Source organism: Lactuca virosa, chromosome 7, assembly GCF_052849685.1.
Source record: "Lactuca virosa cultivar CGN04683 chromosome 7, Lactuca_virosa_CGN04683_v6, whole genome shotgun sequence".
NCBI classification, from domain to species: domain Eukaryota; kingdom Viridiplantae; phylum Streptophyta; class Magnoliopsida; order Asterales; family Asteraceae; genus Lactuca; species Lactuca virosa.
In genome coordinates, this window is record NC_136432.1 from 152,208,013 (window position 1) to 152,280,101 (window position 72,089).

General features: G+C 37.3%; 4 protein-coding genes and 1 long non-coding RNA gene across 5 annotated transcripts; 2 read left to right on the top strand and 3 right to left on the bottom strand.

Moving 5' to 3' along the window:
- Positions 1-16,019: 16,019 nt before the first annotated feature.
- LOC145125069 (uncharacterized) lies at positions 16,020-17,218 on the bottom strand. Its single transcript, XM_079060561.1, has one exon. It carries the CDS (start codon positions 16,798-16,800, stop codon positions 16,204-16,206), a length of 597 nt encoding a protein of 198 aa, XP_078916687.1. The 5' UTR covers positions 16,801-17,218; the 3' UTR covers positions 16,020-16,203.
- A 2,695-nt stretch (positions 17,219-19,913) lies between these two features.
- Positions 19,914-23,109, bottom strand: LOC145123311 (RNI-like superfamily protein). Its single transcript, XM_079058526.1, has 6 exons — positions 22,844-23,109; positions 22,232-22,356; positions 21,535-21,704; positions 21,378-21,455; positions 21,079-21,223; positions 19,914-20,487 (listed from the first exon to the last, which is right to left on the bottom strand). The coding sequence occupies exons 1-6, from the start codon at positions 22,962-22,964 to the stop codon at positions 20,080-20,082; spliced, it is 1,047 nt and encodes a 348-aa protein (XP_078914652.1). The 5' UTR covers positions 22,965-23,109; the 3' UTR covers positions 19,914-20,079.
- A 1,209-nt stretch (positions 23,110-24,318) lies between these two features.
- Positions 24,319-25,820, top strand: LOC145123731 (uncharacterized). Its single transcript, XR_013715266.1, has 2 exons — positions 24,319-24,439; positions 25,285-25,820. It is a non-coding gene; the product is annotated as an uncharacterized LOC145123731 (long non-coding RNA).
- A 496-nt stretch (positions 25,821-26,316) lies between these two features.
- On the bottom strand, positions 26,317-31,056 carry LOC145123730 (calcium-dependent protein kinase 19-like). The gene is made up of 8 exons (XM_079058941.1): positions 30,029-31,056; positions 28,677-28,820; positions 28,449-28,601; positions 27,559-27,674; positions 27,186-27,353; positions 26,967-27,094; positions 26,770-26,869; positions 26,317-26,676 (listed from the first exon to the last, which is right to left on the bottom strand). The coding sequence occupies exons 1-8, from the start codon at positions 30,702-30,704 to the stop codon at positions 26,605-26,607; spliced, it is 1,557 nt and encodes a 518-aa protein (XP_078915067.1). The 5' UTR covers positions 30,705-31,056; the 3' UTR covers positions 26,317-26,604.
- Positions 31,057-59,132: 28,076 nt separating this feature from the next.
- On the top strand, positions 59,133-60,421 carry LOC145127236 (uncharacterized). The gene is made up of 2 exons (XM_079062461.1): positions 59,133-59,428; positions 59,713-60,421. The coding sequence occupies exons 1-2, from the start codon at positions 59,133-59,135 to the stop codon at positions 60,419-60,421; spliced, it is 1,005 nt and encodes a 334-aa protein (XP_078918587.1).
- Positions 60,422-72,089: the final 11,668 nt, after the last annotated feature.

Below are 72,089 nucleotides of genomic sequence, written 5' to 3' on the forward strand. Positions count from 1 at the left end.
GACCTGAGCCTCTCATCCATCAGCTCCATAATCCCCTCCTTGATGGTACTTAACATCACAAGAGTACCATCCAAGATACCGCAAGTAACCTCTGCTGAAATGAACTCACGCAGCCTCTCATCAATTGGTTTCGTGCCTGAGCCAGAACCTGAACCAGAACTAGAGCCAGAGCCAAAACCTCCTCGAGCATCACCATACTCAAACTGAAACACAAACATATAAATAATCAATATATAACTCGAGGAAATCCTCACTATACAGGCCTCTTTATAGTTTCCAGATCTACTCTTGTCTCAGGTACAGATCTTGTGCTTCAAGTATTACGGGCCCAATACTACCTTTCACACCTACCTGTACCTACCTCAAGAGCAGTCCTAATTCCTCTAAGTCACCACACTAAAACCATATACCAATCCTATGCTAACAACATATATATCCTATGCTCTCTTAGGAAGTCTCAACTCCCACCGCTCTCGATACCAAGAACCTCAATCAACACCGTTGGTTGCCTTATGCATGTAAGTTATACATAAAATAAGATCACATAGACTATCAAATGATGATTCTACCCTAAGTCCACAACCAAACAAGGAACAGGAAATGAGGCCAAATCGATACAACTTTGAAAGTATACACTTAGCAATTAACTAAGCCGAATCCAAGTAATACATAGCATTCAATCCTCCTAGCCTATAAGTCATCACACAAATTAGGTAATTCTATCATATGATTCTTGAAGATATCCTCAGACCTAATCTAGCATGCAATTCTCATATTAAACATACTACTCATAATACATAGGTATGGGTAATCTTGGGAACCACTTACTTGAGCTCGGATGAATGCACACATCGCATCCCATTTTCTTAGTAAAAAATCTTTTTATAAGTTCAATTTCATTTTTTCTAAAAAGATTATCATTTCCTCAGTTTGAGTTCTGACACACCTGAAAGTGTGCCCGAATCCCTCAAACCAAGGCTCTGATACCAACTTGTAACAACCCAAAAACAGTAATACAAATTTTCATTTGAAGTCTATCAAATCATTCATAAATTATTTCAAAATCCAACACCAAATTATATTATTCAAAACATCATAATACAATTATTCAAATTGTCGATATCATGAGGGGAGGATATTGTGCCATCACATCGGGCCCTTCCCTTTTGAATCGGAAGTACCTGAAACCATAAACATAAACTGTAAGCACAAAGCTTAGTGAGTTCCCTACAATACCACATACCAAACATACGAATATAGGCCCCGCCCTGGGATATTTTTCAACCCAATAAACAAATATGGGCACCGCCCTGGGGTATATTTCAACCCAAACATGCCATAGTGAACCCCGCCTTGGGGTATATTTCAACCCGACATACCATGATGGGCCCCGCCCTAAGGTATATTTCAACTCGATCATACAAACAAGCATACATCACATAACATATAGCCTTCTATATAAACAAATAATGGGACGACATTGGTGCCTTCTGATGGGTTTTGAGCATTCTAACACTCCTATGGTGTACATGCAACCCTAGAAACCTTGGATCTATGTTTTCTCTAATATTCATGTAAATTTGATTTTCCAAGGTTTTCATCCTATCTAGCATGGCATGGGGTACTTGTATTATAAAAACTAGTAGAATGACATACCTTTTCTTGTAGCATGGATTCGTTAAGACCTTGTGAGCCTAGCACCCCAAATATGATGCCTCAAATGTTTCACACGACACCTACAACTCTTGGAATAACTTGAGATAAGAACACTTTGATCACAAAATCGGCTAGCCCTCCTTGTCTTGTCTTAGTGGCCGATTTTACTCCATATAAGGTTCTTTATATAGTGTGTCACATGTAGGGTTACACCATGTAAACCCTAATGTGCATGGCTTTTCATTTCCCCCATGATCCATGGGTTACAACCTCAATGGAGCATCTATGGAGCACCCAATGGGCCCTAGCCCAATCTAGTGAATCATGAACCATAAGCCCACTACATAATAATGAATGATTTACATAACCAATCCTCATATATTTAATTAGTCTCTTTTTGATCACAATTATTAATTCCAAATTAATTCTTGATCAATACTAATTAAATAATTCGATTTCATATTAATATATTAGAACTTATAATATATTAACAAACCATAAGTGTCTTTTTCTCATTATGTCTATCCAATTGTTGAGATGCCGAGCAAACCAAATGGAAAATGCCAAACCGGATCAAGTATATATACCAAATATAGTTATGGACTTAGACACCTTATCCAACAGTCTCCCACTTGGATAAGTCTAATAACTATAGTTGCAAGTATGACTTCAGGAACCGACTAGCAATCGTAGCTCTTTCAAAGGCTCGCGGAACTAAGATAATGATGATGCGCCATTTAAGATAAGTGATCATATAATCCTCTGTTGTAGATATCAGCCAGGAAAATACATGGAACAATGTCATACTTATTGTCTAGCAGTTTGTTTCCCGATTTCCGATTTGTTTGACATAGAACTAAACTGAACACATCAATTTGGTTCTGACCGGGCCCAGTTCATAGGTCAAAACAAAATCATCGAGGGGCCCAGATATCGCTTCTAATCCTCCAAGGACTAGAAGGAACAGATAAACTTCGACTCATATGCTTGTACTAACTACTTGTTGAATCATACACAAAAGCACGTTTTATAACATCGAGTTACCAATGCGTTTTCGCACAATCAATGCACAACCAACTCATAATCAACAACTCATATATCTAGGTTTGAAGACTTATATGATATTACCGTCTCACGATCACTCGAGATAAATTCCATGAAGTGATACAAGTGAGCGTGGGTTGAATCTAATACTCAGAACTTATGAGCACTCATGAATGTTGTAGCAACCATTTGCTATGTCTAGCACCTTAGACATCTACAAACCCAATTCATGACAATCTTGATTCATATCTACTTCCAACATATGACTGACTGTGGAGAGTTTGAATAAGGTGATTATTCTGGAAGCCAAAACATGCAAAATTGAAACAGTAGTAAACAATTGACACAAGATAGCAACACTTTACTTATAAATAAACAACAACTTTTATTTAATCATCAAATGTCAATTTACATTTTACAAGTTTCAGAAAAACTATCTAATCTGTAAAACTATTATCATCCTTCAGCCCGATGCGCCTCGCATGCTGCAAATGCTTAGCCCTACACAATCCCTTCATGAGGGGATCTGTTGGGTTCTCATCCGATGATACCCTTTTCACCACGAGGAGTCCTTTTTCTATCCGATGTCTAATGAAGTGGTATTTTCTGTCGATGTGCCTGGATCTGCCGTGATCCCTTGGTTCCTTAGCTAAGGCAATTGCACCCTCATTGTCACAGAAAATCTCCATAGGCTCCTTAATAGCTGGTACAACTCCAAAGTCTCCAATGAAGTTCTTTAGCCATATTGCCTCCTTTGCTGCCTCGCTTGCTGCTATATACTCTGATTCACAAGTTGAATCAGCCATTGTTTCCTGTTTGGAACTTTTCCAAGTGATTGCTCCTCCATTTAGGGTAAAGACCCAGCCCGACTGAGAGCAGAAATTATCCCTATCAGTCTGGAAGCCAGCATCACTATACCCCACTACCCTCAAGTCATCACTCCCACCAAGGGTAAGGACCCAGTCCCTAGTCCTCCGTAGGTACTTGAGAATATTCTTCACCTCAAAGAAAAGGCCACATCAGGGTGAGTACAAGTCATAGCATGCATGATTGAGCCCACAGCGGAAGTATATGGTACATGACTCATCTCAGCTATCTCAGCCTCTGTACTCGGACTCTGAGTCTTACTCAGTTTGGCGTTGCTCTAGATTGGTAAGTCACCTTTCTTGGAATCCTGCATGCTGAACCTTTTCATCACCTTATCCAAGTAGGTACTTTGACTAAGTCCAATTAGTCTCTTACTACCGTCTCTCAATATCCTTATCCCTAGGATATAGACAGCTTCTCCAAGGTCCTTCATAGCGAAACCTTTTCCTATGAGTAGTATGTCATCCACATACAATACCAAAAAGCTAACTATACTCCCACTAGCCTTAACATATACACTGGACTCATCTTCGCTCCTCGAAAAACCAAACTCTTTGACTTTCTCATAGAAACAAAGATTCCATCTGCGAGATGCTTGTTTCAATCCATAGATGGATTTCTCAAGCTTACGCACTCTATTAGGGTGCTTTGCATCGACAAAACCCTCTGGCTGACTCATGAAAACATCCTCAGCCAACTTTCCATTAAGGAAAGCGGTTTTGACATCCATTTGCCATATTTCATAATCATGAAATGCAACTATGGCTAGCAAAGCCCTAATAGACTTAATCTTCGCTACTGGTGAGAAGGTCTCATCATAGTCAACTCCCAGAGTTTGAGTAAAGCCCTTCGCAACCAGTCGTGCCTTATAAGTGTGTACATTCCCATCTATGTCGGTCTTCTTCTTGAAGATCCATTTACACCCAACCGTCTTACGACCCGGTACATTGTCAACCAAGTTCCAAACTTGATTGTCATACATGGATTGAATCTCGCTATCCATGGCCTCTTTCCATTTGGCAAATTCAGGGCCTGCCATGGCTTCCTTAAACTTGTTAGGTTCATCCAGATTTACCAGTGTCCTATCACTGATAAATTCATCATCTTTTGCAGTAATATGAAAACCATAGTAATGCTCAGGTGGATTCCTAACTCTTGTGGAACGCCTAAGAGGTACGGACTCATCAACATGAGTTTCCTCCTCAGGTTGATCGCTAGGGTTTGAGGTTCCTTCACCGCTTGACTCTTGAAGTTCTTCAAGATCAATTTGCCTTCCACTGTTTCCTTGGCTTATGAATTCTCTCTCACAAAAGACCCCTCTTCTTGCCACAAAGACCACATTCTCACTGGGTCTGTAGAAGAGGTAACCAAAAGAATTTTGTGGATAGCCGATGAAAATACATCGCTCACTTCGAGGTTCGAGCTTATCATGAGTCTCACGTCTCACGAAAGCCTCGCAACCCCAAATCTTGATGTGGTCTAAATTGGGAACTTTCCCAGTCCACATCTCGTGAGGTGTTTTGGCAACCTTCTTGGTAAGGACTAGATTAAGGATATGGGCGGCAGTCTCTAAGGCATACCCCCAGAATGAGATTGGTAACGAAGCTTGACCATCATGGAACGAACCATGTCCAACAAGGTACGTTGCGCCCCTCAGCCACACCATTAAGTTGTGGTGTTCTGGGAGGTGTCAATTGTGAAACAATTCCACACTCCTTAAGATAGTCAAGGAACTCTGTACTAAGATACTCTCCTCCTCAATCGGATCAGAGCATCTTAATGTTCCTGCCCAACTGATTCTCCACTTCCTGTTTAAACTCTGAACTTTTCAAAGGTTTCTGACTTATGCTTGATTAAGTAGACATAACCATATCTACTGTAATCATCAGTAAAAGTCACATAGAAGCGGTTAGCATCCCTTGTGGCGGTTCTGAAGGGTCCACACACATCTGTGTGTATGAGGTCCAACAAACCTTCACCCCTAGCACAAGTACCAGTGAAGGGCAACTTTGTCATTTTTCCAAGCAAACAAGACTCGCAACTATCATCTGACTTTAAGTTAAATGACTCCAAGACTCCAGCCTTCTGGAGTTGGCCTATGCGCTTCTTGTTAACATGTCCAAGACGACAATGCCAGAAGGATGGTTTATCCAAACTAGTGGGAGAATCGATATGTAACACATTATTTCCTAAGTTGTCTACAACCGACACAGTATCATATACACCATCACAAGGTAATGCTTTAAAATAAAGAACATTATTATAAAAAGCATTAATACCATCAACTTCATTATCCAATGAAAAAGTAAATCCTTGTTTGTACAAGCCATGAAAGGAAATAATATTTTTTGCCATTTCAGACGAGTAACAACACTTATTCAAATCTAACACTAACCCACTACTTAGCAACAAAGAATAAACTCCAATCTTGGTGACAGGTGAAGCTTTCCTATTACCCATGATCAAGTTTATCTTTCCGTGCTCCACATCCTCACTTCTTCTTAGGCGCTGCAAATCAGAACATATATGAATATTGCAACCTGTATCAAGAACCCAAGAAGTAGTATGTGGTGAGTTATTAGACAATATAGTGTAAATACCTGCATGGGTAGGCTTGACCTTCCCATCCTTAACATCTTGCAGGTACTTGGGGCAGTTTCGTTTCCAGTGCCCCTTTTCCTGACAATAGAAGCATTGAGCTTCTTTTGGGTTGGAAGAAGGAGTGACAGAACCACCTTTGGTTCCACTTGAAGAGGAGCCATCAAGAGACTTTCCCTTGGTACCCTTCGAAGGGGTCTTCCTCTTCTTCCCTCTACTTTGCCCGATTTCCAGAACAAGGGCGGCAGTAGGAGTAGGAGTAGTAACAACCGATTTGCCCTTAAGACCAGTTTCAGCGGTCTTGAAGAGCCCTTGAAGTTTGGTAAGTGCGACCTCCTCCTTGTTTATGTGATATGTCATTCGGAATTGATCATAACAAGTAGGTAAGGAGTGCAGTATGATATCAATAGCCAACTCCTCGGGGAAGTTCACATTCAACTTAAGCAAACGGTCCACAAACCTTTGCATTTTCTGCATGTGGCTCGTGATGGGTTCACCATCCTTCATTCGGGTTGTTATCATGGAAGAGATGGTTTCATACCTCTCTTAATGAGCACTTTGATGGTAGCGGTCCATCAATTCCATGTGCATCTCAAAAGGGTAAAATTCCTCATAGGACTTTTGGAGTTCAACTTTCATTGTGGCCAACATGATACATGCCACCTTGGTAGCATCTCTCTCATGTGCCCTAAAGTTAGCGATCTCCTCTGGAGTAGCAGTAGACTCATCAATTTCCTTCAGCTCCTTGTCGAGGACATATTCCTTGTCCTCGTAACGAGTGACCATCCTGATGTTCCTGATCCAATCATTTAAGTTAGAACCATCAAAGATGACTCTCTCACAAAGGTTCATGAGAGAGAAGGAGCCAGTAGGGATTGAACCAGAAGCAACATTATTGGAAGACATCTGAAAAGAAGAAAGACAAGTTTAGATTAGAGAATCCTTAATAAGACACCCAAATATAATATTAAGGCTGGGACCCAACACAATACTTTATAACTTGGAGAGGGATGCCGTAATCCAAGCTATAAAATATTTTAAAGTAGGTGAATGTCGATTCACTAATTTCCACCATGAAAAAAGAAATAAATTATTAGGTTTTAATTGGATTGAAACTCCTAGATTCTTTTGAGATTCATTGAACTTTTCAATGGCATGTTTAATTCTCGATTGTGCCCTCTCAAGTTTGTGACTGGGATGCCGAGGATCACAAACAAGGTGTGAATAACCATGCAAATTTACTTGGTACCCTCAATCTTTATCACCTAATCGATGTGCCGGTTACCCACACACGCTCCACCGATCTATGATAAATATTAAGCCACCCTTTTCCACTCTTACTAGTCCACGTTAGTGTGCCGGTTACCCACACACGCTCCACCAACGACTTGGTAAGGTACAAAGTGTAATTTCATGGGTTAGCACCAATTTCACATTTTCCTAAAGTAACTAAGATTGGGAATTTATAAAGGTTTAGTTACTTTATATATTTCATTATACTTTTAATGAGAATTATAGTCCTTGTCCTACCCGTTCGGTTAACGACCCTCCACCAGTCAAGGAAGCGATGGGTGAGAGGGGACACCCATTAAGCTGTCATTTTATAGGCAACAACCTTATACCCCCTTATAGACCGGCTTCGTGAATGAGGCCTACTAACGGTAGAACTGACTTGCTCTTATATATATATATATATATATATATATATATATATATATATATATATATTATTAACTTATAATACTATAAAGTATAAGGGTTGAATTTTAACTTTTAAAACTCTAGGGTTTGGAATTAAAGTTTTGTAAAGGACTTTACAAATTCCAAAACTTGAGGGCAAGTTTTGAAACTATTCAAAACCTTTCATGTTCATAACTTATGGGTTTAATGGTTTATTAAAATGAAGACTCTTCACTTCATGTAACCTATGGCTCTTTAATGACAATTTAAAGAAGTGACTTTTGGTAATCCATAACTTTGAGGACAAATTATGGACTCCATCAATAGGCATTAAGATCAAGAATTACACTAACAAACAATTTGCAAATAATTCCTATGATCTTCTAAAACTCATAAGTATGAACATTCATATCAACAATTTCAAGAATCATATAAACACATATAAAACTTAAAATTTTGATAATCACCATTGTAAATGGATTAGCATAATCATTACACCATCAAAACAGGTTTTATAAGTCCAAAACAGTTTAGGGTAATGATTCTAGTCCATTTCCAGCAACAAAACTCCAAATTCTGCACACAGGGGCTCCTACTCGTCGAGTGCAAGAACCTACTCGACGACTATGATGCATTTTCACTTGGACTCGCCGAGTCCCCCCATAGACTCGGCGAGTTCACTGAACAGTTAGCAGAAAAATCGATTTTTTCAAGCAGTTTGCATCAAATACAAAGAAAACAAGCCTAGGATCTGATACCACTGATGGGTTTTGAGCATTCTAACACTCCTATGGTGTACATGCAACCCTAGAAACCTTGGATCTATGTTTTCTCTAATATTCATGCAAATTTGATTTTCCAAGGTTTTCATCCTATCTAGCATGGCATGGGGTACTTGTAATATAAAAACTAGTAGAATGACATACCTTTTCTTGTAGCTTGGATTCCTTAAGACCTTGTGAGCCTAGCACCCCAAATGTGATACCTCAAATGTTTCACACGAAACCTACAACTCTTTGGAATAACTTGAGATAAGAACACTTTGATCACAAAATCGGCTAGCCCTCCTTGTCTTGTCTTAGTGGCCGATTTTACTCCATATGAGGTTCTTTATATAGTGTCACATGTAGGTTTACACCATGTAAACCCTAATGTGCATGGCTTTTCATTTCCGCCATGATCCATGGGTTACAACCTCCATGGAGCATCCATGGAGCACCCAATGGGTCCTACCCCAATCTAGTGAATCATGAACCATAAGCCCACTACATAAGAATGAATGATTTACATAACCAATCCTCATATATTTAATTAGTCTCTTTTTGATCACCAAATTAATTCTTGATCAATACTAATTAAATAATTCGATTTCATATTAATATATTAGAACTTATAATATATTAACAAACCATAAGTGTCTTTTTCTCATTATGTCTATCCAATTGTTGAGATGCCGAGCAACCCAAATGGACCATGCCAAACCGGGTCAAGTATATACCAAATATAGTTATGGACTTAGACACCTTATCCAACACCTTCGACCCATAGACACAGTGAGAAAACTCACCTCACAGACAGATGAGAAAGCGGAAATAACATGTTGCTCCAAAATCAACTCTACCAGTCACCTTTCCAAATATAGGGACCAAAACTATGAATATAGATCAAAATACCCAAAGTACATGTAGGTCAAACCTTAGTCAAAATCCAGGTTAGAGTCAACCGGGTCAACTCGGTGAGTACGCTGGGCATACTTAACACGTACGCGGGGCGTACTAAGTGTTTGACCAAACCACGAAGGGCTGAACACGTACGCGCAACGTACCCTTTGGTACGCCCAACGTACGCGGCTGCTACCAACTCAGCCCATTAAGTGCTTAATCCTTAAGCACTTTCGTCAAAAATCCAGATCTAGACCTTAAAAGGTGTTCTTATGTAACACTCCAAATCAGGTAAACCCTTCAAACACTTTTAAAATGATTTAGTTGGAAAAAATGGTCCCTCTCGTACGTTGGGCGTACCTAAGGGTACGCTTAGTGTACTATGGAGGAAAGATCGCGAAGGAGTGTTGCGTACGCGGGGCGTACGCGACAGAGGACCAAAACCCTAACTTCAGGCTTAACACTTATTTAAGCATCCTTAAGTCATTGGGACTAAACCCTAATCCGCCTCTAGAGCCTCATTTCATCCCTTTACCTCAGTTTTCCCTTTGAGAGTGTGATTTTGGAGTATAGGAGTGTATTATGGCCATTTTTAGAGTTTATTCAAGAAGAAGAAATTGCTAAGCAAGCTTGGAGTGGCATTGGGCTTCAATAAACTGCATCTATTTCACCTTGAAGAGCTTCTGGAGGTATAAAGTCTTGCTCTTTCCATCTTATTCATTGGATCTAGTTAGGGTTTTCCATATTGTCCCTTTTTGTGTTCATGGACCATCTCTTGAGAGTTGGAGCAACTCCAAAGCTTAGGAAGAGTAGATCTAAGGTCCCTTGACTCATTCATACCATAAAAATGGAGTGTTGATGGGTGTTTTGACCTCATGCATGGATTAAGACTCTTGGAAAGGTCTTAATGGGATGTTGGGAGCATATGGAACATGCAAGGGCATAAAGTTGCCAACTTTATGCCTTATGACGTCTTAATAAACTCAGATCTGATATTGGATGTTAGAACATCACGTATTAAGCACTTAATGGAATAAGGTGCTTAATCGGCTTGTACGATGGGTGTAATACAGCATACGTAGCGCGTACAGCTCAGGGACTCAATACGCTGAGCGTACAAGAGTGCGCAAGGCGTACACACTCAGATGGGTTTGGGATTGTTTTGGGCTTGTAAGCCCTTTGGCCCTTAATTAGTTGTGGTCATGTTTTGAGTTAGTGGGCCAATTTATCTGTTTTGGACTATGGTTGCTATGGTTGGGGCTTATTGGGCCATGAGGCCCATTAATAGTTTTGGACATGGACTTTGGGCCCATTAGCAATGGAAGACTTTTGGGCCATTATGGAAGGACTTGGGCTTGGGTCTTTAATTAGATTATATTCAACCCTAATCTTGGGTTAATGGCATTTTGTTCAGAACGGGTGGTTTCAGACTGTTAGGCGAGCAACTTTCGAGTTCATCAGACACAGGTGAGTCTCCTCACCATACCAATGGGTCTAAGGCACCAAGGTCGGCCCATTTTATGATATGTGGTACACTAGTTGTTGTAGTGATACGTGGTATGTTAGTTGGTTATATGCTAGATGGTATGCTAGTTGTATATGTGATACTTACAGGGAAGACCATGGGGGGAGCCTATGACTCTTGGATGTAAGACCATGTGGGGGAGTCCATGGCTTTTCAAGTAAAGACCAAGGGGGAGCCCATGACACTTGGATGTCAGACCATGTGGGGGAGCCCATGGCTTTCCAGCTAAAGACCATGGGGGGAGCCCATGACACTTAGGTGTAAGACCATGTGGGGGAGCCCATGACATCCTGGAGTAAGACCCTAGGAGGAGCCCACGACATCCTTATATGTTTGTATGCATGGATTATGTGGTTTATGTAGCTTTTATAGCTAATATGGATTATGTGATTATGTGGATTGGGTGTGGGGTATGCTCTGGGGAACTCACTAAGCATTAGCTTACAGTTTGTTGATTTGTTTTAGGTACTTCTGAGCCTAAGGTCAAGGGCAAGGCTTGATGGTGTGGCATGCACTCTCTCAGGCATTTTTATGGGGACACTCTGATGTTTAAAATAAAATGATGATGTTATGAATTTGGAAACAATTGTCATTGAGATTTTTATGGTTTATGGGAATGTTTTGATTATTTAAAATGAAAAGTTTGTTTGAAAATTTGGGTCGTTACATCTTAACCATATACTTTCCAACTTTATGGTTTTGCATGGCTAATAAGACATTAACATCAAAAACCCTAGATTCATGATCCATTGAGACAACCTATAACATGCATGGGAAGAAAATAATGTCCAAGATCATGATTTTATGACTTAACAAACCCTATAACATCTGAAAGGATAAATCAAACGTCTTGGAGTACTCCATACTCACAAGGATCAAGATTTGGGACAAAAGGTGCCAACTTTAAGCTAAAACTATATCTAAATGAAATACTCAACAAGGTTGGAGCTTTAGACCTGTAGAAGGTGCACAAGAGAGTGTAGATGTTGGATCCAAGGTCTTGAGTGAAACACTAAAACTTCCAAGCTCTTCCTTCACCACCAAGAGTAGCAAAATGGCACCAAAAAGACACTCCAAGCTTCAAAATGCACTCACACACTTTAAGGTTTCGAAATGAGGTCAAGGAGGAATGGAGGTTGGAGTTAAGGAGGGGAATGAGGCTATAAAGATGCTTAAATAGCGTTTAAACCCTAATATTTAGGGTTTGCACCCTGGCCACGTACACTCATCATACGAAATGTACGCCCATCGTATGCAAGCCTTCCCAAATAATTACAAAATTGCCATTAGGGACTAGATTTGAAAATCATTCAAAAATCAAGGGTCAAATTGAAAATACCTGAAAATCAAGATGTTACAATGTAAACAGCTACTTATAAGGAATTAGCAGGATTTGGAGTTAGCAAGATTTTCATTAAGATCACTTCTTGTAAATGGTAACTTTTTTGTCCTGATAATATCATATCATGCTTTCATTATCGTCATATCAAAAAATACAAAATCTAATAAATATTTTCACAAAATATTAGTTTGTTTGGCATAATTACTTAATGCATAACAAAGACAATATCATTTTTAATGGAAAAAGTGAAAGTCAACCACAACAATGATCTGAGAATAACAAAGTAAGCAAATACATGCATACTCTTTTCTAGCAACATTTTAGCAAATATCACATTTTTGATTTTTTAAATATCATTCACTATGATGCTTCACATAGATGCTCTCATAAAAGTGTTCTCCCATTTGGAAAAATCATGTTTGAGGAGTTCCTTTTGCATAATCGTGGCACAAAATATGGTGAGTGATGTTGACATGTTTGACATTTTTATTTTGTTGTTTTGTAATAATAGTTGTTAGGTTGTTAGACTATTGGGGTATGTCTTGTAGCCTTTTTCCTTTCTATAGATGGGGAGTCTCCAACCTATAATTGCATTACTTTTTTTTAATTTGTAAAATTTTCGGAGGTGTTGCTCTCCTTTACTTAAAAACATTATATATATATATATATATATATATATATATATATATATATATATATATATTCTAGGGATTACGTGCAAAAGAGATTGAGCGGGAGATTGAAAGGAAACACGATAATGCAAACGAAGGTTATACATATATGAGTTAAATGGAAAGGTCGAGATATAATAATAAGGGCCAGAAAAATGGAAATTTAAAAATTTGAATCTTACAAAATTTAATTTATCATCCGATATATATATATATATATATATATATATATATATATATATATATATATATATATATATATATATATATATATATATATATATATATATATATATATATATATATATATATATATGGGAGATTCAACAAGACTAGATCAACAATCAAAGGGATTAGGTTAAAAGTTTGCTAAAATTAAGGAAGTGTATGCATTGGTTGATTGTACGTTCAGTTTAAAGAATTTGACGACTTAACATTTAATATTATTTTTATTGAGTGTTTGTTGTACTTTAAGCTCACATACTTGATCGTCTTAAAAAAATAATATTATTATATCAAATCTATTTTTAAAAATAGTGAGATTTCATTTATAATAAAGGGCAATCTTTAAAAAAATCCTAAAATTTTATCCTAATTTAAGAAAAAAAAGTCCCAATGTAAAATTTATTTATAAAAAATATGAATTACCGGTAAAAATGACGATTTGACTACTTTTTCCCGGTTTACCGGTTTCATTACTTACATGTTTCATTAAATTCCAATTATTCCCCTAATTTACGAATATGTCCAAACTAAAATTTAGTGATGATTTGGCCATTTTCTCGATGTAACATATATTTTTCCGGTTTCATTGATGACCTGAACGCCTAGTCATTAAATGAGCTGATGAGATGGATATGTTGGGTTATATAATGTTATGTTTACCATAAAACTTGATATCCTGATGTATTATATATATTTTTGGAATATAAAATGCATCCAACGAACCCTGTAATAATTACATAAACTAGCAACAACTGCGTCACTTTTTACGTTTATAAGAAATTTCAAATTATCTATATAATTTTATGTAATCCAATAGATCCATCTCATCAGACATCAACTCATTAACTTCCATTTTTTCGTGGAAACGCACATTTTATTGGTTTCATTGTTGACCTAGATACAAAGTCATAAATGACCTGATGAGATGGATATCAAATTTTACAATAAATATAGCATTATATAACCCATCATATCCATCTTATTAGCTAATTTAATGACTAAGTGTCTAAGTCAGCAATGAAGCAATGAAACCGATAAAATGTATGTTACATGGAGAAAATGACCAAATCATAATTTAGGCCTTATTCGTAAATTAGAATAAATAATGAGACTTTAATGAAACCGGTAAGTAATGAAACCGGTAAATCGGGAAAAATGTGTCAAATCGTTATTTTTACCGGTAATTCATATTTTTCGTAAACAAATTTTATTTTGTGACTTTTTTTGTAAATTATGGTAAAATTATAGAACTTTCTAGAGCTTTCCCTATAGTGTGTGTGTGTGTGTGTGTGTGTGTGTGTGTGTGTGTGTGTGTGTGTGTGTGTGTGTGTGTGTGTATATATATATATATATATATATATATATATATATATATATATATATAGGGTCCGGTTTCGGTGAGGACTGCGAGGACAATTCTCCACCATCCATTTCGTCAAGGGCATAAACGTCAAACTCAAATATTTGGACGTGGTGCGTTTGCATGCGACCCACGTCCATGGTAACTAATATGGACTCGAGGATTTAATCACGTGCGATGAACGTTCATGAACCGTCATTTAAGTGGGTTTTATTATTTATTTTCGTTTTTTTATTTTTTAATTTAAAAAAGAAAGAAAATTCAAAAGAAAAAATTTAAAAAGATATATGCTCGGTTTTAACGTTTTTTATTTATTTTTTGTTTTTTTAATTATTTAATTATTTTTTGTTTTTTGTTTGTTTTTTTTCATTTTTTTTTATTTTTTTTAATATTTCTAGTACATACTTGAAGATGCTAGTATTTTTGTTTATTTTTATTTTTTGATTTTTTTTGAATTTTTAATGTTTAACAATTATAAAACTTTAAATAAGAAGAATATTAATTTTTATTCATACTTTTATTGAATCATATTATTTTTGGATCATAAAATTTTGAATTATAGTATTTTGAATCAAATCATTTTTGAATTATATGATTTTGGATCAATAATATATTCAATTAAATAAAGTTTTCGTTCAAAAAAAATTATGAATCATTATATATTTTGAATCATTTAATTTTGAATCATTAAAGATATAATTAAGGATTATAAAATATTTGAGTCTAAATATTTTTAGATCATAACAAATTAAGGATCATAAACAAGTTGAATCAAAAGTTTTTTTTGAATCATAAATATTTTGATTCATCACATTTTGGATTATATTATATTCAACATTTGTTTTAAAAACTAACATTTCTTAAAAATTAAAATAATTACTTCAAAAGTTTATTTTTGAATTTTTTTTTACAAAGTCACTAGTATGTTGAGTAGAAGTATCTCTTAAATTTTTATGATTTTTCGAGAATTTTTTTTCAGGTTTTCTTATAAAAAAAAAATAAATATATATATTTTTATAAAAGTTTTCATTATTGTGTTCATTTTATAGAGAATTAAATTTTAAGAATTTTGTTTTTGTCAGATTTTTTTCAAACAAAAAAAGTTATGACAATTTTGTAGAAAATTAAATTTTAATAACTTTGTTTTTATCATTGTGTAGAAAATTAAATTTTAATAACTTTGTTTTTGTTATTTTGTAGAGAATTAAATTTTAAGAACATTATTCGTGTTTGTTCGTTTAACTAAACAAACAAAATTTTTTGTTTATATTCGTCCATTTATTATATAAACGAACTTACTGCCGAATAACTCACAAATGATATATTAAATGTTTGGTTCGTTAACTCTCCTACCGGCAATAATAATTCACACCAACATGACTACCACATAGAAGTGAATAGGGCCAATTTTTATTATCAAGATAATTAATCATACTGAATTACTCATAGTGTCACATCATCACGATAATGATAACAATAATGTCATTTCTTAAAAAATTTTGTGGTTTTCCTTTTCTTTCAAAACAAATCTGGAAAATATGTTTTCGAAGAAAATGTATGTAGAACAGAGAAAATTATTCCAGAAATCCAGTTTTGATCAAGACAGTATCTCTTACCCTACTAAGATCTCTACCTTTGAGTGTTCTTCCAGCACCTTCACATACAGAAAATGAAGAAATTTGACGCCTTGCAAGCTTCTGTGCAATCCATTCATGAGGTGGCATCATGTTCCCATTATCATCATCATCATCATCATCATCACTGTCCCAACTCGCTCTACCATTATGACCACCATCATCATCATCACCATCACCATCATCATCACCATAATTAAGCCATGTAGAATTCTGTGCTGATCTCTTTGACTTTCCATAAATCTTTGACCAATCAGGAACGTTGACAGGTGCTGATTGTTGTTGAGGAATCCTAGATTCCATGCAGGGTTTGTTGGTTCCAGGTCTAGGAATCATTCTGGCTGCAGTTGAAAGAGGAATGCTTCTTGAAGTCAAATTAGAAGGTGATGATGATCCTTTTGACTTGATAGATTTTGAATCAAAATCATTTCTTTGATTCCAAACAGACCAAACATCAGTTTCTTGAAACTCCTCATTTCCAGTCATGTATGACCATCCACTGCTTCCTTTCCTGTACATACCATACTCTCCTTCCATTCAAAGATTCACCTTTTCAGCTGGTTTTGTGAAAAATGACCGGAATTTATAAACTTTCTACCTTCCAACTACACTAAAAATACAAGCTTTGAAGTAATGAAAAGGGGTTTTAGAGATAGTGGAGTTCTTGTGGTCTGAGGAATGTACTTTATAAGATTACAAAAATCTTGCTCGAATGTTCACAATCACCAAATTTGTGCCTATGTTGTTTCTACTTTCTCAAATGAAATGACCCAACTTCAATAAAGAGTTATCACTAAAAAGAAAAAAAGAAACCTAAAAGCATGTGAAAGTTTTGAATATAAGAAGTAGAACAAGGATGGGGTAAAGTTGTAATTTAATTATCTTCAAAGGGGCATGAAAATTTCGTTTTCTCCTGCTCCTACAAGCCGCCAAGCAGATAATATTAGTAAAAATAAAGAGTATAAACTCGATCAAAGTTTCTATACCCTTGATGGTTCTTTATAAGATTGGAATATACTCAATTATTGGACTTCAATGGTTAGATCTTTTTGACAGTTTTTTTATTAGTCCACTTGTTCCATATAAGTCCAATTCATCTTTATTGTTTATGTTGCTTTTATGATCCTACGTCAGAAAAAAAAAAAAAAAAAGTAGACTACTTTATTAGAGATAAAGGGGAAAGGGCTTTAATGATAGATTGATAGTAGTTCTATGTTCCATTTATTGAAGCATAGAACGTAATTTTTCTATTAAAGGTTAATTAGATTCGTGAGGTGATCAAGAAAGCACAAAATATGTTGGCTTATGAAAAAGGAACCTTCTTTCATTGATTCTTTGAATGGTATTTGTAACTATCAAATAAATATCAGTAACATCAATCGACCTTTTCTTAAAATAATGGATTTCGTGAAAGCCATAATGGTCTTTCCAACTTGTTTGATGAACTCCCGCTATCATTCAATGTATCAGGTCATACAAATACAGTCACAGAAAATCTTCAAAACCATCTGCTGTTAGGTACTATATTTTTTCCATTAAATGTGGTATGGATAAATGATATCTGTAAAAAGGAGATGTCGTATGAACAAAGGTTGTTTCTGTTTTGAACTTGATGAATTGTTAAATGACTATTTTACCTTTTAGTCTAGAATTAAATATTACTGAATAAAATGATTGTAAAAAGTAAATTTAGGAAAAAGTAAAAAGGTAGAGAGGTAAAGAACATTATCAATGGATAAATGCTTCCTACTCTAACCCATTATATATTAATATTTCTTTTTTACTTAATGCAGAGACAATCACTTAATAGAGAAAGTCAGCGAACAACTCTTTCCATATTAAGTCCTAACTTTTCACAAATTTGCTTTCATATTTTTTTTATATTTCTTGCTATCATTTTCTCAAATATTTTCTAGCACTTTATGTGAACAACACTTAATGAGGGGAAAAAAAAGGAACAATGGCTTAGGGGTTGTTTGGTAACCTTTGAATGGAACTATTCAGAAGTAACCTCTGAATCAGTCAGCATTCAAGGCATTTGGAACAATATCTGCACGATTTTGAAAGAATCAAAAGCCTTGGAATTTCCTCTGAATGGTTAGGCAACAATATTACCTTCTCTTAACCATTAAGAGGTTGGAACCATTCAGTTCAACATTCAGTGCGATTTAGTCTGGTGTACAGCAGCCGCCGTTCGATGTATATAGGAAGACAGGTACAGTAACAATTCAAAACCAATCAGATCTCCGCTGTTTTTCAAATATATTTCAACCATTGGTGATTACTTTTGGAAAATTAAGAGAGTGATAATATAAAATATAAATAAAGGAAAAAAGAGCATGGTTTGGACTGTATCGTGTTTATGGTCCTAAATATAGTTGGTTGCAGCCGCCAAAGCACGAGATGGGCCCCGAATCTTAACAGAGTTAACATCTTTGACATGTATTAAGTTTATTCAAATGCTGATTTTATATAAAAAGGGTCCCCTTAACACATATATTATTATGTAAACAAAGAAGTCTGTAAAAGTGCATATAAACAGATGATGTGTTTGTTTATATTACTAAGTGGCATCCTCTTGAGTTGGGTGTTCTTTAACAAGACTTTCCACTATAAGGTGCTTCTACTTTTCAAAAAATTGTACTTGGCTTTTTTTGCAAACTAAACTTCATTCTTGTGAAAATGCAAAAAAAGACATTATAGTTTGCAAGAATGAGCGATTATGAACAAGTATGGATGTAGATATGTCAAAAGCATTTTTGTTTCCAAAAACGCTTCTTCTTTCTGCATTTTCACGAGAATGATCACAAAAAATCAAACATGATGCATCCAAAAGTCATTGATTGTATTCCCTAATATATTAATTTGCTTTCAAGGCTCTTTAAAAGATTCGCACGTGTTTATGAAAAGTTGGACATTTAGATAAAATTAATCATCTTTTAAATAGTCGACTTGTTCCATATAAGTTAAATACTTCAATGCATGTTGAGTTTTTAATTCCGACTTTCATATCCCCTGAAACATTTGTCGTCTTCAACCCCATCATTATCAATTCTAAAAGCATGGATATGAATCAAGGATATTGACAGTAGACCCTAAGGAACCTAAGAAACATTTTTTAAGGGATAAATAATGGTGGATTCAAGAGCAATAATAATAGCATAGTTTGATTAACAGAATATGTCCTTTATATAACCCAATATACAAAAATACCTTTTTCTCACAACTTAATCCTTTCAGGAAGCTAATTTTTGTCCAATGATGCACCTCAACAATCATTATATGCATCTCCCTAAACACAGTATTTTCAAAATCAATCGGTTATTTCAACTCTCTTAAGTTTATAACTCAGATATGGGGAAAAAGAGGTAACTTTGGAGATGCTCTAAGTGAATTCAAACACATATCTTATATAAAAATTGCACATATTTTATAGAGTTAATGACATCAGTCAATGGTAGACACTGTATGGCATAGTGCCATATTGTGCTTAATAGACCATGTTATATATTAACAGAAAATCATAGTTCGCTTATTATGACCATATATTGTATTAAATTATTAATACAAAGTCAGAAAAACCCCGATGAAAAAACATTATATGTTCGGTTTATTGCATCTCATAATGGGATATGAAGTTATAAACATCATTAAAATTTCAAAGGGTGCCTGAGTTATTAACACATTGCATGCAAACAATTAAGCATCTTGCAACCAATACAACATAACATGCATAAATTGCTACAATATAGTAAAACATGATATACATGGACAAAATTCTATGAAACTTTTGCAACCTTTTACTATCGATACATACTAACTACGTAAATTTTTACTCAATTGTCCAGCAAGCACTATGGACTTGACACTTGTACTTGTTGTCACCCACTCTCTTTCTGCCCTTCGTTGTCGTTGTCTAGCATTCTTTGCTCGTTTAGGAGCCAATCTAGCATCTCTCTCAACAAATGCAAGCCTAAATTTCTCAGCAATTGGCAATTCAATTGAGCTCAAAATAGGTGGAGCTGTCCTTATAAGCTTAGATCCTGAAACTGCCCATGTTTTTGGGTCTATATCTTCTACAATAAACTCATCCAATGCTACACCAGGTAACGCATGTTTGGGAATATCAATCCCTTTGTGCCCAAAGAATGATGGTTTCGGGTTCACTATAATACGTGGACATTCGGTTGCCAAAATCTCTAATGAATCTTTGTCAATTGTTGGCTGCAAAACAAGCAAGAAGAATAAGTCTAAGACTATGTTTGGCAAACTAGCTGACAACTTAAAAAGCTAGTTGATAGCTGCAAAGCTAGCTGACAAAAAATGATGTTTGGTAAAAACTAGCTGATAAATTAGTCAAAAGATATAAAATGACAAAAAGGACATTTAAAATAATATGTTTTTTATAATTAATTATAAGGGTATATTCGGGAATGTTTAAAAAGGCCAGTATAAGTAGCTTTTTAAAAAGCTAGCTTATCAACTACTTTTTCGTTTGCCAAAGATGACAATTTAAAAAAGCTCAAAAAATAAGCTAACTTATCAGCTAGTTGTAGCGCACCAAACACAGCCTAAGGCTATCCTTGGCGAACTAGTTGATAACTTAAAAGGGAACTGATAGCTGAAAAGCTAGCTGATAACTAAAAAGTTAGTTGCTAGCTAATAAACTAGCTGATAAAATGATGTTTGGTAAAACTAACTGATAAGCTAGCCGAAATATGTAAAATGACATAAAAGGGCATGTAGAATGTTGAGCTTTTTTTATAATTAATAAAGGGTATATTTGGGAGAAATATTGTATGTTTCTATACGTACCCATACAAGCCAACGTAAAGATTGTGCTCCATGTATGATCTCTGTTGTATCAAGTTCCTCCCATGAATCCCCTTCAACATCATTCAATGTTGGTTTCAAGATGCTTAAAGAGTTGCGTGCAGTGTGTTCGCTTCTTGGGCATCCTCTGCAATATTAACTGCGTTCATAACCCGTAATGAGGTAAAATAAACCCAAAATATTGGGTTGTTCATCTTGTGATGTAGTTAACAATTTTTTACACACAACATTTTATATAAATATAAAATAGAAAATAGAAAAGAAGGATATGGAAATCGTACCCCCATCTCAATATCTCTAGACAAGGGCAATTTTTCACAAGTTCTGAAACACCAAATGGAGTGATCTTGCTGCAACGCCTGTATAAGAAACTAGTGTTAATGGAAATAGCATACAAAAGACACAAGTTAATCTTCATATTATAACACCTTATGTCACCTTATGTCCATAGCTTTTAATTGGCTACAAATCCCTATCACTTTCAATAAACCGATATCTGAGACTTCTGAATCTGATAAATCGAGAATTTCCCATGAGCTTTCAGCCAATGCAACAATCACATCATCATTTAGCAACTTTCTTCTTCTTGCAATGGCTGTTATGGTCATCTGATAAGTTGATCATTCATTTGTAGAATTTAGACTAAAACACAAACATTCTTTTAAAGATATATACTCAAATCTCTATGACTAGAATCTCATGCTTGATTCACCATGCTGTTTTTTTTACAAAAAACTCTTTTTGTTAATACATAATGAGTTAATAAAACATACCAACAAACTAAATAAAAAAACTCCCCTGAATTGCCCCATCCAATGACCTTTACCAAATAAAACTAAGACATGAAATTTACTACCAAAATGCATAGACCTAATTGATAAGTATGAAAAAGCACATAACTTCCTCATCTTTGATTATGTTATGCAGTTCACGATGGATATCACAACAATGTGGTTATTAAATGAAAGACTAGAGTTTAGTTAATAAGCACCACAATGAAAACATATCAAAACTCCTATTAAATTATACAGTATTCACTATAACGCAAATTGGTCATCCTCATTTTGCTACAATCTTGAGCATCAAATGGATATTCACATACATAAGTGTGAAATAACAGAATCATAATACCTACCTTAATGTCCGGTGGGAAACTGGCCACAAGATCTAAATCCTCAATAATATCCTCAAGATGTTTGCCTATAAATCCAAGACACAAGCTTACAAGAGCAGGAGGTTTTCTCTTCTCCAAAGGTGACCCTGTTACACAAACAAAACAATTATAAGCAAGCTGATAGCAGCCCAATAAAAGACACATATTCAAGTTCAAACTAAACCAAAAAAAAACTGAAATCCGTCAGCAACACTTCTTTAGTTCTTTTATATGTAACTCATAGCTGTGAAGTTCAAAACAATCAGAAACTTCTCTTCAAAATTTATCTCAGCCTCCTAAATTACGAAATATGATATCCATCGTTTTCATCGAAAGATAAAGGAAACACATTCATACATAATACGAACATTTGGATATAAATTTGTAGCAAGATCAGCCATCCAATTCCATACATCTGCTATTAACTACTATTAATGTCATACATACTTCCTTGCCCTTATATTCAGCTAGTGTGTTACCCTTATAAACAAATTACAAGATTTCAAGATAACTAGCCTATTAGAAATTCATGTTGACTACAACTCTTATGTGTATAAACAATTAGAAAACGAGAATTAGCATATAGAAACTCACAGGAAGATAGCAGCAAAGGGTTATAACTCTTGGCCAATTTGTTAGGGTTCCTGGAATTGAAAGTCAAATCAATATTCTGAAAGGATCTCTGTACGGCTTCCAAACCCTTTCCTTTATCCATCAAATGATGCAAGGAAGGAGAAATGGCATGAAAAGGAATCGGAACCGGAGTTCTTGAGAGATTTTCGAAGATCGATAGATATTTGGGTAGTGATACCGAGTTTCCGTCGACGGCCTTCTGGTTGTCTTTTCTATGTAATGTAAGAGCCTCTCTAACCCATACAATTTTTTCAAAAAAATAAATAAATAAAACATTTTTTTTTGGAAATCTAAAATTAAATAAATAAACTTAAATTTAAAAATAACGATTCATTAAAATTAAAATTAACACAGTCATTTATATTTTTTATACACATATAACTATTAATTTTTTTTTTGTACATTTAGTTACTTATGTTTTTTTATAGATATATAACCATTAAGTTTGTGGTAAACTTTTTTTTTTTTTTTCTGAAATATACTATTCTAATTATCTTCAAGTTGTCAACAAACTCAAAACGAATATTATAAAAATGTATAAACTGTCTTTTTTAGTACACTTTTATCTTATATTTTAAATTTTCTTAAGAATTTATTCTAAATTTTGAATGTTGTTAAGAATATGACCCCAACTTTTTTTTAACAAATTCTACAAAAAAAAATAGTTATTTTGTACAATCTCTTTTAAGTTTTTTCAGGGGTTTTTATATTTTTTACAACTTTTTTTAAACTTTTTTTTTACAATTTTTCTTTATAGTGTTTACAACTTTTATATAACATACTAGAAGTTTTTTTTATGACATTTTACCACCATTTAAAAACAAACAATTTTTTGGTAGAATTGTTTTAAAGAAAAAGTTTGAACCATATATTTACGTAACAAAATTTAAAGTTTGGATCAAATCCGTAAACAATTTAAAATTATGGGTCAAAATGTAAATATGCAATATGAAATTCTATACTTGGTATAATAGGTGAAAATCGAAAAACATTTTTATTATCTTTTTATAATATTATAATATTTTTGTGGGTTGTTAGAAACTTGAAGGCAATTGTAATAATATATTTATCAAAAAAGTGTTAAACCTCTAGATGTAATGGTCATATATGTATAAATAAAAAATTAATGGATGTAACCGGTATGAGGTGTTGGTTTTTTTTTTCTTTTGAGGTCGATGGTTCAAGTCTCGTTAGTTTTATAGGTAAAATCAGAGAGGTAGTTGTCGTCAAAAAAATAAAAATAACATGTAATTTGACATTATAATAAATTGATGTGTCACTTAAAACTTTTCATAACTTTAATATATATATATATATATATATATATATATATATATATATATATATATATATATATATATATATATATAATAACTTTAATATATATATATATATAATAATGAAAAAAAGAATGCTCTTATATTCTTTACCATTTTATCAGCTTCGTTTAGCCGAAACAGAAAAAACGAGGCGCTTCAACTTGAAAATAAACCCTTGCCTGTCGTCGCATTTTTCATAAGAGCGAGTTTATCGATCTCGCCCCCATCATCGATCTAGGTACGCCTCTCTCGAGTGATTCTTAATTATCGAATGGCTTCTTGATGAAGTGATTCGGGTAATCATAAGAATCCCCAACTCTTCACATTTGTTAGAAAATGCTTACAGCTTGCGATTAGGTTTTGTTTTTTGGTTTTACTTACCATCTGCGACTTGCATTCAGTTATGGCATCTTTCATTTTCGACTGTTAGTTACATCTGTCATGATATCGATGCTTTCCCCCCTTCGATTTCCGGAAAGATCGTTACTTATGGTTGTACACTTGTACTCATTGTTTGGCTGTTTGATTTGTTTAAGTACATTACATGGAGATGGAAGGTCTTTATTTTGAATTCATAAGGTTTCTTGAAGATGTTAAAAGACTAACAGAGCTTCTAGAATCTGTTTTTTGAGAATATGTTAGTGTTACTACATGTTCTCCATTTTATAAAAGAATGGTTGATGACAAACCAACTATATCACATGATTTTCAAAAATTTATCCTGCAGTTTCAAGCATTTATCCAGGAATTTTGTTGATATGAAACTATAAATGCATATGTTTTACTTCATTCCCCCTGTAAATCTAACATTATAGGTTTATAGTATGATTTTCAAATATTGTCTAAAGTTAGGGTTAATGTATTTGCAAAGTTGGTCTATAACTCTATGTCCACTTGTGGTATTCATATTTGGCTAGTTTCTGCAATTAAGTTGCTTTGCTTATTTTAAGTTCATTAATATGATTCCTGCAATTGAATACGCCCTTTCTCATAAAACTCAATTAGGGTTTTCAATCAAGTTCATTTTCCCCCAAAAAAAAAAAAATTTGATTGCTCATGATGAAACCATGTTCCCATTTTCAGGTATTGGTGAAAGGAAGAAGTTTGTTTCTCAATGGCACCACTTATAAACAGGTTTCCATTTGTAGCTACTCATTTGAAGAGGATGATAGCTAAGCTGAATGCAAATGATGAGAAACACACCATAAAATCATGGTCACGTGCATCTATGATCATACCCGAAATGGTGGGCCATCGTATTGCTATCCATAATGGAAAAAGACATCGTCCTATTCAAATTAAAGATGCCATGGTAGGCCACAAATTAGGGGAATTTGCGCTTACACGTGCACGTAAACCACAAAGCCACAAAATGTGAAAAAACCTGCAAAAAAGGGTAAATGATCAAAGATTGAATCAAGATTTATAGTTTTTAAGCTCCTGTATTAACTAAAACTTGTTAGGTTGTCTTTTGCTTATAGTTTATCAGCATTTTCTGGATCATTTTGTTATGGAATTCTTAGATAATGTCTTACATTCACAGTTGATTTTTGTAATAAAGCCTACATTTGAACATGCATTGGTTTTGGCATTGAATTTGACTCATTTTGTTTCCTGTATACATGTTTCATCAGCAAAAATGGCCATGATCATTCTTTTGTTTCAATACAGTTAGATGAGGAGGGCATTTATGTCTTTTCCACTGGGATATTAAGAGCAAGTCTATTTCCCACCTTGTTCTACTTTTCTTTTACTACAATTTTGATTTTTGATTTCAGCCCTTGAATTGAAATCTTCTACTGATAGATTTTCCGCAATTATAAAACTCATATTTATAGTTGTTTTTTTTACTTCATCCCAAAAGAATAACTTAATATATAAAGTCAAGGAAATGGGATTTTTCCCAATATTAAGTCTTAACTTTTTACAAATTTGACATTATTTATTTTACAAAAATCAGAACTGTGTTTGACTTCACCATCAAACCTTGTCTCCTTTACTTAGTTTTATGCATGTTTCATTAGCAAGAATGGCCACAAAATTGTGATCGCTCTTTACTCTTTAGTTCAAGTACAGGTAGAGAGATAGACATAAGAATCCAACACAAAATGGAAATAACAATAATGATACAACTTTACACCATTATCGAAAATATGGGAATAAACCACACAAATGTTTCATAAACAAAAGAGCGATTAAAGAACTATTATACAGATTACGAGTAGGTTATTGGGAAAATGATGAAAATAGTAAAACTTTGATGGATCAAACTCAGACTCAGCTCTTTTGGATTATTATCTATGCTCCTAAATTCGTTGCTATCTAGTAGACATTGGAGTTTCTTAAAGCTTTTTTCCAATTTTTTTTTTTTTCTGTTTTGTTTGAAGAAACAGATTGCATTATTTAGAATAGCTTTCCTGGTTGGGTCCCACTTCTCATCATCGTGCAGAATTCTTCATAGTTTATCTTCCCATCCTATCATGATTCAAAAACAAACAACAATTGCCAATTTGTCACTTTTAAACACTCAAGAAACATTCAAGACAAAAATGATAACAAAGAACTCACATTATCGGTATCAACTTCTGCTATTATGTCTTTAATGGTGGCTTCATCTCCCATTCCATATTTCCTCATTGCTGTTTCTAATTCATCTCTTGTAATAAACCTGATTCACTCAAAACATCACAACCAAATTAGATTGGATGTGAATTGTGATAGTTTTTATAGTTAAATACAATCAAAATTTTAGCTACTTTACTTACCCACTATTATCAGTATCAAAATGCTGAAAGGCTTTGTACAAATGTTCTTCCCTTTCTAATTTGTGTCGATGCATTGTTGCTGTGATGAACTCAATGTAATCAATCGACCCATTTCCATCAACATCAGCCTGGATCATAAAAACAAGTTTATAAGGAAAAAGGTGTTTAAAAATAGAAATTCCAAGTTTTTTTTTTTTTTTAACATGTGAAACATCTTACTGCTTCCATGAGTTGCTTCACTTCAGCCTCCGAGAGCTTTGACCCTAATCGAGCCAATCCAGTTTTAAGTTCTTCATAAGTAATAGTTCCACTGTTATCAGTGTCTATGTTTGTAAACATTGATTTCAACCCTTGAATCTCTTCTGCTGACAGATTTTCCGCAATGACCTATAAAACTCATATTTTCAGTGTTAGTAGATAGAGATGTACGGTTTTTGGAATGGACTGGGCCTTGGTCCCAGTCCTCACTATAATCAGATTGGACCGGGCCGGTCCAACAATACTGGTCCGGCCCGGTCTGTGTTAACCTCTATAGATGAACACACTCTATTAGAGTTAATACTGAAGCTAAAATATTAGCTGTTTTGGGTACCTTGAGAGCGAGCTTCTTGAGCTTATTCATAGCTCGGAATTGCTTCATCCTAGAAAGGACTGCACTGTCGATTGGCTTGTCAGATGCTTCACCATCTTCTCTTATCCATGGATGCTCTGTGTACCAATTTGGAAACATACAAGAAAGATATTATGAGCTCATGAGCATATATGTGCATAGTTTGATTTGAAGGTTGAAAACAAACATCTTATGTTCACAGCCTGTTTTGAATGTGAGTTCTGATAATGACTACATAAATATGATAATTAACCATAATAAAAAGTAATGCGAGAAATAAGGTTTGGATGTGTTAATTGTAATAGTCACTTTTAATGGTGTTCTCAAATAAGGGCATATACGTAATTTTAATCTACTCTAGGTTACCAAAACACTAGAAGACATAGGAGACTATATGTCAGATAATCATTTCTAAAAGACACATATAAATATCGACTTGATAAAGTGTTGTTTTGAGGAATAATATTTAAAAGATATTTGAGAATACGACAACACACTTGGGGAAATGGACTTATAAAAAGAAAAGAATGACTACAAATTTGGAAGAAATTAGGACCTTATAGTGAAAACTTCATTTATTTGTAATATTCTGCGGAAAAAAAAGAACTCATATATACCTTACCAGATTAAAAGATGTCAGTAGTAAAGGGTTGTTTGATCACATGTTTGATAATAGAACCATTCAGAGATCACCTCTGCAGCATTTACCTCTGAACGAATTAAAAGCCTACAGCCTCTAAACGGGTAAGGAACCCTACCTTCTTTTAACCATTAAGAGGTTGGAATGGTTTATTTTTATCAAACAGCCCTTAATTGAAAAAAGAAACAACACCTAAGAATCTACATCTATGATCGATTATACAGATACATACCAAGAACTTGAGCAGAAGTTATTCTCTTCCTGGGGTCTTGTGTGAGCATCCTTCGAACAAGATCCTTAGCACTTGTAGAGATAGATGGCCATGGATCACTTTCAAAATCAATATAACCTTCAAGTACAGCATCAAATATTCCCTTCTCTGTCTCTGCATTTTCATACCCAATTTCATGTTATAACTTATAATCCTATAAAAAAAAAAAAAAATAGAGCATCAATTTACCTGCCCAAAAGGGAGGCACACCACTTAGCAGGATATACAGTATCACCCCTGCACTCCATATGTCTATTTCCTTCCCGTATTTACGTGTCAATACCTCTGGTGCAACATAATACGCACTTCCAACAACTTGTCGATATGCTTTTCCTGAAAGTGTTTGATTGCTTTGTCATATAACAAGGCAAGGTCATCATAATGCTGTGTAGCTCAAAAGAAGTTCAAGACATTGTACACAAAGGTTGAATTAAGAATTCCGGAAAGTAGTATGTGAATCAAGAACTTTGCTGGAGATATCAAGAAGATGGTGGAAGAATCTATAGATGTAAGAGTAAAGTAGGACCTTCTTTAGCGTTCATTCATGTTATCGTCCCCTCGTATTGCAGGAAGACTAAAGATCTCAACTCAAGCATGAATATTAAAATTGTAATTTTCTTTTTAAATTTTATGTGTTATTTTTACGAAAAAACTAATACAGTATTTTTAACCAGTTTTTCAGATACGACCTAATTGTTTTTTATAATGTAAACCACAAGTAATTTCCAACTTTCATTCTTGACTTTTACCAGTTTACCAGGTTCCATCATGTAAAAATAAAATACTATGCTTTCTTTCAAAAAAAATCAAAATATCGTGACCTTTATGCAAATAAGTATAAATCTTATTTGCATAAAAGACATGACATTTTCATATTTTTTCATTTAAAAGCTTTTTCTACAGATGGACTCTTAACCCGAATAAAAAGACAAAAACGAAGATCCAAGACCTCCTATTGCACGAAGATTTAAGACCGCAAGCGTAAATACGTCTTTCTCATTTTATTTATAATCATAAGAGAGTGTAAAGATCTAGCGACTAGCAATAATAGTTGTGTACTACCTTCCTTGTAAATATTCAAAAATAGTTTCCATTTAAATTACTGTCCCCTCATATAATCATCCTATCCTTGTGTAGTTTTCTCTATCATTCTAATGTACTCCTGGCAAATCTCTTTCCATTAACTTATTGTGTTGTTCATCGTTTGCTTTACTTCACTTACATTTCCTTGTTTTCCTTGTTTACGAGAGTGATTTGACTTAGTTTGAGGACTAAGTGTCATAGAGTGAGCTTGTGTAGACAAGTCCGCGATATATTGCAAATATTGTACATAAAAATCTAGGAAATTTTCGTTAGTAAGATTGATCACGAAAATGCCCACAATAAAATGCGAATCATTGAACTTTTTAAAGTTAACTATCTAATTATTGTTGAATCCTATAAAATCTTGCAAGAACCGATTCTTTCAATGGGATTTTTTCTTAAAAGTCAAAAGATTAAGATTTGTATATGTTACAAAGTAGAGATTCGGTTAGCAATACCTTCTTGAATGAAGACCGATAAACCGAAATCTGTAGCTTTAAGAAGTGCGTTCTCACTCTTATCCGAAAGCAAGAAATTTTCAGGCTTTAAATCACGATGCATCACTCCCATAAAGTGACAAACATGAACCACATTCACAATCGACCTGCAAATCGAGGCTGCAGCTCTTTCACTATAATGACCTTTTGCAATGATCCTATCAAAAAGCTCACCTCCTTCACAAACCTCCATAACCAAATGCACAGATTGCTTATCTTCATAAGCACCTTTAAACTCAACAATATTAGCCTGTCCACTTAGATGCTGCATAATCTGAATTTCTTTCCTCATATCATCCTTATCACTTTTGGTTACAAGTTTCTTCTTTGATATCGACTTACAAGCATACTTTTGACCAGTTGATTTCTGTATACAAAGATATGTAACACCAAATTGACCTCTACCCAATTCTCTCCCCATGGTGTAGTGTTGTTTAACGTCTTCAAATGGTTTTCCGAGAATCGAGTCAGCTGTGAACACCCTCTTGGGGCTGGGCGGTGGCGGCTGCTTTCTCTGCGGAGTTTGAGCTGCCGGAGCAGGGGTTTTGGTGTAAACCGCATTGGGTTCAACGGATCTTGTTCTATGAGCATCAGGGTATGTCCCTCCACTCTTGCTTTTGCTACTACACAACCCCATTTCTTGATATTTTGAATGGAATTGTGGAAATTGATCAAGAAACGAATACCCAGATGGGGATTGATTGTTGTTACTTGGTTGTTGGCTCGAAATCGAAGATCAAAAGGGGTGTCGATGAAGATGGTCAAAGAGAATAGTCAAACCGCTAAGATTGAATAATAATTCATGGAGGAATAGTTTAAGGTACAGAAGAGGTTGAAGGAAGGAACGTGGTGAGCTCATTCGGAATACTTGAGATTTAAAAGAATGGAATCTTCGAAGAAATTAGACGCGGTTTGATTGGGTTGAATCTTGAATGTGGTCAAGGAGAAGTAGGAAGTCAGACATTTTGACTTTTTGAGAGTCTTCATGTTGTCCACCTCCATCTTTGGATGAAGAAATGTGCTTTTCTTTGTGTCCATTGAGAATCTGCCAAATATTAGGAGCTTTCATTCTTTGTCTTCAAGTAAGGTGTTTGTTTCTTCTTTATTTAATCCAATTAATTAAAATAAATTTAATTTGATAAATTATATACTTATATTTCTTCAATTATATTTAGATATTTTGTAAGTTTTAAGTTTTAGAATAATATTTTATTCATATAATAATTGTTGATATCCACCTCTCCTATCTTATTTCATTACCTCTCCTATCTTATTTCATTTGTGAGGTTTATTGTTATTGTTGTTATTGTTGTCCTTGTTTTTTATATGGTAATAATTATTGTGCTTTTTATATAATTTTTAATTTATCCTTTAGATATCGTGTAGATTAATATCAAGTTTAGAGTTAAAAGCGGTTTGCATTGAAACCTAAATTAGAATAAACCATAAATGGTAAGCTCATTTGTTTTGGGGATGATGTTTGGCCTGCATCTAAAAACAAATCATTTGGCATGTGATTTCTATGAAGCATCTCGTGGGTTTGTCTTTCATTTTGCTTTTATTGAACAAGAGGTTTAGCTAAATACCAAGAAATGTTCCTAATTCCAACTTTATGAACATCATTTTGATATCAAACACAAGCTCTAATTTTTAACATCAAATAAATCACTATTCAAGTAAAAAAAAATCCATCACAAAAATATTATTAATAATGAATACAATTTGCAATAAACTTATATGAATATTACTAATACTTTATAAATAGTAGTAGTCTAATAAAAATATTATAACTTTTATAATTAATATTTTTATTAAAATATTTACTTGCAACAGTGATTCTTTTATTATTTGTTGAAAAGTTATTTTTTATATTTTAAAAGCAACAAAAAATTATTCATCTTCTTTACCTTGGAAACGGGTTTGACAAGAAGGAAGAAGTGGAGAACATGTTGAGGTGAAGGAGAAGAAAACAGAGTAAGATAACTGCGTTGAGGGAGGTTGTGATGGTAATAAGCAACGAGAAGCCTCATAACGTGCAAAAACGGTGAAGGGGACGGTGTTTGTGTCATGGTAACGCTGTTATCCGGCTGCCATGTCATAAAAACATTTGTGGACGTTGCCCACACCTTTCCGTCTAAAACTTTCAACCTAGATGTACACAAAATCTATTTAATACCGAAACCTACTTTCTAAAACATTCGGTTCGGACCACATCCGTTCTTTTTATAAAGGAATTTCGCTAAGTAGTTCCGGTTTTTATCAGTTTTTAGAAAGGAATATATACATCTTGTCAAACCGGTTATAGATAAAGGAAAACCGGTTTTTTTTTTTTTAAAAAGTTCCAATTTACGAATTATTCTAAAAATTGGGTTTTAACTTTTTTTTTTTTGGAAATTTAAATTTAACTCCAATAAACTTGTTGCATGCCATTATGAAATTACACACATAAACATTTAGACAGTATTTGTGTGGAAAATTTTCAGAAAAGTCTCAATATTTTCGGAAAAGCTACACTTAAGTTTCAAGATTTTTTTTTGAACGAAAAAGTCGTGAAAACCTGCAAAAATTTGCAGTTTGACCCTTTTTGACCGGTTGAAACCGGTATCAAATTAATTTGGGACTATTTCGTAAACTAACACAAAATATTATGACTTTTCTATAAACAAAAATATTAGGACTTTTCTGCAAATAAAATTCTTATTATTATTATTATTATTATTATAAATAAGAATACTATTTTTTGCACTTGTTATTATTAATATTGTTAATAATACATATAAATGCATTTAAATGAAAAAATAATATTAATGACATTGTTTAAGGGTGGAGGTGGAGGGGATGGTGATGCTTTTAGCATTGAAATCATTAATGTCTGCTTGTATATTTTTACTTTGTATATGGTCATTTCATATTGGTTATTATTGTTTTCAATTCAGAATATTAATACTTAACAATTTAAAAGAAGTTGCATATTTGTAAATTTGTTTGTAAATAGTTTAAGATAGAAGGATTTCTCAATTTGTATATAAAATTGTTTAAGGTATAAAGATTACTTTCCAAATCCAACAGATCTACCATAAACATCTACATAGATAACCCACATCAAAATTCAAAAGTATTAATTACAATATCTTATTTAATAAAAAGTAACATGAATAATTCATAGCCTTAAAACATGTAACATCCGGACTTCCAGGTATATTGTTTATTTATTTAATTATTTTGAAGACTATTGAGCTACTCGACGAGACGATGCTACAACTCGTCGAGTAGAGTCGCGATGTGCCACGTGGGGTTAATGACCTACTCGACGAGTCCAGGAGCCGACTAGCCGAGTAGACGCTGTGATGAGAAACCCTAAATCCCCTGGTTTGGGACCTATTTAAGGGCACTTATAGCCTCATTTGCGGCTATACTTCCCTGAGAGTAAACCCTAAACGGCCTGTGAGCTTAGAGAAGTGTTGGATCTTGAAGTGTTGCGTCATTGGGACTTTTGTCTAGGTCTATTATGTTCTCGGTTATGGGCTTGTCCAGCCATTTACATTTATTAGGGTTTACTTTATATAGTGCATGCATGCATCTTGGTATGAACTCTTTTGACAGTTTTATTCTTTTGATCGTATTGTAACCCTAGCACACCTCTACAGTAGCAATTCTTCATAGAGTTCTTCTGAGGTGTGATTGATTAATCATTCGACACAAGCATTGATTCATCTGGTGTTATTATTTTCATTGTGTTCTTGATTTATCTGTTTAAGAATCTTATCGATCTAAACGTTTTAATCTCATCAATTGGTATCAGAGCAGGAGACTGTGTAAATCATACGCACCTCTTCTGTTTGAAGAATATTTTTAGGGTTTCCGCTTTTATTGAATATGTTGAGTCGTCATCTCTTCATTGACGTTGTTCATAGATCTCGATATTGCCCTAATACTGCTTTACAAGTCTGATTCTTGACAGGTAAACAGATCAAGTCATTATGTCTCACGACGAATCTCAAACCATTCCCATTAACATCTCCAACAACATTGGATCGACTACAAGGATTCCAATCTTGTACACTCAAGAGTATGAAGTCTGGGCTCTTCACTTTGAAGATTGTGTCCTGGGTTCAGAGGACAACGGATATTTAATCTGGGAAGCAATTACGGTGGGTCCTTTTTCTCATATTGGAACCGAAAGAATCATCAAGTCTCAAAAGGAGTATAATCAGCTGATGATTGACGTGAAAGATGTTGCTTAAGATGAGAAGAACAAGCTGCTTAGTAACATAAAAGCAATGAGGATGATCAGATTCGCTTTACAATCTGACACCTTTCGTCTGGTGAGTGCATGTACCACTGCAAAGGAGATTTGGGATCGGCTTAAGGAGTTGTATTCCACCGATGAGGATCTCGAACATTCTACTCAAACTCTTCTGCTTTCAGAGTTCGGTGACTTCAAGCAAAAGGAAGATGAAAGTCTCATTCAAACATTCGATCGTTACAACCATCTTCTCAGCAGGATGATCAAGCATGGAATTGGCAGAGAGGTGATCGAGTAGAAAGTCACCTATATGAATGGTCTAAGGCCAGAATGGATGGCTGTGGTTTCAACTGTTAAAGCTCATGAACAGTTTAAATCCTACTCGTTGGCGAAGCTCGTGGGAATGCTCAAGTCTCATGAAAGTGTTGTGACCAAGGAAACGAAATTGGTTTCCGGAATGGGATCATTGGCTCTTATCTCAAAGGGTAAGAATTTGATTGAAGAAGAAACAGAATCTAACCTTTCTGAATGTGATCTGAAAGATGAAGAATATGCACTGATGGTATCCAATCCCAAGCGGTTTGCAAGAAAGAAGTTCCCAGCCAAGAACCGAAACTGGCAGGGAAGCTATAATTCAGAGAAGGAGAAAGAGGAAATTAAAAGTGCTCCTTAGAAAGAAGAGGAAAAGAAAGAGAGCAAACTTGTGGGTGATTCGGGCTATGACTGCAATTATTGTCATGGCAAAAACCATCTAGCAAAAGAGTGCATGTTAAGGAGAATGAAGACGATGAAGCTTACCACACTCGTAAGCTTGAAGAAGCCAAGAAAAAGAAGTCTAACGATAAATCCATGCCTGTGTTACTTGTGCAGGAAAATGTTGAAGAAAACGAGTTCGGTGGAGTAGAGGTCTGGTCTACTGATTCAGAAGATGAGGAAGTACGCAAGCCCACTCATGGCAGGGCATTCGTAGCAAAAGAAGAAGGTTCTGGTTTGGCAGGAAAGTGTCTGATGGTGACGGTTGGGGTGTCACAAATGAGAGGTTACACTACAGATGGCGGGGATGATGAAGCGAAAGAGAGGGAGGATAGATGCTTCACAGCGAAACCAGTTGGAGAGCAGATCAATGAATGTGACCAGTTGATCAAGAAGGTAAATTCTATTCTCATAACACTCAAAATACCCGTTTCCAACTATGAAAAGGAATTAAATGATTTAAAATCTAAATTTTCTAATCTAAGTGGTAGCCTAAAACAAACTCGCCTCACAAATGCTAACCTAACTGATCAAATTAGCATGGTGTCGTCCAAGAGTGAGGAACGAAGGATGTGGATAGAGTAGAAGGAGTTAGAGTTGGTTAGGGAAAGAGATGAATTGATATATTTGCAAAGAGACAATTTGAAAATTTTGAAACAAATGAATATTTTTTTGTCTAATTGCTAAGCGTCTTTATACAAATATTACTCAGTTGCATCTAGATTGCGATATCGGCAAAAAGATTCACAAAATGATTTTGCCTTTCCTTGAATTAAAGGAAGACGAAATAGATGTTGATTGCTATAAATGTGAATCGATCGTCTCATCAGAAGAAACTTCTGAAGCCTACAAAATTGGACTGGACAAAATCGAGTCATTCATTAAGTCCAAGGACCACAAGGACATGCTTAGGAACTTACTGGATGAAAATGACAAATTGAAAATAAAGACCGAAACTGTGCAGAAATTTGACTCATCGAGTTCTAAGTTAAGTTCAGAAAACAAGATTGATGCCAACAATACTTCTGAATTTGACGAGGACGATGATATGAGTGAAATTTCTGTAGAGGACGTGGTTGACTGTTCTGAATTTGTTAAACCGAACCCGAACCAGCAAAAGTCCTTATATCTGAAAACTCTGTTGAGTTCGCTCGATCGTCTAAAGACCAGAACAAAGTCCTGAAAGAAAAGGTTGTGGTATACCTAAAGGTACAAACTGTACCGAATCAATTGTACACCACCAGTGGAGTTACCAAGAAGCAAACTGTTGAGCTAACCTCCTTAGTAGATGAAGATAATGTTGATGGCTGTGATGAGTACTTTTGGTCATCCCCGATTGATAATGCAGATGAAACGAAAGGATTATCGGAACGAACCTCTTGGAGGGTGATAGGAAGATATGTGGCTGAGCCAATCAATAAGCCATCTAACTTCGCTAAAGCAAGTACAAGTGGTACAAAAGAAGCTCAAAGCGAAACCAAAAGGACAAGCGAATCTCAGTCAGTAAGGAGTGAAACTCATGCAAGGAAACCGAAACCGAATGTGAATATTCACAAATCTGCCAAGCAACTTGCAGAGCAAAAGCGTCAACGAAACAGGAGATATCAGAAGAATTTCAACGAAAGGAAGCAGTTTTGGCAATCCCAGAACTCTAACTATGTGCATAAAGAAAAGTCTTCCTCTCAAAGAGCGAAAGTAAATTCGCAGGCGAAACCCAAGCAATGTTCTCATTGTCATTCTTGTGCTTCACAAAAACAAAAGGGACAACTTGCTCACAGGTCATTATCACCAAGAAAGTTCACCGCGGAAAACAACCATCCTCGCTCTCAACCGAACCAAACTTCTCTCAAGGATGTTAAAGGAAAGGGAAAGCTCATCTCCGATTCAGAAGAGCAAATAAAGAAGACAACTACTGTAATGTCCGTGTTTCTAGGCTAGGCATTAATATTGACATTATAGTCTAGGTTAACCTTTGTAACTCATTTTGAAGAAATGAAAAGGAATTATGTGAATTATGTGTTTTATGCTTAATTATTAGGGCTTAATTAATTAAGAATAAAAATGAGCGTCAAAAATTAAATTTTAGATAAAGCCGATATCTATTAAGAAACTTGTAGTGGGCGTGACAAGGATTACAGATATATAAAGAATGCCGAAATCCGAGTTATAACGAAGAAGTTATGACTTGTCGAACTTTCGCGACAAACCGGCACGGGGCCGAATGTCGTAAAAAGTGAGTTTTTGATAAACTACTTTTTGGCCTTAGTGATCTAAACGAAACTTGTAGTGTTCGTTAAACCGAGAGTAAGTATAAAAAGAACGCCCAAATCTGACTTCGTATGAGGAAGTTATGATTTTTCGAAGTTTCAGCTTAGCAGTAGACAGCTAAAAACTCGAATTTTAGATCGAGTGATTTTTAGCCGACACGACCTAAACGAGAATCGAAGGTCTCGTCATTAGTAGCACAACGGTAAAAAGTCTGACGAAAACGGAAGTCGGATGAAGAAGTTATGAATTTTTAACGGATTTCCTGTCCCGGTCTGTTAAAAATAATAATATAAAAATTAAAGTCAAAATTAGCCGACGACGTCTAAACGAAAGTTGTAGAGCGTAATTTTACCTACGCGTGCATATAAAGAACGTTAAAAACGGAGCTCGTATGCGAAAGTTATGGATTTTAGAAGTTTTTGCACAAAAACCGAGAAAATTCGCATAGTCACGATTTGCGACGTCACCCTCGCTTAGAACGTGCCACGTGTCCGAAATGGGTGAGTCAGGTGAGCCACGTGTCCGAGCTGCTGAGTCATCCGAGCACCTGATCTGATCCGAAGTGGTCCAATAGCGGTGCGACACATACTCTCTTGCACGTGACCGAGCCCTCGCATGAAGCCACGGACACACCCTACTTCGGACTAGACCTCGGTCCAGTAAGAAGAGGCCAGCAGCCCCTTCGCACGCGCAGACCATGTGCGAGCCATGTGCTGCGCACCCTCGCCTGCGGACCTCACCACTAGAACCGACTTCGGACCCCTATAAATAGAAGGGTCCTGCGAGCCTTCTCGGGTACTTTTGGGATTTCACCATCTTTAACCCCTTTCTTCATATTTTCTTCATCTTAACATTCCCCAAAGCCCCGGTATCGATTATAAGCCCCGGAATACGCCACGAAGTGCCCGTGAAGCCCGGAAAATTTATCTTTTCGGTTTCGAAGCCCGACCCTCGCAGAGCCCGGTTTCTGAATAAAACTTCCGGTTTTATTAGAAACGATCGTTTTTAGGAAACGAATTGCTGCCCGATTTTCATTAAATCAGGTGAGTGTATAGTCACTTTCATTTTACACATAGATATGAAGTATTTACCTTATAATACGTGCTATGTGTAAATATATTAATTGTTTATTTGAGGTGACTGTTGAGTTGATGTTTTATACAAGTTTTAAACTGTATAAGCATTTTTATCTACAAATATGTTGGGTAGAACATGGGTAGATAGTTGGTGTGTGATGAAATAAAGTGATGAGAGGCCTCGTTGTGATTTGTGATTCAGTCATCTAGCGGAGTTTGGATGACGACCACGGACTTTCTAGACAGTCCAGTGGGAAGCACTAGCAGGCCCGCAACCTGTAGGTGTTAATGAACTTGGGTGTTTATTCGCTGTACTCCATCCCCCTCATGGTTGCCTTTAGGACATGTATGGCTGAGGAAACCCCTTAGCAGTAGTGTCCATCCCGATCATATTCTTTAGGCTAGGTCCCTTGTGAAAAGTGTTTAGGGACGTAAAGTGAGGATAACGGGAACGGGTAATCAGGGTTATTGTTGATTGGTGAACTTAATAAGTTTATTATTACTGTGGGTTAAAAACCCTATATGCTCACCAGGCTCCCAAGCCTGACCCACTCAGCTTTTTATGTTACAGGTAGTGGACCCCGAGCATAGTCGGAGGACGATGAGAGATTTTTGGATTATAGGCCAGTAGTTGTAAATAACTGTTGAAAGGCTTATAATGTCTTGTTTATGCTTTTGATCTGTATCGGAACATGACATCCCGAGGTTTTGATATGAAATGAAATTATATATTTCTTAAAGAAAGGTTTTGATAAATTTTTTTTCATATGTTGTTTGGGGACCAATTCCGCAACATCTTTTGAAAAGATTTCTCTGATTTTATTTTAAAAAGCATAAATTAAATCGGTCTTTTCTGGCCGAGAAATTAGGGGATGTCACAACTACTGACCCTAGGAAGGATACGAAAGGAGTTGTTAAGAATCAACATAAAGAAAAACAAATTGATTCAAACATAGCAAACAACAAAATCAAAGTTTTCACCATTAAAAGAAAAGACGAAACCAATTTAATAAAACGAATGTATATGGTTGGTCTTTCTATTGCTTTTCCTTGTACTGTAAAAGGCTCACCAGGACCCAAACAAATTTGGGTTCCTAAATCTGCTTAATTTTTGCAGATTATACGTGATGAGCAGTTCGACGACGAATGGTATATTGATAGTGGCTGCTCGCGTCACATGACAGGGAGGGAGGAAGAGCTGAGGGAGTATCGTGCTCTCAAAGATGGTGGATGTGTCAAATACGGAAACAACTCTTATGGCACGATAAAAGGCTACAGGATGATTACAAATGGAGATTTCTCAATCCGTAAAGTTGCATATGTGGAAGGATTGCAACACAACCTAATCAGTGTTTCACAGTTGGTTGTGGGAACTGGTCTGAAGGTTTCATTTGATGATGAAGGATCATAAATCATAGAGAAGGAAACGAAAACGATTCTACTGAAGTCGCAGTGAAAAGGCGAGATGTATCTACTTAATCTAAATCCGATACGAGGGAAGCCTGCTGTATGTCTACTAACTAAGGCTCACTCTGATGAAAGCTGGTTATGTCACCGAAGACTCTCGCACCTCAACTTTAAAGATATCAACAAGCTCGTGCTTGGTGATCATGTGAGAGGTCTTCCCCTCTTGAAGTTTGATAAGGAGCATCTATGCACTGCATGCGAAATGGGAAAGCAAAGCAGAAAGAGTCATCCAACTCATGTAAATACAAAGATCATCGAGCCTCTTGAGCTTCTTCATATTGATCTATGTGGACCATCTGCAATTGAGAGTATCGGCGGTAGTAAGTTTATACTTGTTATTGTTGATGATTTTTCCCGCTTCACTTGGGTATATTTTCTTAAATAGAAATCAGAGGCTACTCCAATGCTAAAGAACTTTATAAAGCAAGTGGAAGTTTAGTTGCGAAAGCTAGTTCGTAACATCAAAAGCGACAACGGATTAGAATTCAAGAACAAAGAGTTTGAAGAATTTCTAGCCGAAAAGGGAGTCACACACAATTTCTCTGCTCCTTACACTCCTCAGCAGAATGGAGTGGTTGAAAGACGCAATTGATCCTTGTGTGAAGCAGCCCAAACCATGCTCAGCTTCGCCTCTCTTCCTCTGTATTTCTGGGCCGATGATATCGCTGCTACTTGCTATACACAGAACCGGTCCTTTCTCAATAAGCGATTTTCTGTCACTCCTTATGAAATTCTTAATAATCACAAACCTAACGTAAAGTTTTTTCATGTCTTCGGTTCTAGATGTTTCATCTTCAACTCTAAAGAGAACCGAAACAAATTTGATGTCAAAGCTGATGAAGGGATTTTCTTGGGGTACTCACTAACCTCCAAGGAATATAGGGTTCTCAACAAAAGACCAAAGAAGTTAGAAGAAACCTATTATGTCACGTTTGATGACAATTACATGAAGAAATTTCAATCAAGCGAAGGTTCCACGGAGTAAATATTTCCTGTTACTGGTAATGTCACTGCACCGATATCCAACCTGTTTGAAGAGTACATGTTGCTTTTTGATGAACCAGAAAAAGCCATCCACTCTGAAGCAAATGCAGCTGATAAAAAAATCGATAACCTAAAGAAGATAATCAATGACGCTGCAAAAGACATGGAAAGCGAACCCCAGAGTCCAAGCGAACCTCATGCTTCAAGCACGCCAAATGATCGCACTCTAAAAGACAGCACGCCACTGCAGGAGGAGGATTCGCCTTCATCAAGTGAACAAGCTTCGCCTCTCTAGGGGGAGAACTCATCTCCAACCAAGACCCATGAAAGTTCAATTGAGGGGGAGAAATCTGAACATGATGTTGAAATCGTCTCATAATTTGAGGGGGAGAATCAGAATACAAATGATAATTCGGACGTTCAATCAGAATTTGAAGAGGAAGTAAATGCTAAACTAGATCCTACCTTGATCGAGATTACCCTCCACTCACTAAATGAACAAGAGATCATCTGAAAACTCAAGTGATTGGTGAATCATCTGAGGGAGTCCTCACACGCTCTCAAGTTAAAGCGAAACAAACTGCTTTATTCTCACAAGTGGAATATTGCATGTTTAATTCATTTGTCTCCAAGATAGAACTGAAAACCGTCTTCACTACACTCGATCATTCTGATTGGGTACAGGCTATGCAAGACGAACTCAACGAATTTGAGAGAAACCGAGTCTGGAGACTGATTCCTACTCCAAAGGATGCATCCGTAGTTGGTTTAAAATGGGTATTCCGTAATAAGATGGATAAAGAAGGGAATGTGATACGGAACAAAGCAAGACTTGTAGTGAAAGGATATTGTCAGGAATATGGGTAGAACTGAGATAGTGCTCAAGACGACTGAGCACATTCAGCAGGTCAGACAGAGGTTACTGACGGCCCAGAGTCGCCAGAAGAGTTACGCAAACAGACGATGATCCGAGCTTGAGTTTCAAGTTGGAGATTTTGTCCTCCTGAGGGTATCCCCGTGGAAAGGGGTGATCCGATTCAGGAAAAGGGGCAAGCTGGGGCCCCGATACATCGGTCCTTTAAGGGTGAACACCAGAGTGGGTAAGGTAGCTTACCGTTTGGAGCTACCTGCGGAGTTGAGCCAAATTCATAACACCTTCCACGTGTCTCATCTGAGGAAGTGTGTAGCCGATGAGACGGCAGTGGTGCCATTGGAGGACATTCAGGTGGATGCGAGCCTGAATTACATTAAGAGGCCGATTGCGATCATGGATCGAAAGGTGAAGGTTCTGAGGAAGAAAGAGGTACCCCTGGTTCAAGTCCAGTGGCAACATCGGAGAGGGTCCGAGTTGACTTAGGAGCCGGAGTCCGAGATGCGAGGGCAGTATCCAGAGTTATTTCCAGATCATGACTTCGAGGGAGAAGTCTGATTCTAGTGGGGGAGAATTGTAACATCCGGACATCCAGGTATATTGTTTATTTATTTAATTATTTTGAACACTATTGAGCTACTCGACGAGTCGGCGCTACAACTCGTCGAGTAGAGTCACGATGTGCCACATGGGATTAATGACCTGCTCGACGAGTCTAGGAGCCGACTCGCCGAGTAGACGTTGTGATGAGAAACCCTAAATCCCCGGGTTTGGGACCTATTTAAGGGCACTTATAGCCTCATTTGCGGCTATACTTCCCTGAGAGTAAACCCTAAACGGCCTGTGAGCTTAGAGAAGAGAGTTTTGAGCTAACCTTGAGTGTTTGGTGCATCTTTTGAAGAGAAGAGAAGGATTCCAAGCCAAAGGACAAGAAGAAGTTGCTAGATCGGTGGCTATTTCAACTCAGAGCTTCTGGGAAAGGTATAAAGCTTGCACCTTTCTCATTTTGTTGAGTAGATCTCATGATTTTGGGAGTTTAAGGCTTTTTCTATCTAAAATTAGGACCTTGAGTGTTTTAAGTTCACGATGTGCCACATGGGATTAATGACCTGCTCGACGAGTCTAGGAGCCGACTCGCCGAGTAGACGTTGTGATGAGAAACCCTAAATCCCCGGGTTTGGGACCTATTTAAGGGCACTTATAGCCTCATTTGCGGCTATACTTCCCTGAGAGTAAACCCTAAACGACCTGTGAGCTTAGAGAAGAGAGTTTTGAGCTAACCTTGAGTGTTTGGTGCATCTTTTGAAGAGAAGAGAAGGATTCCAAGCCAAAGGACAAGAAGAAGTTGCTAGATCGGTGGCTATTTCAACTCAGAGCTTCTGGGAAAGGTATAAAGCTTGCACCTTTCTCATTTTGTTGAGTAGATCTCATGATTTTGGGAGTTTAAGGCTTTTTCTATCTAAAATGAGGACCTTGAGTGTTTTAAGTTCATATAGAGGTTTGGACTTCAGATCTGGACCATGTGAGGTCCCTAGAGTTCAAAAGTCTCTGCTTTATTCAGCCATAATAATGATCTTGAGTGAAAAAACCCTTTCTAAGGTATGTTTTGGCATTTCAAGCCCTAAGTGCCATGCATGGACGTAAAGCCTGTGACTTTACGTGATAATCGAGCCTTAAGAGTGTAGATCTAGAGTCTGGGAAGGTTTTCTGCTTTGAAATCGTCTGAATGAGAAAAGAGTCTGAATGGACTCGCCGAGTCGAGGAGCCGACTCGACGAGTCAGTTAGGGTTTGTCCCGATTAGCTGGCTATGCTGTAACTCGGCGAGTTAGGGGTTAACTCAACGAGCTGGACCTTCACGAAGACTTCTGAGGGACGACTGGACTCGACGAGTCACATGAGTGCACTCGGCGAGTCAGGTCAAACTGGGACTGTTGACTCGAGTTTGACTTCTGTTGACTTTAGGGTTTGGTCAACATAAGTAATGGAGACCATGGAGGGGTAAAATGGTATTTTACCCATTCCAAGAGTTAGAGAGAATGAGAGAGAGCAACCTTTGGTGTATTTGAGTATGAGTGGAGTATTGATTAGAGATACTTATCCCATGTGTTAGGCGGAGGATAGTTCGAGATTCCCGAGTACGAGGCTTTTACTTGCTAGCTTACGAGGTGAGTCTTCTCACTATACTTACCAAGAGTGGTATCTTTGCGTGATTGAGCTGTCTTATGTGCTTATCTGTGTATTGTGATATTCTGCATTATGTCTTTGTGATTTATGTTGAATATTTTTTTTTATGAGCTTATTGAGTTGGGGCCGGAGGGTCCCACTGAGACACATTGACTGGAGGGTCTTGTTGAGTTATGGCCTAGAGTGGCTAATGAGCTGTGTGTGGTATTTTGGGGAACTCACTAAGCTTTGTGCTTACCGTGTTATGTGTTTCAGGTAATTCTCAGGATCACGGGAAGGCGTCAGCTTGATTGTACACACATCGGAGACTGAGTTATGATTGAGAGGATCCTGGAGTTTTATATACAGTTTTTGAACATGAGTTTTGATGATTTGACATTTTGACACTTTGTGGTTTTATTGTTGGAATAAATGTGTTTTGAAATTGAAAATTTTGGTTTGAAAATTTACGTTGTTACAAGTTGGTATCAGAGCCTTGGTTTGAGGGATTCGGATGCACCTCCGGGTGTGTTTGGACTCAAACTGAGGATTTGAGAAGAATTTTCAAAAGAAAAGAATTTTTCCAAAACGTGAACGAGTTTTAAGAGAAAACAAGTTGAAGCGGTGTGTACAATTAGCCAGAGCCCGAACGGTGATTTCCCAAAATACCCTTAATTTTGTGTTATAAGATATTTATGAGATATTTTGTTAAGATTGCATGCAAGAGGATAGGCTAGGTATTTCATATTCTAGGGATAGAGTTGCCTGATTAGTGATGCCTTAGCCTAGGAGATATTTTGATCAGTGTTATATGTTATTTGCTTGAGTATGTGCTGAGTTATGAGTCGGGAGATGATCTAGGAAGAGATGCTTACATTAGCTTAAGAGAGGGGTCTACTGAGAGATTAGTTTGTGATTCGTGAGATATAGAGTATTTGCGAATTAGAATCCTAGGAGGAGGACTTGGGGTGACTACAGGTGGGGTGTGGAAGGTAGTATTGGGCCCGTACTACCGAAAGCACCCGGTCTGTGTGAAATCCAAGTAAGAATCCTTAGGATGCTAAGGAGCAAGTAGGGATAAATAGTCGAGTGTGAGTATGCTCGAGTGAGTATCTGATGTTTTTGTGTTGTATTTCAGAGACATCATGGTAGGTACACGCCACACCCCAGAGAGCAGTGGAGTCAGCGATGATGAGATTCGCAGGATGATTCACGACGAGGTGGCCGCAGCCATACGGGAGGCTATTCCGGAGATGTTTGGGTCTATTAAGACCACTTTGATCGAAACGTTTGATGAGCGATATGCTGCAGTTTCTGAGGCGGCTGCTGCTGCAGCCACCGCAGCTGTCGCTGCTGCCAGACCGCAGGGAGGTGACTCGTTGTTGTACCGGGAGTTCAGCAACACCAAGCCACCAGTTTTTGATGGGACCCAGGATCCGATTGCTGTGATGAGATGGATCTTTGATATCGAGGGGTGTTTCTATACTTGTTCATGCCCATAGCATTTGAGGGTACGGTTCGCGTTGAACCAGCTTCGCTTGGGAGCGAAGGACTGGTGGAAGTTTGTGACGGCCAGTTTTACTCCTGCAGAGCATGCTGCGGTGACTTGGGAGAGGTTTGTTGTGATGTTCCGAGATGAGTATGTTCCCCCGGTGGAGAGGGAACGGTTGGCCTAGGAGTTTCTGTCTCTCAGACAGAAGACGGAGTCGGTGACTGTGATTTCGCGGATGTTTCATGAGAAGGCGTTGTTCTGCCCTGAGCATGTGTCGACGGAGCAGGCACGCATGAGCAGGTACTTGAGCATTCTGAGGAGGGATATTCGAGAGTTCGTGGCGAACTCATCTTACCGGACATTTGCTGAGCTTCAGGCAAATGCCAGGAGGAGAGAGATCGAGCTGGAGACTCGGGCGAGGTAGGACACAGAGTCTCAGGGGAGAGACCAGCGGCCGACACAGTCCCAGCCGGCAGCCAAGCGGGCTAAGCCCGCTGATTCGAGATCAGGAGGCCAGAAGGGCCGCACTTGTGGCAAGTTCGGCAAGAGTCATGAGGGATCTTGTCGGGTGGGGATTTGCTACAAATATGGCAAGGAGGGGCATATGGCGAAGGATTGCCCCAAGGGATTTGCAGTCTGTTTCCACTGCAATCAGACCGGCCATCGGAAGGCCGAGTGCCCTCAGCTTCTTCAGGGATCAGCCCAGGGTTCCACTCCTGCTGCTTTGCGTACTACTGACGTTCGGTCGGTGAAGGCCGAGGTTCCGAAGGCTCGTGGGAGAGCTTTTCAGCTGACAGCGGAGGAGGTCCGCGCATCACCTGATGTCGTGGCTGGTACGTATTTCCTTATTTATTTATTTTGAGATTTATTGTGCTTATTCTGTGCTATATTTAGGTACATTTCTTGTGAGTTCTGTACCTTCTTTAGTGTTATTTGACTCGGGTTCGAGTCGATCCTTCGTGTCTTTAGCTTTTAGTCGTCACATCGCTATTCGGCATGAGGCGTTGAGTCGACCTCTGAGGGTTTCTATAGCAGATGAGCATGTTGTTTTTGATACCGATGTATTCCGAGGATGTGTACTGGAGATTTTTGGCGTCGAGTTTCCGATTGACCTGGTACCGATCGCGATGGGTGATGTCTGTGTCATCGTGGGCATGGATTGATTGAGCCGCTTTGGAGCAGTGATCGACTGTGAGCGTCAGTTGGTGACTATACGAGACCCTAGTGGAGGAGTGCTTTATGGCGAGGGTACCAGATCTGGGTCAGCTTTCTGCTCTGCTGCCAGGGCGAGACAGAGTTTGCAGCAGGGTTATATGGGATTCCTGGCGTACGTGATGGATTCGCGGACTGTGTCAGAGAGGCCGAGTTCTATCTCCGAGGTTCCGATAGTGTGCGAGTTTGTTGATGTTTTTCCCGAGGAGTTGTCGGGTGTGCCTCTCGAGAGGCAAGTGGAGTTTCGGATTGATTTGGTTCCGGGAGCGGTGCCTATCGCCAAGGCACCTTATCGCCTAGCGCCACCAGAGATGCAGGAGTTATCCTCATAGCTTCAGGAGCTGCTGGGGTAGGGATTCATTTGACCGAGTAGCTCGCCGTGGGGAGCGCCGATCCTTTTTGTCAAGAAAAAGGATGGTTCACACCGGATGTGCAATTATTACCGGGAGTTGAACAAGTTGACGGTCAAGAACCGTTATCCACTTCCGAGGATTGATGATTTATTCGATCAGCTGCATGGGGCATCTTGGTTTTCCAAGATTGATTTGAGATCCGGATATCACCAGATGAGAGTATGCGAGGAGGATATTCAGAACACGGCCTTTAGAACTCGTTATGGGCATTACGAGTTCGTGGTGATGCCTTTCGGGCTCACCAACGCACCGGCGGCATTCATGGATCTCATGAACCGGGTGTGCAGGCCTATGTTGGATCGGTCGGTGATCGTGTTCATCGACGATATCTTAGTATATTCGAGATCCAGAGAGCAGCATGAGGAGCATCTGCGAGAGGTTCTTGGGGTTTTGAGGTCGGAGAGGCTGTATGCCAAATTCTCCAAGTGTGATTTCTGGTTACGAGAGGTCCAGTTCCTGGGACATCTCGTCAATCAGAATGGGATATTGGTCGATCCGGCCTAGATTAAGGCGATTATGAGATGGGAGGTGCCGAGATCCCCATCCGAGATCAGGAGTTTTCTGGGATTGGTCGGCTACTATCGGAGATTTATCAGAGATTTCTCCAAGATTGTCGTTCCTCTCACCAAGTTGACCCGGAAGGGCGTTACTTTTGTTTGGGGGCCTAAGCAGCAGACATCATTCGAGACTCTTCGCCAGAGATTGTGCGAAGCTCCGGTGTTAGCCCTTCCAGAGGGAGTGGAGGATTTTGTGGTCTATTGCGATGCGTCTATCTCAGGGATGGGCGCAGTGTTGATGCAGATGGGTCACGTGATAGCATATGCGTCGAGGCAGCTGAAGCCTCACGAGACGAGGTATCCCACCCATGATTTGGAGTTAGGGGTGGTAGTGTTCGCCCTCAAGATTTGGCGCCATTATCTTTATGGTGTTCGGTGTACCATATACACGGACCACAAGAGGCTGAAGTATCTCATGGATCAGCCCAACCTAAATATGAGACAGATGAGGTGGTTTGATGTGGTGAAAGACTATGACTGCAAGATCTTGTACCATCCGGGCAAGGATAATGTGGTAGCTGACGCCCTGAGCCATAGAGCAGAGAGTGCTCCGATCCGAGATGTGTGTATGAGGATGATAGTGATGACTCCAGTCTTAGATATCATTCGAGAGGCCCCGGTGGAGGCCGTGAGACCGGAGAACCGCAAGAGGGAGCGGGTGATTGGGCAGGTGTCCGAGTTTGTGACGGATAGTCGAGGGCTTATGACTTTTCGAGGGCGGATTTTATAACGCCCGCACATCCAGGCTAGTCAATTTAGAGACAAGAAGCATAAAAAATGAGTTTTTGATGGAATATTATTTATAATGGCTAATCTTAAACAAGTGGTAGTATATGTTACAAGGGTTCCGTACATATAAAGAACGCCGAAATCCGAGTTATAACGAAGAAGTTATGGCTCGTCGAAGTTTTACGGCAAAACTGGCACGACACCGCGAGACGTAAATAGTGAATTTATGATAGAGGACTTTTTGGCCTTAGTGATCTAAACAAAAGTTGTAGTATACGTTATACCAAGAGCGTGCATAAAAAGAACGCCCAAATCTGACTTCGTATGAGGAAGTTATGAATTTTCTAAGATTTGGCATAGTAGTGCACGACCCGAAACTCGAATTTTAGTTCGAGCGGTTTTTGGCCTACGCGACCTAAATGAGAGTTGAAGATCTCATTAATAGGAACTCAACGGTAAAAAGACAGAGGAAAACGGAGTCCGTATGTAGAAGTTATGAATTTTACGCGGACATTTAACAGTATAATCTCCTCCTACTGTTAAATTTAAAATCGGTCGAGAATTAGCCATCGGAGTCTAAATGAAAGTTTTAGATCTTGTTTTTACCTATGCGTGGATATAAATAATGTCGAGAGTAGCGCTCGTATGTTAAAGATATGGACGAAACTTGGTCCCTACTCTTCGAGCGCGATAAATTCGATACAGTTTTGTAAATCTATATATATATATATATATATATATAATATATATATATATATATATATATATATATATATATATATATATATATATATATATATATATATATATATATATATATATATATATATATATATATATATATATATATATATATATATATATATATATATATATATATATATATATATATATATATATATATAATATATATATATATATATATATATATATATATATATATATATATATATATATATATATATATATATATATATACAAATGTATATATCATTAGAAAGGTATCGATGATGCGGTTATTATAAGACTAGTGTTGAGTACTTTCGACATTAGTTTAGTACAAATATCGTTAAATCTATATAAAATAGTATTATGAATGGGTGTTTAGTCGTTTATATAACTATAAGGTCATTAAGTAATTATGGAGGGTAGTTTTTGTAAATTCAATTACTATAAATAAGAGGCTTGGGCTCTCATATTTCTTGCACCATTCTCTTGATTCAAGAGTCTTTCTCTTCTTATCCCCCGAGCATTTCGGTCCCTCGTGATTCGACTTCTCTTTCTTCTCTTTCTGTAGTTTTAGTATAGTAAGGTGAGCGCTGAAGCGCTGCACGAATCTTTCTTAAAAAGATTCAGCGACGAAGTTCTGCCCCTGCAGAGCCCGACTCGTAGCTAAAACCCCCTTGTAAGTAAGTTATGTTTACCTATTTTAATATAGCTTATATTTAAAATTAGTATTGTTATTATGTACTTATAATAAATATTTGAGCTATTATTATGACTTATATAAGTGTCATTATAATATCTTTTTAACTACTCGCGGTACGGGGAATCTGGTTTAAAGGGCCGCATAGGGTTGTTGGATTTCAGAAGTGCTATATGCCAAAATGGTCCTGCCCTCCGGTGTTTTATGTCTGGCCCCTGTCTGTGCATAGTGGTTGGAAAGTATTGTTTAAACGCTTATATAATAATAATAATAATAATACTAATAATTAGTCACGGTAAATATTAGACTAAAATCTAGTGGTAATAATACTAGGTTTCGTCGAAGGAAATTATTTTAAAGTAAACGAAGCGCTGTCCGAGTATCGAGTCACCACCTTATCAAGTGAGTGCATAGTTACTTTCATCTTACACATAGATATGAAGTATTTTATATAAATTACGTGTTATGTGTGCATATTATTTGTATACTATCTATCTACGTTGGATGAACGATTTTATGCATGTTTTTAATGATTTAAACTATATATGTATTTATATCTACAAAATATGTTGGGTAAAACATGGGTAGATTAATGATGAAAGCTGATATAGAAGAATATTAGTAGTATGGACATAGTGCCCTATAGGTGAACATTGGCAACAATGGACTTAGTACCCTATAGATGAGCATTGGCAGCTGCGCCACAACCTGTACATGTTTATAATATACGATGTACTCTAAACATCCTAGCAGCTGTGCTCTAAGGATAGTATCGGCAGTTGCGCCTAATAGAGAACATCATAACCATGGCAGTTGCGCCTAATGGACAATACCGACAGTTGCGCCTAATAGAGAATGTCATAATTTTGGCAGTTGCGCCTAAATGATATATCGGCAGCTGTGCTTAATAGATAATATTGACAGTTGTGTCATTGGCAACGATGGACTTCGTGCCTATTCCTTAGGATAATCCTTAGGAATGAATGAACGGGGAATAACTGATTCTTAGGGTAAATCCTTAAGAGTAAAGAAGATAATTGGGATGGGTAATTGGGTTAATTGTTTGATGATTAAACATAATAATTATATTATTGTGGGTTGAAAACCCTATGTACTCACCAGGTTTCCCAACCTGACCCACTCAGTTTATTTGTATCACAGGTGTCGATATGAGGTTACATTACACTAAGGGATTAAGGAGATATAAATGACTAGTGATAATGAATGTAAGTTCTGTTTATGCTTATGTTTCTGTATTGACGATGACATCCCAATATTTTAAAATGAATAAAAATACATTTATTCGGAAATGCTTTGATAATGTATTTATCATGTTTTACTGGGAACAAATTCCACAACATTTTTATTAAAAGAGGTACTCTGATTTTTATAAAGCATAAACAAAATCGGTCTTTTCTGGCCGTGAAAATGGGGATGTCACAGATTTGGGTGCCCTATACTAGCGGAGCTCGCCGTATTCTGATGGAGGAGGCGCATAGATCGAGATTCTCGATCCATCCAGGAGCCACTAAGATGTACTTGGACCTGAAGAGAGATTATTGGTGGCCCTGTATGAAGAGGGATGTGGCTTGGGTAGTCGAGAGGTGCTTGACATGTCGCATGGTTAAGGCCGAGCAACAGCGTCCTCATGGCAAGTTGCAGCCACTAGAGGTTCCCCAGTGGAAGTGGGAACAGATTTCCATGGATTTTATCACCAAATTGCCGAGGACCGCGCGAGGTGTCGACGCGATTTGGGTGATTATGGACTGGTTGACGAAGAGCGCTCACTTCCTTGCTATTAGTGAGAGTTCTTCTGCAGAGACTCTGGCCGAGATATATGTAAGAGAGGTGGTAGCTCGGCATGGAGTGCCGACATCGATAGTGTCAGATCGGAATGTGGGCTTTATTTTCAGGTTTTGGAAGAAGTTTCATGAGGAGTTGGGTACGTGATTGCACTTCAGTACAACCTACCACCCACAGAAAGACGGGCAGAGTGAGCGGACGATTCAGACGCTCGAGGACATGCTCGAGCATGTGTTATGGACTTCGGTGGAAGTTGGGACACATATCTGCCCTTGGCTGAGTTTTCTTACAACAACAGCACCATTCCAGTATTGGTATGCCTCCTTTTGAGCTTCTTTATGGGAGGAGGTGTCGGACTCCTATCTTTTGGGGAGAGGTGGGGCAGCAAGTGATGGGTAGCACTGAGATAGTGCTCAAGACGACTGAGCAGATTCAGCAGGTCAGACAGAGGGTATTGACGGCCCAGAGTCGCCAGAAGAGTTACGCAGACAGGCGACGATCCGAGCTTGAGTTTAAGGTTGGAGATTTTGTCCTCCTGAGGGTATCCCCGTGGAAAGGGGTTATCTGATTCAGGAAAAGGGGCAAGCTGGGGCCCCGGTACATCAGTCCTTTAAGGGTGACCGCCAGAGTGGGTAAGGTAGCGTACCGTTTGGAGCTACCTACAAAGTTGAGCCAGATTCATAACACCTTCCACGTGTCTCAGCTGAGGAAGTGTGTAGCCGATGAGACGACAGTGGTGCCATTAGAGGACATTCAGGTGGATGCGAGCCTGAATTACATTGAGAGGCCGATTGCGATCATGGATCGAAAGGTGAAGGTTCTGAGGAAGAAAGAGGTACCCCTGGTTCAGGTCCAGTGGCAACATCGGAGAGGGTCCGAGTTGACTTGGGAGCCGGAGTCCGAGATGCGAGGGCAGTATCCAGAGTTATTTCCAGATCATGACTTCGAGGGCGAAGTCTGATTCTAGTGGGGGATAATTGTAACATCCGGAACTTCCAGGTATATTGTTTATTTATTTAATTATTTTGAAGACTATTGAGCTACTTGACGAGTCGGTGCTACAACTCGTCGAGTAGAGTCGCGATGTGCCACGTGGGATTAATGACCTACTCGACGAGTCCAGGAGCCGACTCGCCGAGTAGACGATGTGATGACAAACCCTAAATCCCCGGGTTTAGGACCTATTTAAGGGCACTTATAGCCTCATTTGCGGCTATACTTCCCTGAGAGTAAACCCTAAACGGCCTGTGAGCTTAGAGAAGAGAGTTTTGAGCTAACCTTGAGTGTTTGGTGCATCTTTTGAAGAGAAGAGAAGGATTCCAAGCCAAAGGACGAGAAGAAGTTGCTAGATCCGTGGCTATTTCACCTCAAAGCTTCTAGGAAAGGTATAAAGCTTGCACCTTTCTCATTTTGTTGAGTAGATCTCATGATTTTGGGAGTTTAGGGCCTTTTCTATCTAAAATGAGGACCTTGAGTGTTTTAAGTTCATATAGAGGTTTGGACTTCAGATCTGGACCATGTGAGGTCCCTAGAGTTCAAAAGTCTCTGCTTTATTCAGCCATAATAATGATCTTGAGTGAAAACCCCTTTCTAAGGTATGTTTTGGCATTTCAAGCCCTAAGTGCCATGCATGGAGGTAAAGCCTGTGACTTTACGTGATAATCGAGCCTTAAGAGTGTAGATCTAGAGTATGGGAAGGTTTTCTGCTTTGAAATTGTCTGAATGAGAAAAGAGTCTGAATGGACTCGCCGAGTCGAGGAGCCGACTCGACGAGTCGGTTAGGGTTTGTCTCGATGAGCTGGCTATGCTGTAACTCGGCGAGTTAGGGGTTAACTCGACGAGCTGGACCTTCACGAAGACTTCTGAGGGACGACTGGACTCGACGAGTCACATGAGTGCACTCAGCGAGTCAGATCAAACTGGGACTGTTGACTCAAGTTTGACTTATGTTGACTTTAGGGTTTGGTCAAAATAAGTAATGGAGACCATGGAGGGGTAAAAAGGTCTTTTACCCATTCCAATAGTTAGAGAGAATGAGAGAGAGCAACCTTTGATGTATTTGAGTATGAGTGGAGTATTGATTAGAGATAATTATCCCATGTGTTAGGTGGAGGCTAGTTCGAGATTCCCGAGTACGAGGCTTTTACTTGCTAGCTTACAAGGTGAGTCTTCTCACTATACTGACCAAGAGTGGTATCTTTGCGTGATTGAGCTGTCTTATGTGCTTATCTGTGTATTGTGATATTCTGCATTATGTCTTTGTGATTTATGCTGAATATTGTTTTTTTATGAGCTTATTGAGTTGGGGCCGGAGGGTTCCACTGAGACACATTGACCGGAGGGTCTCTTTGAGTTATGGCCTAGAGTGGCTAATGAGTTGTGTGTGCTATTTTGGGGATCTCACTAAGCTTTGTGCTTACTGTGTTATGTGTTATGTGTTTCAGGTACTTCTCAGGATCACGGGAAGGCGCCGGCTTGCTTGAACACACATCGGAGACTGAGTTATGATTGAGAGGATCCTGGAGGTTTATATACAGGTTTTGAACATGAGTTTTGATGATTTGACATTTTGACACTTTGTGGTTTTATTATTTGAATAAATGTGTTTTGAAATTGAAAATTTTGGTTTGAAAATTTACGTTGTTACAAAACATACATAGAATCTTTTAGAAACACTGCTACCATCTTCTTTGATATCAACTCCAACCTTTGTTGTACTACCAGGGTTTGATTTGATGATCTCTCATCCATATTCCCATATACGAGCATAATGCTCAGATAACTTTCCAGTTAAAATATCTAGTGCTTTCTTCTTCGCCCTATAGCATTGTTGTCACACCCCCAAACCAGGATGGCGAAAACGTCCGGGGGTGGATGACTTTCATGTATTGTATCATAACATAATGAATAATAGTGATCAAAGAGAACACAACCATCATAAATATAATTAAAAAAGTTACATTGTTGTAAGATTTGCATGTTTCAAAATCAATTACAATATGATGATAAAAAGATTTGTCTGACGCCTTAATGTCACATCCTCAAAAGCTTGCAGTTGCCTGTTTTAGTGATTTCCTAAGAATACAAGTAGCTTTGAAAAGTGTCAACAATTAAGTTGGGGAGTTCATAAGAGTTTGTATGAAGGATTGTAATCCTTTCCTTGTAAAATGATAGTGTTCATTTCCAGAAAATCTAATATTTTCCTTAAAAATGAGTTGTAGTCTTAGAAACCCTAAGACCGAAATGTACAAGTATTTCCATACTTAAAATAGTAATATGCAGTTTTACTTTATATAAAACCGTTTGAATGTATGTTTCCCCGTAAACTAAATGTATCGTTGTTTCCCCATGTGCGTTATTATAACTGTTGGGTCTTAAGTGTTGCGTCATTGTGGGCTTATAGTTTAGTCCGTTTTGTATCCGGGTTGGGCCTGTCCACCCGTTCATTATTATTAGGGTTTTACTATTTAATGTGCATGCATGAACCGTGTCTTGCAATCTTCAATCTTGTAAACCCTACACGCCTTTACAGTAGCAGTTCTTTATCGAGCTCTTCTAAGGTTGTGATTATTAATCATTCCACATAACATTGATTATCTTTCTGTGTTTTGATTATTCTACCCGTTTGAATCTAATCGATCATTATAAGATTTATTCTTAACAACTGGTATCAGAGCAGGAGACTGTGTAATCCATACGCATCTCTTATGTTAAAAAGATATTAGGGTTTCCGCTTTAATAGGATCTGGAGTTAGCCGTCTTCATCGTGTTCATCGATTATAGACGTTGAATCTTGATCTTTATTCTACTCTAAAACTCGATTTTAGGTTTACACATATGGTTCTTACAGGTTCTTATCAAATCAACAACATGCAGCCTGACGATTCTTCAGTTAACTCAATCAATCTTTCAAGCGGTATTGGATCTACAACAAGGATCCCTATTTTGTTTTCAAACGACTATGAAGTGTGGGCACTGCACTTTGAAGATTACGTACTAGGGCTTGAAGACAATGGTTCACTGATATGGGACGCAATAACCAAGGAGACGTTTGCTCATTCAGGTACAAAGAAGGTTATCAAAACGCAAGCTGAGTACAACGCTCTTCTTCTTGAGGTGGAGAAAATACCACAGGATGAAAAAGAAAAACTAATTAGTAATGTCAAAGCCATGAGGATCATCCGGTTTGCTTTGCCTGCCGACACGTTTCGCCTAGTAAGCTCCTGTGAAACAGCAAAAGAAATATGGGAAAGACTCAGAGAACTCTACTCAAGTGATGCTGATCTTGAGCACTCCACTCAAACTTTGTTGCTTTCAGAGTTTGGAGCATTTGTTCAATAGCCTAAGGAGAAACTCGACCAAACCTTCAACCGTTACAACCATCTTTTGAGCAGGATGGTGAAGCACAAGATAAAATGTGAAGTGGTAGAGCAGAAGGTCACATTCATGAACAGGTTAAGGTCTGAGTGGAAAGTTGTGCTGTCGAATGTTAAAGCATATGAGCAGTTCAAAAACTACTCCTTGGCAAGGCTTGTTGGTATTCTGAGGTCAAATGAGGATGAAGTGACAAGTGAGGGAAAAGTTGCTTCTAGCATGGGTTCGCTAGCTCTTGTTGCGAAAGGCAAGGATATTGAAGAAGAAGGTTTTGTGGCTGATCTCTCTGACTGTGAACTCATAAAAGAAGAATATGCTTTGATGGTGTCGAATCCAAGGAAGTTTGCGAAGAAGAACTTCAGTCGCAACAAAAACCGAAACCGGGAAGGTAGTTAAAGTTCAGAGAAGGTGAAGGATGAGATTGCGAACAAATCTCAAAAGGAAGAAGCAAAGAAAGAAAAGAAGCTTGTAGGAGAATCCGGCTATGACTGTAATTATTGTCAAGGCAAAAATCATTTGGCTAAGGAGTACATGTTAAGGAGGTTAAATGAGAAGAAAGAGGTAGAAGATAATGAGGCTTACTATCTCTGAAAGCTTGAGGAGATTAAGAAGAAGAAAAGTGTTGATGATGCTAAACCTGCTTTGATTGTGCATAAACAGGATGATGAATTTGGACGATTCGAAGTGTGGTCGACTGACTCTGAGGATGAAGAGGTTCGTAAACCAACTCATGGGAGAAGCTTCGTGGCGAAAGATGACGTTGCACAATTCAGTGGAAGATGCCTGATGGTGACCAATAAAGATTCGGAGCCTAGAGGATACGCTTCTGAAGGCAGTCATGTCTCAAATAGTTGTTTCGCAAACCCGTCCCTGAGCAAATCAGCGAGTGTGAGAAGGTGATAAATAAGGTACACACAATTCTTAAATCTCTAAATATACCCGTGTCTCAATATGAAACTGAATTAGATGATTTAAAATATACATTTTCAAGCTTCACTAATAGTTTAAAATGAACCCGTTTGACTAACTCTAATTTAACCGATAAACTCAGCAGGGTTTCAAACAAAAGTGAAGAGAGACGCATGTGGATTGAGAAGTTAGAGTCTGATTTTTCTAAGTTTAGGGATGAGTTGATTTATTTGCAAAGAGACAATATAGGGCTTTTAAAACATTGGAATATTTTTTTTCATTTGCTAAACGTATTTACTTTAATATCACTCAACTGCATATCGATTGTGAGATAGGAAAGAAAATTCATAAAATGATTTTGCCCTTTCTCGAAATGAAAGAGAACGAAATTGACGCAGATTGTTTCAAATGTGAATCTATAGTTTCGTCTGAAGAGGTCTCTGATGCTTACAGGATTGGACTAGACAAAATCAAAACATACATACAGTCCAAAGAACACAAAGACATGCTAAAACAGATTTTAAGCGAAAAAGACAAAGAGCAAATTAAATCGAATACTGTACAGAAATTTAACTTATTAAACACTAAGTTAAGTTCAAAAAATACACTTAACGTGGAAAATATTTCTGAATTTGAAGATGATAGTGATATGAGTGAAATCTCTGTGGAGGATGAGGTTGATTGCTTAGAATTTGTTAAAAACGAAAATGAACCTACGGAAGTCTTAATTTCTAAAAATTCAGTTGAGTTCGCACGATTTTTTGAAAATAAATCAAAAGTTTTAAACGAAAAAGAAACTGTTTTTCCAAAAGTTCAAACTGTTCCTAACCAAGTTTTCGCAACTAAGGGACGAGACAAAAATCAAACAGTTGAACTAACGTCCCTGGTAGAAGAAGACAATGCAGATGGATGTGATGAGTACTTTTGGTCTGCTCCCTATGACAACGTGGATGAAACCAAAGGTCTCTCTGAGATGACCTCTTGGAAGACGAAGTGCAAATATGTAGCCGAACCGTTGAATAAAGTCAATTCAAGCTACGAGAAGGGGAGTCCAAGTGGAACCAAGAACATTCCAACTGATTCGTCATCTGAAAAGACTAAAACTTCTGTTAGAAATCCGAAATCTAGGGCTAACATTCATAAATCCTCTGAGCAGTTCGCAACTCAAAAACGTCAAAGAAATGCGAGATATAACAAAAATCTGCAAGAAAGAAAGCATTTCTGGAGATCCAAAAATCCCAACTCCGTTCATCAAGAGAAATCATCCAATCCAAATGCGAAAGTCTCTTCACATGCGAATCCTAAGAGTTTTCCGCGAACTCAGTCTCAGTATCCACAAGTTTCAAAAGCTAAAAATTTTCAAAAACCTACCTTTTCGAAACAAGCGAAACCTATGGAGATGTCAAAGTCTCACTTCTCTCCTAACAAAAGTGTTTCAAATTCTGCCAAAGACATCGCAAGATGTTAAGGACAAAGGAAAGATAGTTTTGGAGCCCAAAATTCCATTTAAAGGGTCCGAAACTAACTTAAAGAAAGTTGAGAAGAAAGATGTCAAGCAACAAATCCAACATAAGCAAAGAAAAATATCCACAAAGGATAAGAACTTAAAAGATAATAGGATTACAATTTTTCAAATCACAAAGAAAGATAATACCACATTAATTAAACGATCTTATTTGGTTGATGTCACTATTACTTTTCCTGTTTCTATGAAAGCCTCACGTGGACCCAAAAAACTTTGGGTTCCTAAATCTCTTTGATTTTTATAGGTGATTCTTGACGAGCATTTTGACTCCGAATGGTACATAGACAGTGACTGCCCGCGTCACATGACATGAAGAAAGGATGAACTGAGGGAGTTTAGAGCACTGAAGGATGGAGGAAGAGTGAAATACGACAACAACTCACTTGGTGAAATAAAAGGATACGGAATGATAACGAATGGGGAATTTTCCATTCGCAAGGTCGCATATGTAGAAGGCTTACAACACAACCTGATCAATGTTTCACAGTTGGTTGTGGGTACAAGATTAAAAGTGTCATTCGACGATGAGGGATCGGAGATCATTGAGAATAAATCCAAAACTATGCTGTTAAAGTTAAAACGCAAAGGCAAGATGTATCCGCTAAATCTAAATCCCATCAAAGGGAAGCCTGATATCTGCCTACTTACGAAAGCTTTGTCTGATGATAGCTAGCTATGGCACCGAAGACTCTCGCATCTCAATTTCAAAGACATCAATAAACTTGTTGTTGGTGATCATGTGCGAGGACTTCCACTCCTGAAATTCGATAAGGAACATCTTTGTGCAGCCTGCGAAATGGGGAAGCAGAGCAGGAAGAGTCATCCAACAAGTGTGAATACGAAAGTGACTGAACCACTTGAACTGATGCATATAGACCTTTGTGGTCCTTCTACAATTGAAAGCATCGGTGGTAACAAACACATACTTGTAATTGTAGACGATTTTTCAAGATTCACTTGGGTTCATTTTATTAAGCAGAAATCAGAAGCCACTCCTACGCTCAAGGATTTTATAAAGCAGATTGAGCTTCACTTACAAAAGCTGGTTAGTAACATTTGTAGTGACAACAGTCTGGATTTCAAGAACCAAGCGTTTGAAGAATCCTAACCGAAAAAGGAGTATCTCACAATTTTTCATCTCCTTACACTCATCAACAAAACGTGGTCGTTGAAGGACGAAACTGGTCTTTGTGCGAAGCTGCGAGAACCATGTTATCATTCGTGAATCTGCCACTCTACTTCTGGGCGGACGGTATTGGAACAACCTGCTTTACTCAAAATCAATCAATTCTCAATAAGCGAGTTTCTGTTACTCCCTATGAAATTTTAAATTATTGTAAACCTAATGTCAAGTTCTTTCATGTATTTGGTTCCAGGTGCTTCATTTTCAATTTCAAAGAGCAACAGAACAAATTCGATGTGAAGGCTGATGAATGTATTTTCTTAGGGTATTCTCTGACTTCTAAGGCATTTAGGGTTCTTAACAAAAGGAGAAAGATAGAAGAAACCTATTATGTCACGTTCGATGACAATTATTTAAAGAAGAATCAAAAGGATAACAATCAATCAAAGGAGATATTTCCCAAGCCGAATCCTGTAACTATTCCACTCTCCAATCTCTACGAAGAATTCGTAAATCTTTTTTATGAGCCAGAGAAAGCGATATCTTCTGAATCCAAAGCAACAGATAACAAGGAGGATGAATTGAAGAAGATTATCGATGAAGCTGCAAAGAACATTGAGAGCGAGCCTCAAAATCCGAAAGATCCACTAGATGCAAATGCTTCGTTTCAGAGGGAGGATTCTACATCAACATCCACACCTGGTACACCTATTCAGGGGGAGGATTCAATCCCTAATGTATACAACAGAAGTCTGATCCAAGGGGAGAATCCTATTCCAGAAGAAGAGGAACCTACATCATTCGAATGGGAGAATCCTATTCCAGAAGAAGAGGAACCTACATCATTCGAGGGGGAGAATGGAAATACGAATGATGATTCGGATGTGCAATCAGAATTTGAGGATGTTAATGCTGAACTGGATCCAACATATGATCCAAATTACCCTCCTTTGTCAAAATGAACCAAAGATCGTCCGAAAACACAAGTAATAGGAGAATCATCTTCAGGAGTTCTTATGAGAGCACAACAAAAGACGAAGCAGACTGCACTATTCTCTAAAGTGGAGTATTGCATGTTCAATTCGTTTATCTCCAAAATTGAACCTAAAAATGTTCAAATTGCTCTTGATCACTCTGATTGGGTGCAAGCAATGCAGGAGGAGCTCAATGAGTTCGAACAAAACAAGGTCTGGAGATTGATTCCTACTCCAAAGGATGCATCTGTTGTAGGTCTAAAATGGGTATTTCGTAACAAGTTGGATAAAGAAGGAAATGTGATACAAAACAAGGCGCGACTAGTCGTTAAGGGGTATTGCCAAGAAGAAGGCATTGACGACGAATAAACCTTCGAACCGGTTGCAAGGCTGGAATCGGTTCACATCTTTCTGGAATACGTTGCACACAAGAACTTTGAAGTATATCAAATGGATGTCAAGTGTGACTTTCTGAATGGGGAACTAGAAGAAACAGTGTATGTGGAACAACCACCAGGGTTCATAAACGAAAAATATCCGAACCACTGTTATATTCTGGACAAAGCAGTTTATGGTCTAAAGCAAGCTCCAAGAGCCTGGTACGAAACTCTTACTCACTTTTTAAAACATGCTAAATTTAAACAAGGATCGGTCGACCTAGCCTTCTTTCTCAAGAAAAATGGTGACCACTTGATGATCGTCCAAATTACGTTGATGACATCATCTTCGGATCAACCAACCCTAGCTTAACTGTTGAGTTTCGAAAGTTGATGGAAACTAAGTTTGAGATGAGCTCTATGGGCCCGATTACCTTTTCCTTGGTTTGAACATAAGACAGAGTCAGAAGGGAACCAGGAGGCTTACACGAAGACCTTAATTGCTAAGTTTGGAATGGTGGGTGATTCGAAGGTAAAGGTTCCAATGGCATTCGGAACAAAACTAACACCATCTTTGGACAAACCGGCTGCTGATATGACACTCTATCATCAAATGATAGGGTCATTAATGTATCTAACCGCGAGTCGTCCGGACATCAGATTTTCTGTTTGCTATTGTGCCAGGTTTCAAGCGAATCATCGCGAACCCCACATGACCGCTATAAAGAACATATTGAGGTATCTTAAACAAACATCCTCACTCGGAATATGGTACCCTTCAAGTTCAGGTTTCTTTGTGCAAGCGTTTTCTGATGCTGATCTTGGAGGTTGCGGGCTAGATCGAAAAGTTACAATGGGAGGATGCCAATTCCTTGATGGAAAACTCGTAAGTTGGCAATCTAAAAAGCAAACTTGCATCTCCATATCAACTGTTGAAGCAGAGTACATAGTCGTTGCCTCTTGTACTTCACAAGTTATCTGGATTCAAAGTCAGCTTCGTGACTGTGGCATTAACATGAAGCGAATCCCCTTGTATTGTGATTCTGAAAGCACCATTCGCATATGTCACAACCCAGTGCAACACTCAAAAACCAAACACATCGCACTGAGGTATCACTTCATCAAAGATCATGTGGAAGATGGAAATGTCGAGATACACTTTGTAAGATCCGCTGATCGGCTAGCCGACATCTTCACGAAAGCTTTGCCTGAACAAACCTTTAATCGCATACTTCATGGCTTAGGAATGATAGAGGTTGAATCTGTTCCGAAACCACCTTCGCACTTATAAAGTTTTCGTTCACATGCGAATTGGTGTGAAGGCTCGTAATGACTCATAGTCAATTAATCATCATGTGAATTGGTGCGAACGCTCATAGTGACTCGCAGTCCACTGTTCATTCGTGGTTTGGAACTTCATGTATCCTTGTACATTTTCCTTATTGCTGTTTATTTGTTTATGTTTTTATTTCTTTTTCAGAAAATCAAAATCCAAAAATATTTTATTTGTTTCTGTTTTTATTTCTTTTTCAGAAAAATGAAAATCCAAAAATATTTTATTTCTTTCTGTTTTTATTTATTTTTCAAAAAAACAAAAATACAAAAATATTTTTCCTTATTTTTCTTTACTTATTTTTTTTTCGTAAAATATTCAAAAATACCAAAAATATAATACAACTGTGCAGGATTGAGAAAACACATCAGAATACTCTCAATTGTGAATGATGGGGAAGGTATTTAATTCTAAATCTTTACACTAGTTAAGTGTCCCTAGAAGCATGCTGCCGCATGTAGTCCGAAGCATCTGAGACTCTATGTTGAAGCCTTAATGAATCTATTTTACCAATCGTTTCTTCCCAATTAGGTTGTTTATTCACATAAGTCATGAGCTACCTTACTCTTCTCACAATGAGTTAAGAGTTGTCTGCTTGGTCACTTTCGCATAGCAGAGGTACATTATTTCTTCAGAACCATCTCTCACTTATTCTCCATCACTTTCACTTTCATTAATGTAACCCCTGAGACTCTCGGAATTTACCAGTGAGGTTTATGGTTACACAAATTATGTTTTAATAATCTTTAATATGTTATAACCACGAATTTAGTGAAACCCAAAGTCCAACACACATTTACGACTTGACGGTGAACAATAAACATGTTCTAGACTTTTCACCAAGGAATTAATGAATGTCCACTTTCGTGGTTTGTACCATGAAATCTCTATTGCTTTTTGTGCGATCTTAATGAAATGTTCTAGTCCTAAGACGTTTCTTCCCAATAGATCCAGTTTTTATTTTTTCTTGAGATTTCTATACTTATCCAAGTCATTTAAAGTAATTCCAAAGCATACTTGTTCTCGTGACTACATTGGTCAGACAAGTACTTCATTCGAATGTTCGGACTTATATCAAGTTTCATAGTTTGGTTGAAGAGAAAACCACCTTTAAAACTTAATGAAAAGAACTTTCACTGTTTCTTAACAAACAGATGATCGTAATTCAACAGGAAACCACACATACACTTTAGAGTCTCTCTTGACTCCGAAGAAAGAGATCATTGCCCGGGATCCATCTGCTTTATGTCTCAACATACATCACTAGACTCCCATATAGTAATGTTGATTTATTTCTTTATCTTTGGCACACTCTCGCACGAAGATCCTTGTGATTTTCCCAAGTCTTGTTCGTGGTACTCATGATTACTTTCAGGTTCGCAGAACAATTGATGATGATTAATTGCGAAAGTTTGGAACTGCGAAATTCAGCAACTGAAACGGCGGTTTTTATGGATAAGATTTGAATTTAGGCGCGTGAAAACTGAAACGACGCCTGTCTGTCAGTTACGCCTTCTTAGGCGCTTTTACCGGGATTTGGGATTACCAATCGCCAGATTTCTCTCTCCTATCACACGGTATAAAAGGATTTTGATGATTCAATTGTTATTACCACTTTCAAAAGTAATCAAAATTCTCCCGACGAAAAATCTCTCTACTGTTCATCTTCTTCTCCAAGCTTCCATGACAGCTTCTTCTGAAAACACAGAACAAATGGCACAATCATTGATTCTCAACCTCAAGGCAAACCAGAATCTCATTCTGGACCTTGATCCTGCCAAGTACAACACTTTCCTTCAACCCATTATCGAGTGCCTCCGCTATTCTCCACTGGTCATCGCCCTAACCAAATCGGAAATCGTACCCTTGGTTCATCTGTCCAAGGCGTATTCGACAGCAAGCTACCAGAAAGAGTAGGAGTTGATTACGTTCGAGATCTTCAACAAGAAAACCCAAATCTCCAAGGCCCGATTCTATAGTTTGCTAGGGCTTCCTCAAGGTCCTGGCTTTGTTGATCTGGAATCCATCCCTAACTCAATAATCTTCAAGATGTTCTACCAAATGGGTTACAGGGAAGTATTGCCTGCTGTCTCAAAGTTCAAGAAGCCAAACCTACCGCCAATGTGGAACAGACTGTTTGCCCTTCTCTTCAAGAGTTTTTCTGAAAGGGTAACAGGATCCGACTGTGCGAGCAAACTGTTCATGACCGTCATGTATGGCATCTACTCAGGTGTGAACCTTGACTATGGTTCAGTGCTTTGGGCTCAGATTGTCTAGAGTACTCATTCAACTACACGACACAGCGAGATTTCCTATGCTCGCTTTTGGACTATCATTGTTCAAAGAGCTATTGATAAGCTTCGCATCCCAGTCCTGGAAGATTTGTGTATGGCGGCTATTCAGATCTTTCACACCAACAACATCATCTTGGCCGATAATTCCAGATTCTCATTCATCGGTTCCATCCCGGAGACGATGCTTTGCAACGTTCCACCTACGAGTGAAGTAATGGAAGTATATCGTAGCCTCCCTGCCTCATGTCTTCGACCAATGACCGATGTTATGAGCAAGATTTTCGAGGAGGCTGACAAACTAGAGAAGGGAGGAAAGAAATGAACTGCGAAGACTGGTCCATCTGAACCAGCCTAAACACCAAAGAAGAAGATTAAGCGAGCAGCTCGCAAGCCACGATCACCAACGCTAAGTAACCACGAAGATTCGCAGTCCAACACGGTATCTAACATTCAGGTTCAAGACAATGTTCAGTACGAACAGGATGATACAGCTGCAACTTCACAACCACAAGTTTTACATCCAATTCCCACGAACCCTGAGGTCACATTTCAAATACCTACGTCTGTTCCAATTACACATGACTTTTTCCAAGGTAACACTCCTCCTCACTCTCCAATTACAACCACTACTCCCATCTCCATTGCTCCCTGTCCCAATATGGGTGCTTCGCAAACCCAGACTACTGTTGCACAGTCTACACCCTTGTTTACTGATTCAACTGCAACAACGAACACAACCACAAGAGAACCTCTAGTTTCTGTCAATGCATCTGATGTGGGGGAAATGCTTCAGGTTTCATTTTTGGTCACTGTACACCACCCGTCTCACCTCTTAGACAAGATGATCCAGATACAACTTTTGGTGGTGATGGTGATGACTTTGGAGAGTTTACCTTCAGTCCTTTCACTGTTCAAGAAGAGAGTGATGATGACGCTCTAGTCACTCAAAGGCAACTCATGACAATCAGTGAGAAGCTAGATTCGTTGATTCAATCTACCAGTGTTTCGTCAAGCAGTGCTTATTCTGAGGAAGCAGTCAAGGCTTTGATAGAAACAACATTAAAGGAGCATACAACAAATCTCGAGAAAGCAAACAAAGCTGTGGAGGATTCAGCTGCCACATGCAAGGAGGCGACCAAAAAAGTAGATAAACTAATCTCTGATGTTAAAACCTTTATGGGTAACTTCCAGACTTCGTTCGAGGCCAACACTGCGAAAGCTAATGCAGTGATCACGAATCTTGGAACTACCCTTCGCGCTGAAAAAGAAGCTCTTGAGAAGACTCGCACCAGTTTTCAGACAGATAACTCTGAGTTTCACACCTCCATCTCTTCAAATATTGACAAACTTCATGAAGATTTGGCGGTCGAAAACAAAATCATGGATAAGATGGCAGTCAAAACAGAGAAAGTAAAGGTTCTTTCTGTCAAGCTGGAACAAGCGAATAAAGAGATTGATGAGCTTAAGTTTGAGAAAGCTGTCATAAAGAGTTGTGTTTCTGATGTAAACTCCTTACTCTATGATCTCATTGAAACTCGAGATTCCTTAATCCCTATCACTGTTAGGAAGCATCTGGAAGATAAGCTTCGGCCTGCGTTCACAATGTTAAATAGACTTGACGGTGTTTCGGAGTTTGGCTCACTTCTAAAACAATGGGGAAAAACTGTGAAACCTCGTTCTACGAAAGAACCCAAGAAAGCTGGTGAAACTGAGAAGACTAAGGGATCTGAACCGAAGGATAATGTAGCTTCGAGTTCGATAGGAAAGGAGAAAGTGATAGACGATGATGAAGAAGAAGAACACGAAAATGAGAAACTTAAAAGAAAAGCTCACGATGCTGTCCTAGATGAAAATCTGCAAATTGCAAGAGAAGCAGAAGAGAAAGAGAGAGCTGAACGTGAAGCTCAAACTGCTTTAGCTGCTAAGAAATTGTTATTTCCTCCTTGGTCCTTGGAGTTAATCTTAAACGAAGCAGTTGACAATCCGAACATTCACTGGTTAGAGCCTGTTACATCTTTTGAACAGGAGAACACTCTCAATTCGCAACTGGATTTCCTCATCACACTGAAAGCATTCTTATTTCGCTGTTTTGAGGTGATTGTGAACGCTTCGGATTCGGATGTGAATGTTGATAAGTCTCTAATGGATTTTTACTTGAAGTATGGCAAGCCACAATTCCAGACCTGGATTTCGCAGAAGATAACAACAGTTAAGGTTATTGGGTCGATTCAAACCGAGAGTTTTGTCAATTTCAAATTTAAAACTACTCGAGGTTCTGCGAATTTAGTGTTTGAGTTCTCTCTTCCAGACTTACCATGTCTGAGTCCTTATGACTGGATTGTTCTGTTGCATCTCCTGATGCAAGATGAGAAAAATTCGAACTCATTGTTGCTCACATCAAAAGGATGTTGGTTTCGTATATACATGAAGTTGCGAAGCTTGATGTTGAAATCGCTTCAGTATTGCGAAAGAAACCAACAGTCCTTCCCCAAGGTTCGGCGTCTGACATCGAGAAGATGAAGATGGGGAAAATCGACACAGACAACTGGACAATGATGTTTCAAAGAGGGTTTAGAGAAAGAGGAGATGTTCAAAAATATCTATTCGCTCTGCCAGATAAGCATCTATTTTCTATAGTTTTCTTAAACTACATTTTGGATATCATAGGCAGTTGCAATGCAAATGATGATGCTGCAAAGAAGTGCTACTCAGATATGATCAGATGGTACATAGACTTTCGCAGTACTCTTCTCAGTATCATGCCCAAGCTCTTCAAGACACAGAAGTGAGCACAATAGTGAAGAGCCTCCCGCCTCAATTGACGCAAAGGGGGAGATTGTTGGGTCTAAAGTGTTGCGTCATTGTGGGCTTATAGTTTAGTCAGTTTTGTATCCAGGTTGGTCCTGTCCACCTGTTCATTATTATTAGGGTTTTACTATTTAATGTGCATGCATGCACTGTGTCTTGCAATCGTCAATCTTGTAAACCCTACACGCCTTTGCAGTAGCAATTCTTTATCGAGCTCTTCTAAGGTTGTGATTATTAATCATTCGACACAACATTGATTATCTTTCTGTGTTTTGATTATTCTACCTGTTTGAATCTAATCGATCATTATAAGATTTATTCTTAACAATAACCGTGCTAAAGACATAGATGGCTTGTTACGATGTTCTTCAGGCGTCGGAATGTTATGACATTTGTCACCCCAGACCTGCCGGTCTAGCTGTTGCAAGCAAGTTAGGTGCGGGATTTCCAGTCCCGTATAGATCTATACACAAGTATCACGATCTCTTACGGGAGATTATGATTATACTACAGGACTTTTGTAGGTACACTGATAGGTACGATGAAGACTTTGACTCACAAAAATTGATTCAACGAGTTTGCGTTTTGTTGTAATGAAAACCTTTGTATGTGTAATTATCACTTTTCCATGATAATAAAATAGTATAAAATAATTATATATATATATATATATATATATATATATATATATATATAAATAATTATCCACTTTGCTCAACATGTTACAATAGTGTTAATGATTCATAAACTATACTTATATAGTTTATTGTAATATTTGATTTTTGTACCTATATATATATATATATATATATATATATATATATATATATATTTACACACACACACACACACACACACATATATATATATATATATATATATATATATATATATATATATTATATATATATATATATATATATATATATATATATATATATATATATATATATATATAGAGAGAGAGAGAGAGAGAGAGAGAGAGGCTAGCATCATTAGATATTCATAAATAGCAAGTATTTTACATCTAGCACAAATAAGTGAGTCCTTGGTACGAAAATATCCATTTTTCTAGTTTTTGACTTTTAACGTCACAAACGGCAAATAGTGAAATATAGTTATGTTAAACTTATTTTTACCTTTTTGTGATTTTTAGGTCAAGTTAACTTTATATGTTTTAAACAACATATTTTTGGTCAAAACCCACAAAAATGGTACCATAACCTAGTTATGACCATTTTTGTTAGAAAACTCATTTTTGCCTAAAATGATAGATTTTGAACTTTTCTTTTTATAAAACTAAATATTTAGTATTTTTGACTAGTTTCAAGACATATGTCCAAAATAACATATTTTGGTTTATATCCCACAAAAATGGTTTAATAACTTTAGTTATAACCATTATTGCTAGAAAAATCATATTAGGTTCATAAAAACCCTAGTTTTTATAGTTTTGTGTTTATGACTTTTTCTCAAGAACATAAGGCATGTTTCAACTTGTTTTTCATAGTTTTGTATTTTAAACAAAAATTTACATCTAAATGTTCATAAAGCTTGGTAATAACATTATTTCAAGTATTTAGCACTTTTACACAACATATAAGTAAGCATTCATAATAACTTGTATATTTTTACAAGTTTACTTGTATTCTCCCCCTAAAACTTAGAAATCTCGAAAATGAAGGGGTATGAACTCACCTTATGTGTGTTTTCTTGATGAATGGAAGGTTGTAGATGGAAAGTTTCAAGTCAAGAACACTTGAAGAACACTTTGAAGATTTGAAGATCCTATGAATAGTAACACATGATATTGTGTAAATGGATTGAAACTAGTATATAAGTGTGTAGAATCACTAGATTATGAAGGAAGTACTTACCAAAACTCAAGAACTAACTTTGAAGAATTTAGGGTTCGAAGATGAGAGCTTAAACTGGAGAAGAAGTTGAAAAATGATAAAGATGATAAAGGGAAAAGGCCATTTCGACCGTGAGTTAAAGAGAGAGGGGGGAGAAGGGTGGGTGGGGTGGGTAGGGTGAGTTATGAGGGTGCGCATGGGTAAGGGTGAAGTGGAAGGTTTTATGGGAAAAATGAGAGACAACTTTGTCTCTCTTTTCATTTTAAAAAAGCAAAAGTCAACTAGCTTTATTTTTATAACAAAGTTTGCATTTTTTATAAAAGAGCGATATTTTTATAAAAATGATGGTGTTTTATAAAATAAATATGGTGTAAGGGATGTATAAAATATTTAATTTGAATTATAAAAATTCAAATTATTATAACAAGCATTATTATCAAAATAATGATACGTTACATGAAAGTTAGGTTGAATTTCCAAGTTCGTTTCGTTAAAAATTTGATGTTTAGACGGGTATAGACTTTGTCGTATTCGGTGACGAATTCACCAAAAATTTGTGTTTGTAGCATTTGCTATGATTTTGCCCCGTAGTGTTAGGCTATGAACTTCACTACATTGTGTTACGAGTATTATTTATTCCCAAATAATATATAGCTGAATTATCGAGTTGTTACGTAAGTAACCCTAATTGGGGTTTATATTCGATAATTGGCAACTCCAGAGAGATACTTTGTATTATATTTGTAAGTTGTACATTAGGAACATTAGCAAACATAGCATAAATCCTAAAATCCTAATACTAGTTGAGTTGACTTGGTTGACTTGTTGACTTTGTTTGACCCGAAATTGACAATTGTCACAGTTGTCCCTTAGACACAATGCATAAAAAATTTCTTCTTAATTTCTTCTTTCATTTCCTTGGCTTTCATTTTTGGTCTATCACAACAATTTTTTCAAAAACTGTTTTGCTATCCAGTCAGGATTAACCAATGTGGCAGGCTTGTACTCCCTAACACAAGTATGCTTATTAGTAAGTCCCTTAATTTGAAATGGTTTCTATTTGTTCTTCCAGGATTCCCACAACTTGAAGGTACATCTCTTGCCTTTATTGTCTAAACCACATTTTGTTTGAAGCCTTGTACAAGAAGATTTGGTCACCTTAATTGGATAACCATTGTGAACTGTATAGTTAGTCAGACAGAACCTTAACTCAATTTGATTAGCATACTTTTCACCTAAATGTGGTTTCATTTTCTTCTAATGAACAGAAGGGTCATGAACACTAAATTTGGTTGGATCTTGATCAACCTCATCCTCGTCATCTTCAATTTCATTATCAGAATGACCTTCTTCTCTAATGACTTCATCATCGACATTTTCCCTCTTATTGTAAACAGGAACCTTGCAGAAATCATAAAGGGAGACGTCAAAAGGTACCTTCAACTGTGGAAAAGTCGTGTGTTCATCTGCATCACACTTACCCAATTCTTCATCGACAACAAATGCCCCTTCTGATTCGCTCTCTGATTTTGACTCTAATTCACTGTCTTCAAAATCGGAGTCGTAATATGGTCCCTTTTCCATTTCATCGGACGGTTGTGCTCTCCTTATCTTAGGTTGTGGTTTCCTCATCGTAGGCTTTCACCTTTCTTCGAAGTCACAGAGGGTAGAGGGTAGAAACTTTTTGTCGTTTTTTTTTGCGTGACATGGATTTTAGTAATATGATAAATGAGGGGATGACATGTTAAATAAGGGGAAAGGGGATGACATGGATGATGCCACGAAGAGGTATTAGGGGCAGGTAATTGGTTAACCGACTATAATAGGTCATATGGTTACATTTAGTAAAAAATCAATAAGACAGTGTCAAAATTGACACAAAAAACACGATGTCAAATTCGAATTTCTGTGTAAACTGAGTGTCTTTTGTGCTATTTACCCATTTGTAAATTTTACATGTTATAGTTTTTTCCAATGAAAAAATTGAGTTTTTTTCCAAATAAAAATCCAATTTTTCATAACCAGTTAAAATCCGGTAAACCCAACTTTTTGAAATCTGGTTACAAATTGACGGATCAAATAAAAACCAATCTGGTTTTTTTATAAATCGGCTCTAAAAATCTTGTTTCAGAAACAAACTTTTACCTATGTGTAAAAAAACAGATTCTAAATGTCTACATCTGGTTCAACTTCTCATTTAATCTTAATCATTAATTTTATATTTCATATATATATATATATATATATATATATATATATATATATATATATATATGTATATATATAGTTAGTTAGTTAGATTCAAATGAGAACCAAATATAATGTGAGAACATTAGAACAAATCTGAAGCATCGGATTAAAATAGTTAACAATCTTGAAGAATATTGCAATTGATTCTTATTTTACTGCATTCTGATGTAAGGATTCGCAAATGGATTGTATGGACTGAACGAAATCGGAATCGACATTGGATTGTAACAATCCTACACTATATGAGACAATTTCCTGTTCCATCAAATAACTTAATATAGTTTTTGGTTCTAGTGGTTTTGGTTCCACCGGACCGAACAAAGGAGGCCAAAATGACTTAATTGGTTGGAAATTGATTTATTAGGGCTAGAGAATGACTTAATGGATCTAAAAATGACTTAATTGATGGGTTTTACATGTAATAATGCGAATAAATCCTTAACACTTTAGGATACATGCAACCTAAAGATCTAAGTCATAACACTATTGAAGTAACATTTTATTGAACAACAAGAACCCTATGAGCCCTAGCTATTTTCGAAAATCATAAATAAGTTAGGAATCACATACCTTTTGATTTTTGTAGCAAACAATCAAACATATCCTACTTGAAATACTCTTGGAAGCAAGCACTACAAGTGTCGTGTCTCTGATTGTTCACACCCAAACCCTAGCAACTAAGGAAAACTATTAGGAGAGAGACAAGGAAGTAGAATTTTGAATTTTAGGCTCTTAGAA

Coding starts and splice junctions, on each gene's coding strand:
- LOC145125069 (XM_079060561.1), bottom strand. CDS start 16,800: ATGGAAGGAGAGTATGGTATGTACAGGAAAGGAAGCAGTGGATGGTCA.
- LOC145123311 (XM_079058526.1), bottom strand. CDS start 22,964: ATGGATAAAGGAAAGGGTTTGGAAGCCGTACAGAGATCCTTTCAGAAT. Junction 21,224..21,377: donor CTAGAGATATTGAGATGGGG/GTACGATTTCCA, acceptor TTAATATTGCAG/AGGATGCCCAAGAAGCGAAC. Junction 20,488..21,078: donor CTTTACGTTGGCTTGTATGG/GTACGTATAGAA, acceptor CTTGTTTTGCAG/CCAACAATTGACAAAGATTC.
- LOC145123730 (XM_079058941.1), bottom strand. CDS start 30,704: ATGGGGTTGTGTAGTAGCAAAAGCAAGAGTGGAGGGACATACCCTGAT. Junction 28,602..28,676: donor TGTGCCTCCCTTTTGGGCAG/GTAAATTGATGC, acceptor ATGAAAATGCAG/AGACAGAGAAGGGAATATTT. Junction 27,675..28,448: donor AACTTCTGCTCAAGTTCTTG/GTATGTATCTGT, acceptor ATTGGTACACAG/AGCATCCATGGATAAGAGAA.
- LOC145127236 (XM_079062461.1), top strand. CDS start 59,133: ATGGGGAAGCAGAGCAGGAAGAGTCATCCAACAAGTGTGAATACGAAA. Junction 59,429..59,712: donor CTGGATTTCAAGAACCAAGC/GTTTGAAGAATC, acceptor ATTTGGTTCCAG/GTGCTTCATTTTCAATTTCA.